Source organism: Lycium barbarum, chromosome 2 (assembly GCF_019175385.1).
Source record: "Lycium barbarum isolate Lr01 chromosome 2, ASM1917538v2, whole genome shotgun sequence".
Taxonomy (NCBI): Eukaryota; Viridiplantae; Streptophyta; class Magnoliopsida; order Solanales; family Solanaceae; genus Lycium; species Lycium barbarum.
The window spans coordinates 9,146,782-9,218,870 of NC_083338.1; the positions used below are offsets into that span (position 1 = coordinate 9,146,782).

The following is a 72,089-nucleotide window of genomic DNA, read 5'->3' on the forward strand; positions in this document are numbered from 1 at the left end:
TCTATATCCAGTCTCACCATAATTCAACACTGGGGAAAAAAGCGTAGCGTCGGTATCGATCCACTTCTTTAGAACTACATACAACTTGATTCTCACGAAACCCGAGATATGTAGGCAACTTAAAACGGGTTCGGCCATAATTCCTTCTGCCCCTATAATATTTTCCACCAATTCTCCTAACCCATAGTTTCTCAATTTTTTCCGAGTTCATATTTGTTGGTCGGAACAAAATTGGCTACTGCGTCAACTTCTTCGCCCGAAAAATCTTACATCGTCTCCGGTCGACACCCAATTTTGTCCTTCCTTTATCCCAATTCATTTTTTTCTTGAGCTTCTAAGTTATTAATAAATCAATATCTTATTTTCACCCTTACTTTATTATAATTTCAACTACTATATTAATATTGTTAAGTGTTAATACGTCGGTATACTGAGATATATACTGCCCACTCCACCCCATCTATGAGTGACATATAGCAGACAAGAAAAAGGGACCCCTGTGGCAACACTTGGTTCACACATACAACTAACCAATACACAACACAGACTTCACACTGAAACGGAGAGTAAGAAGAAAGAGAAGAAAAAAAAGCAAGAATTCCAATTCCGAGTAACTGCTAGGTGAAACATTCTTAATTAAACAAAATGTGATACATAAATTTCAAAGACTTGCTTGTTTTCTACCATAAATCAGGCATTACCTTTTCAAACAGAATCACTATAGCAACAACCTCAAAGAAAAAAAAAAATATGACTCGTAAGTTCCAATCCATATTATCAAAATGACTTTCTTAATCATCTTGCAAGTATTTAAACTAGTCACCAGAGATCCTATGTGGTTATGTATTAAATTCATTTGACTTAACAACCTTCAATTAGGTAAATTAGTGACTGAATGACACTAAACAGATTTATCAAAGAATCAGACACTTAAACTTTGTAAAATAAAATGAAAATAGCTCTTTCACAAGTTGAAATAATCAGACAAGGCTTAAGGACCATCAAATCTTCACAGAGGCATATCTTTACCCTTTTACAAACATATAGGAGCACAAGCAAGCAACAAGGTAGGATGAGAATGAGGATACACTTATCAGAGTATTCCACTAATGAACCACAAACATTTAAGCTGACAGAGGTTCATGAAGACCAGACAGGATCAAAACCAAAAACAAGCAACTTGTAACATAATCTTTTATCCAATAGGTAAAAGGGAAAACACATACTAGAGACAGTGAGCAAATCCAAAGCAATTCAACCTATACTTAGACTCATTAAGGCTAGTGATAAGATCAGGGCAGCCTGGACACTTAGTGTTGACAGATTCAGACCTTTTTTAATGCCATTTCACACTCTGCCAAGTTTGTAAGGTCTTTTCTATTAATTAGATGCATTAAACTATGAACAAAATCTTGTTAAGTATGTACTCAACTAAAAAAAAAAAAAAAACTCTTGTCAATACAAATTTCAAGCAATTTTAACAGTACCTAGTATAAGTTACCATCACATAATAAAGCAATTTAGTCAAACTACATAAACACCTTCCTAAAGTAGACAAGTTAAAAGCTAATCCCATAAACATATCTGATTAAGCAAGTTAGGTCAACTGCTTAGGCATACCTGATTAAAAACAGATGTGATAGTATGTTATGACCAACATTCCCCACCTATATCTTAGTAGGTTCAAGTTATTAGGTGTTATTATCTCAAGTTTTAGCAATCCTCAACAACAAATCCTCTTTTTTTTTAAGCAAGAAATGATCTAGAGGGGATATTTTACATACTACCGAACTCCACACATAACACATTTTGTAGGTTCCTTTTTATCCAAAGACAACATGGTAGGAGTCAGCATCTCCCAACAAGCAACTTATCTTTTGTTATTAGGAATATGTCCAGTAGCATTTTATCATAAAGTACTTAGTACGTTCCTAATCTCACAGACATGACTCCAAATATGAATTTTATTAACTCTAAGTGAACTAATTTACATAACATGATCTTGTAATGGCAGAAACAAACCCAAATAGACTTGGCGTATAAAATCAGACTCATGAACCATATGTACATATTAGACTGGCAAAAGGGACCTTAGCCATGTAATCCCACACTAAACACAACAAAGGCATCACACAATACAGGTAGGTATAGGGTCCTTCTAAGACTAATTAATTTAACATAATCTATATAAATTAAACAAACAGTTAGCTAAGATAATCACAACTGCAAAAAATAATCTAACACATGATCTTTAATGCAAGTAGACATACAGAAACTAAATCTATAGAATTTAAATAGATAATAATAAAAAACAAAGGTAAGGATTTTACCTTTTGTTGGTGCAACCTTGTCGAGAATAGGAATTAAAAACCCTTTGCTCCCAAATCCAGACTCAACCACACAAGACATTAAAATTTTTAAACTCCTTAAACTCTTAGTCTCAAAGCAAAAAATGGCAAAACTTGAGTTTAACTTCTATATTTTTTGTGGAATATTTTTCTCCTCCTCTAAAAATGTGGGCAAATGCATATTTTTATAGCTATTCTTCAAACCCGTCAAACCCTAAATTCGCGATATGGGATAAATCCCAACTATGGGATTTCCTCCTCACCAATCGTTGTTACCTTTTCTTGAATCAACTTCACCTTATGCAATGACTCTCTCAAAAGATCTATACCCCAAGGTCGCACCTCAAAAGCATCGAACCAACCAATCGAATATCGGCACCTCCTCCCATTCAAAGCCTCAAACGGAGCCATCTCAATACTAGAATGGTATCTTTTGTTGTATGCAAACTCTACCAAAGTTAAGAACTGGCCTCAATGACCACCAAAGTCAATAAGACAAGCTTGGAGCATATCCTCTAAAACATGAATCGTCCGCTCAAACTAGCCATCCGTCTGACGGTGAAAAGCAGTACTAAGATCCAACTAATTCCCTGTCTCTCTCTACCAGGTCCTCTAGAAATGGGACGTGAACTGAGTGCCTCTATCGGAGATAATGGAAATGGGCACCCCATGAAATCGAATAATCTCTTTGATGTAGATCTTGGCCAACTTCTCTGCATTGTATGTGGTCTGAACTGGAATGAAGTGCGCGGACTTGATCAACCTATCACAATAACCCAAATAGAATCAAACTTACCTAAGGTCTTTGGTAGAACAACTATAAAGTCTGTGGCTATCCTCTCCCACTTCCACTTTTGAATGGGTATCCTCTGAATCACACCCCCAGGTCTCTGGTGCTCATACTTTAACCTGTTGGCAATTCAAACACTGAGAAATGAACTCAACAATATCTCGCTTCATCCTGCCCCACCAATAGTGATGTCTCAAATCACGGTACATCTTCGTAGAACCAGGGTGAATGGAATATCTAGAACTGTGAACCACTTCTAAAATAATCGTGATCAAGCCACAAACCCGAGGAACGCAAACATGCCCCAATCCTCAAAACCCCCTTTCACTATCCAGAATTGCCTCATTGGCCTCTCCACTCAGCACTTTATCACGAATCTTGCACAAATTAACATCCTTGAACTGTTGTGCCTTAATTTGATCCAAAATCAATGACCTCGCCTCAACACAAGATAAAACCCTGCCTGAATCCAAAATGACAAGTCTCACAATCCTGTTTGCCAAAGTCTGAATGTCCCTGGCCAACGGTCTCTCCTCAGATACCAATCGAGTAAAACTACCCATACTCACCGCCTCCCGGCTCAACGCATCCGCCACAATATTGTCCTTGCCCGGATGATACAAAATAGTCAGGTCATAATCCTTGAGTAACTCCATCCATCTACGCTGTCTAGAATTCAAATCCCTCTGATTGAATATATGCTGAAGACTACGATGATCGGAGAAAACCTCACAATGAAGCCCATACAAGTAGTGCCTCCAAATCTTCGAAGCAAATACCACTGTCGCCAACTCCAAGTCATGAGTAGGGTAGTTTTTTTCATGACCTTCAACAGCCTCGAAGCATAAGCAATAACCTTACCTTCCTGCATCAAAACACAATCCAAACCTATACGCGAAGCATCATAATACACAGTGAAGTCCTTTTCCTTGAAGATAAGTACAGACGTCTCTGTACCGATCCGCAAGGCTCTACTAGACGTTGCTCTTTTACTCATGAGATCGGTGAGCCTAATGCTCTGATACCAATTTGTCATGACCCAATTTCTAAGGCTGCGAAGGCACCAACTCCTACCAAGTCGGTAAGCCAGCGACAACCTATTTAAACCAATTAATAAGCAAAACATGCGGAAGAATCATAGAAGTCATTTTAAAGTCTTAATAAGTCATATAATCATAACAAACACGGAATAAGTACTACCAATCTCATAACCTGGTGTCACAGCTACAAGGACTTGCTAAATTGAGATATAAGTCTGGGATATAACCCGAATGTACTATCTAAAAATACGAAAGACAAAAGCTAAAGATAGATGGAGAATTCGATGCCACGAATCAGCTAGTATCTCACCCTGAATCCTCTGAATGACCTTCTCAACGACTGCCGTGGTCTCGAGATTCGCTCATACTATGAACAAAATCAGTACACAAAAAGTGCAGCAAGTGTAGAGTGAGTACGGGAAATTAATGTGTACTCAGCAACATCGTCGACCGACCCTAGCTAAAACAGAGACGATGGTTGGCCTTCCAAATACTACTTCCACACTTAATCATTTTTAGTCCAACATAATAATAGTGATAATCACAAGTTACAAGCCTAAAATACGAGAAGTATCTAAGTCCTCAAGTTTGTCCAAGAAGCCAAATAAGCAAGTAAATATGATTCGGTCAACAAACAGGCAAGTCATCCAAACAAAGAATTCATGAGATGATATCATATGCAAATGTTATGCAATGCAAGGCCTTTCATCACAGGTACACACACATTGAAATACTATGAATCGTGAACAATGGGGGACTCGCGAGGTCCATATATCACCTAGAATCATTTCCCTTTGGGTTTCTTGCCTCTTTAGGCTTCCAAATCATCATACTCAGCCCGGTGGCTCACATTACCTGTCACTAGCCCGTTCTGGCTCATGTCGTCAGCATCACTCCATCTGAAAGTATTTCCCCTTGTACTTACATATGTATCCTCAAATATGCATGAGATACCATACAAATCATGAATATGACATGCACAACAATAAGCAATCAAGCTAAGCAAAAAATGCTCGATCTTTAGCTCTTTTCCACTTTTAAACGAGTATTTAAGAGTGATAAAAACACATAATAATAAATAAGACAGGTAATATGCATAGAAGCAATAAACAAGCGTCACGACCCGGATAGGGCCGTGACGGGTACCCGGGGCTGACCACCAAGCACCGCTCGTACTATTACATCTTAGGCTTATTTAACAATCATTTATCCGATTCATGCTCAATTCATAATAAAACCTGTTTTCATTTGGAAACAAAAATGTTTTATACACATGAGCCCTTTAGGCTAGCAAAAAATATATATATATATATATATATATATATATATATATATATATATATACGCATATATTTACACAATGACCACGCCGTGAAACCACATGACCCATATTGAGTATCTACGAGCCTCTATGAGATGACATCTACAATTGTACACAAAGTAATCATCACAGGCACCTCCGGGACGATGGAGGGCTTTCGGTCAGCTAACAGCCTCTAAGAATCCGAAGCAAGATCTCCTCCCTGTCCACCTTTGGGCATGAACATAGCGTCCAAGAAAAAAAGAGACGTCAGTACGAATAGTGTACTCAGTATGTAAGGCAGGAATGAAATGAATAAACATAGTAGAAAGATCATGATGTCATGAGACAAAGATATAACCTGCACAAGGGTCATAGGCAATCGTGTTACTTACATATGTCATTTTTTACATAATCATAGTATACATGTTATCATATCCCATATCTCATCACGTACATCATCATATCATAGTCTGCATCGTTACCCGCGTCCGGGTAACCCTCATATGCCGCCCACTAGTGGTGATCATGCCCGGCCTTCTAGGCTCGGTGTAAACATCGCAGCCCGCATTAGCGATGACATGCCCGGCCATATAGGCGCGGTGGAATCATACGCAGCCCGCATTAGCGGTGACATGCCCGGCCATATAGGCGCGGTGGAATCATACCATCACAAAATCAATCATAACACATCACTATTATACATCTCATGCCATAGCGTCATGTTATCATTTCTTAGTATTCCATAGTCGTATTACAAGTTAGCATTTTTCATCCTCTTATTGCCATAGAATATATTAGCATTAAGAGCATACATTAGGCTCTAAGGCAACCACACTATGTCGGGGTGACGTAAGGTCGTGAACCCCCGATTGTATTATGGAATTTACTAGTATCATGCCTCGCCTTGAGGGGAATAAAGCATAAGCCGAGTGTTAACAATAATAACATCATTAGCATTGTAGGAATATCATGGCACAATTTCTTGAATCTCTATACTCTAGTTCATTGTCATCATTATCATGCTCATAGGTGATTTAATATATAGAACGACTCATAAGCTTCATCTTATAGAAAGATTATAGAAAACTTGAAGGATTCATGCCTTTGAAAGAAGAGTTAAGCCTCACATACCTTTCTCGTTTAAGAAATCTAGTGTTCGCTTATTCTCCTTCAACGTCACGTCTCTACCTTCAAAAGAGGATTCGCACTAACGTTAGTTAACCAACTATACGAACGCATTACTAATTCTAGAGAGAATTGGGCAGCACTTCATTTGTTTATACTACTTTTCCCATATTCCATATCAACTCCCAACACTCACAAAAACAATCACAATATAGCAATTAACAATCATCATTCATATACAATGACCATGATCCACCATTTCTCTTCATTTTTCCCACATTTATGGTTTCGGGTTCGCTATCGTATTTTCCCATGCATCACACTTATCTCATGGTCTACATGTCATTTATAACGTATTCATACTCACAACACACTAACATTCATGATTCAATTCAATTAGCATTCACTCATGGCACTATTAACTTATTTATGACCCATTTGTTATGCTTTTCTATAATTCGGGTATTTTAACCTTCCAATACCTTAAACAACATGAAATGGTCATGGAAATTACCTTGGATGATGGTTGAACAAGTCTTGAATGAGAATACTCCTCTAGCACTAAAACCCTTATTCACCTCTTTTGGAATTTTCTTGAAGGGGATGACTTCCAATTAGGTTTCATACACTTTGTTTCATAGATTTGGTATTGATGATCTTAGTTTTCCTTTGATTTCTCTTGTAGTGGAAGGGTGGAGAGTTTTATAGATGGTTCTTGAAGTGTGGAGAGTGAATGAAATGAAAAATGAAATAAAAGGGTCACTTATATTAAAAATACAAAAGTTGGCCGACCATCTTTATACGGACCAACATACGGTCTGTATAATATTTACTGACCGTATGTTGGGATCGTATATTTGGTCCAGTGAACCTTGGTGTTCTGGGCTGGATCTACGGACTGGACATACGGTCCGTATATATTATACGACCAGTATGTCTGGCCGTATGTTGTCCAGTTCTCCGGAACTTGTTTTCGTCGACTCGTTTGATCTCCGATCCTTATGGAACCTTCTTGGCACTTTTTTAACACCTCAATATCAATCTTATGGGCAACATTACACTTCTCTAAGACATCATTATGCCATAATACTCGTTGCTCGAAATTCTTACCCGATGCACATTGTATGATTCGCTTTCCTTAGCAACTTTCTTTCCTTGCATTGAATGCCTTTAAAACCTCATTGAGGGTCATCTAATACTCTTTATTTACTTGTTAAAACATCGTATATGCTACGTCCTCTGTTATCCCATTCAGTGTACTTGTACGGGGGATTTTCCAAAGTGTAACATTCTTCTCCCCTTTTGGAACATTCGTCCTCGAATGTTAAACACTCGGAATTCTACGAAAATTTCGCCAGAGTTTACCCTGTAACTTGGCACTACCAACCTGTCACAACAACCTATAATATCATCGCCTCATAGGGCTACATCACAATAGCAACATATCTATGGCCACACACGACCAAAAATATAAAGATAAAGCATACATACCTTATATTGTCGGCGTTTCATTTCGTATCTCTCCTGGGGGTTGGAATAAGTGCGGATACTTGGACTTCATCTTCTCCTCTGCCTCCTAAGTCAATTCTTCCCAATTTTTGTTTTTCCATAGGACCTTGACAGAAGCTACTTCTTTATTTCGAAGCTTTTGCACTTGCCTATCTAAAATGGCAATAGGCACCTCTTCATAAGTTAGCTTTTCCGTTATATGCACATCATCTATCGGGATAATATTTGTGGGATCTCCAACACACTTGTGGAGCATCGAAACGTGAAAGACTGGATGAACTGATTCAAGTTCCGAAGGCAATTCCAATTCATAGGCTACCTGTCCCACCTTGCGGATGATTTTGTAGGGTCCGATGTACCTAGGACTTAACTTCCCTTTCTTACCAAATCTCATCACCCCTTTCATTGGTGACACTTTCAAAAATACCCAATCGTTAATTTGAAACTCCAAGTCTCGTCGGCGGTTGTCCGCATAGGACTTTTGGTGACTTTGGGCTGTCAACAGCCGATCTCGAATCATCTTGACCTTTTCTACTGCTTGCTGAATCAATTCGGGGCCTATCAATTGTGCTTCTCCTATTTCAAACCATCCAATTGGAGATCTACATTTCCTTCCGTACAAAGCTTCTTATGGAGCCATCTGTATACTAGAATGATAGTTATTGTTATATGCAAACTCAATTAGTGGCAAATGATCATCCCAACTACCACAAAATCCAACACACATGCCCGTAGTATATCTTCTAAGGTCTGAATAGTGCATTCGGCTTGCCCATCGGTTTGTGGATGAAATACCGTGCTAAACTTCACTTGCGTGCCCAAACCTTCTTGAAAAGACTTCCAGAACTTAGCTATAAACTGTGCTCCTCTATCCGTGATAATAGACAATGGAATACCATGGAGTCGCACGATTTCTTTAAGGTACAACCTTGCATAGTCCTCTACTGAGTACGTGGTTCTAACTGGGAGAAAATGGGCTGCTTTCGTCAACCTATCCATGATCACCCATATAGAATCATATTTGCCACGAGAACGGGGTAATCCCACAATGAAATCCATCTTGATCACTTCCCATTTCCAGGTGGGTATCTCTATCTCTTGCAATAAGCCTCCTAGCTTCAGATGTTCTGCTTTCACTTGTTGACAATTTGGGCATTGTGCTACAAATTCTGCTATGTCTCTCTTCATACCTTCCCACCAATACATCATCTTGAGATCATGATACATTTTGGTTGCACCTGGGTGAATAGAATATCGAGAGCAATGTGCTTCTTCTAGAATTCGTTGCCGCAATTCCGCCACATTCGGCACACATAGCCTGCCTTGGTACCTAAGAATCCCATCCATAGAAACTTCAAACGGAGACTTTTCTTTCCCGTAAGAGGTGTCTCTATAATGACATAACTAAGGATCTTCACACTGCCGTTCTTTCACTTCCATATTCAAGGATGAAATTGTGGAATTTTTTATACTAGTACCTGCATCACCCGAATCAATTGTACGCACTCCAAGATTAGCCAATCGGTGAAGTTATTGAACCATATCTTTTCTTTCCGGAGGAATTTCACATAAACTGCCCATCGATCGGCGGCTGAGTGCATCAGCTACTACATTTGCTTTCCCGGGGTGGTACAAAATGTTAACATCATAATCACTTAATAATTCTAACCACTGCCTCTGTCACAAATTCAACTCCCTTTGCTTAAAAATGTACTGGAGACTCTTGTGATCTGTATAGATATCAACGTGTACACCGTAAAAATAATGTCTCCACATTTTTAAGGCATGAATGACCGCAGCCAATTCGAGATCATGAGTTGGATAATTCTTCTCATGTTTCCGTAGTTGTCTCGAAGCATATGCAATAACTTTACCATGCTGCATCAATACGCATCCCAATTCGACACCCGAAGCGTCACAATACACAACATAACCATCTAACCCTTTTGGAAGTGTTAAAACTGGAGCTGAGGTCAACTTGTTTTTCAACTCTTGGAAGCTGCGCTCACAAGCGTCATTCCATTGAAATTTAGCTGACTTCTGGGTTAGCTTCGTCAATGGGGCCGAAATAGATGAAAAGCCCTCTACGAATCTTCTATAATAGCCTGCCAAACCCAAAAAACTACGAACTTCTGTGGGCGTCGTAGGCCTTGGCCAAGTCTTCACAGCTTCAATCTTCTGAGTGTCGACTCGGACGCCATCATCTGAAATAACATGGCCCAGAAATGTTACCGAATTCAGCCAGAACTCACACTTTGAAAATTTTGCATACAATTCTCGGGCTCGAAGAATGCCAAGAACAATTCTCAAATGATCTGCATGTTCCGATTCCGTACGAGAATACACCAAAATATCATCAATAAATACTATCACAAATAGATCCAAGAGAGGCCTGAATACGTTGTTCATCAAATTCATAAATACAGCCGGAGCATTAGTCAACCCGAATGACATCACTGGGAATTCATAGTGGCCATATCTCGTCCTGAAGGCTATTTTAGGAATATCCACTTCTCTAACTCTCACCTGATGGTAGCCCGATCTTGAATCTATTTTGGAAAACCACTTGGCACCTTACAATTGATCGAATAAATCATCAATCCTTGGGAGAGGATATATGTTCTTTATCGTCTCTTTGTTCAATTGCCAATAGTCAATACACATTCGTAGAGATCCGCCTTTCTTTCTCACAAACAAGACCGGTGCTCCCCACAGCGATTAACTAGGTCTAATGAATCCCTTCTCAAGCAAGTCTTTCAATTGCGCCTTTAGCACTTTTAATTCTGCCGGAGCCATTCGATAAGGGGGAATAGAAATAGGCTTGGTGTCCGATAATACATCAATAGCGAAATCAATTTCCCTTTCTGGTGGAAGACCTGGAAGTTCATCTGGGAATACGTCTAGAAATTCGTTCACCACCGGAACTGACTGGAGAGTTGGCGACTCTGCCTCGGTGTCATGAACCCAAACTAAGTGATAAATATAGCCCTTGGCTATCATCTTCCTTGCTTTGAGGTAGGAAATAAACCTACCCTTTGGCGATGCTGCATTACCTTTCAACTCAAGTACGGGCTCTCCCAGAAATTGGAATCGAACCACTTTTTTGCGGCAATTGGCATAGCACGACGCCAACTAATCCATACCCATAATTACATAAAAGTCTATCATTTCCAGCTCAATTAAATCAGCCTTTGTCTGTCGATCACATATCACAATAACACAATTTTTGTACACTTGTCTTGCTATCACGGGATCACCAACCGGAGTAAGCACCTCAAAGGGTTTAATCGACTCGGGTTTCACCCCAATACAACCAGCAACATATGGAGTAATATAAGAAAATGTAGAGCCCGGATCTATCAACGCATACGCATCACGGGAGAATAAAGACAATATACCTGTGACTACATCTGGAGAGGACTCGAGATCCTGTTGTCCGGCCAAAGCATATACATGGGGTTGAGTAGCACCTGAAGTAGATGCTGCCCCTCGGCTTCTACCTCGGCCTGCTGTCATCTGGGGAGCCTGCCCTGCCGGGCGTGCTGATGAAAAACCGGCGGCTAAACCTGTGGGCTGAACCCCACCTCTACTATATCGCGAGGGACAATCTCGCATCAAATGTCCAGTCTGCCCACAAACATAACAACCATCAGTGTCCTGACGACATGGCCCAGAGTGTAATTTGCGGTACCGACTACATCGTGGAACTGGGGGTCTCCCCTGACTATAATCACCCTCAAACTGGGAACCTGAAGCCCTCGAACTCTGACCCTGTCCCGAGCGAAAGGAGCGGTCAGATCTACTATCTGGAAATCTGGGAGGTGCGCTAGTCGCTGACTGGCCTAAATGTCGGGAATAAGTCTGCCTCGAACCCCCTCTATAATCACTGCCTGTGCCCATAGATCTAGCCCTTTTGCTTTGTCTCCTATCACCGTCGCGATCACCCCTTTGTTGTTGTTGTCGCCCCTCTAAATTCTGAGCATGGGCCTGTATCCGGGAAATGTCCATCCCGTCTTGCAAGAAAGCCGTCAAACAATCTCTAAATAAATGTGGCCCCAAACCACTCACAAATCTATGTACCTGATCTCCCATGTCGGCCACCATAGTCGGAGCATATCTAGCCAAAGAATTGAATTGCATGCTATACTCCCGGGCACTCATATTACCTTGCCTCAAATTCAGAAATCTATCCGCTCTAGCTCGGCGGACCTCGGGTGGCAAATAGTGACGAACGAAAGCATCTACAAACTCTTGCCAAACCGGAGGAGACACATTCTTTCCTCTTGATACTACCCAATTGTTGTGCCATAACACCGCCACATCCCGGAGCCTATAAGATGCCAACTCCACAGATTCGGTTTCGGAGGCATGTAAAATCTTCAATGTCCTCAATATTTCATCGATAAAACCTTGGGGGTCTTCTTCCGGCTTTGACCCGAAGAACTCCGGAGGGTTTAGACTCATAAAATCACGGGCCTTAGTACTTGTTGCCCGGTCACTTGGACCCACATTTTGTCGATGCGCTTGTGCGGCAACCAATTATGTCAATAACTGGATGGCCTCTGTCATTTGTTGACCCGAAGCAACCGGCGGAGGAATTGGAGCTGGGGTTCCTCCTTGATCTCCCACATTGGGCAGGGTAGAAGAAGTATTAGACAAGGCCTCGTTGTGCGATTCACCTTCTTCAATATTCATCGGAGGCTCTCTTTCTACCCGCCTCTTTGTCGTAGTCTTTCCCCTCTGGGAGGCGGTAGCTTTTCCTTTTGGCGGCATTCTGAAATCATAACACACTATTAGGTAGGATACAATATTATACATAACTCTATCGCACGATCTCATAGAAAAAAGATGGTCATTTTTCCGAAATGCCCTGTAGCCTCTTGTTTATTGATGTGGCGCGCTACATACCATAAACAAGACTCTACTAGACACGGCTCGTAGACACTTCCTAAGACTGAACTGCTCTGATACCACTTTTATCACGACCCGGATAAGGTCGTGACGGGTACCCGGGGCTGACCACCGAGCACCGCTCGTACTATTACTTCTTAGGCTTATTTAACAATCATTTATCCGATTCATGCTCAATTCATAATAAAACCTGTTTTCATTTGGAAACAAAAATGTTTTATACACATGAGCCCTTTAGGCTAGCAAAATATATATATACGCATATATTTACACAATGACCACGCCGTGAAACCACATGACCCACATTGAGTATCTACGAGCCTCTATGAGATGACATCTACAATTGTACACAAAGTAATCATCACAGGCACCTCCGGGACGATGGAGGGCTTTCGGTCAGCTAACAGCGTCTAAGAATCCGGAGCAAGATCTCCTCCCTGTCTACCTGTGGGTATGAACACAGCGTCCAAGAAAAAAAGGGACGTCAATACGAATAGTGTACTGAGTATGTAAGGCAGGAATGAAATGAATAAACATAGTAGAAAGATCATGATGTCATGAGACAAAGATATAACCTGCACAAGGGTCATAGGTAATCGTGTTACTTACATATGTCATTTTTTACATAATCATAATATACGTGTTATCATATCCCATATCTTATCACGTACATCATCATATCATAGTCTGCATCATTACCCGCATCCGGGTAACCCTCATATGCCGCTCACTAGTGGTGATCATGCCCGGCCCTCTAGGCTTGGTGTAAACATCGCAGCCCGCATTAGTGATGACATGCCCGGCCATATAGACGCGGTGGAATCATACGCAGCCCGCATTAGCGGTGACATGCCCGGCCATATAGGCGCGGTGGAATCATACCATCACAAAATCAATCATAACACATCACTATTATACATCTCATGCCATGGCGTCATGTTATCATTTCTTAGTATTCCATAGTCGTATTACAAGTTAGCATTTTTCATCCTCTTATTGTCATAGCATATATTAGCATTAAGAGCATACATTAGGCTCTAAGGCAACCACACTATGTCGGGGTGACGTAAGGTCGTGAACCCCCGATTGTATTATGGACATTTACGAGTATCATGCCTCGCCTTGAAGGGAATAAAGCATAAGCCGAGTGTTAACAATAATAACATCATTAGCATTGTAGGAATATCATGGCACAATTTCTTGAATCTCTATACTCTAGTTCATTGTCATCAATATCATTCTCATAGGTGATTTAATATATAGAACGACTCATAAGCTTCATCTTATAGAAAGATTATAGAAAACTTGAAGGATTCATGCCTTTGAAAGAAGAGTTAAGCCTCACATACCTTTCTCGTTTAAGAAATCTAGTGTTCGCTTATTCTCCTTCAACGTCACGTCTCTACCTTCAAAAGAGGATCCGCACTAACGTTAGTTAACCAACTATACGAACGCACTACTAATTCTAGAGAGAATTGGGCAGCACTTCCTTTGTTTATACTACTTTTCCCATATTCCATATCAACTCCCAACACTCACAACAACAATCACAATATAGCAATGAACAATCATCATTCATATACAATGACCATGATCCACCATTTCTCTTCATTTTTCCCACATTTATAGTTTCGGGTTCGCTATAGCGGTGGAATCATACGCAGCCCGCATTAGCGGTGACATGCCCGGCCATATAGGCGCGGTGGAATCATACCATCACAAAATCAATCATAACGCATCACTATTATACATCTCATGCCATGGCGTCATGTTATCATTTCTTAGTATTCCTGTTACACCTCAGAAAATCTTCCGTTAGTACGCAAGTGAATGAACTAATGATGAGTACGAGTGTATGATGTTCCATGAGTAAGAAATGGCGTTTGATGACCTTAGGCGAGATTTCAAAAGGCATCCGACGTAAGACGAGAAAGTTGGCTAAGATAAGGCAAGGTATGAGATGAGCAATGTATGTACATGGATGTGGATGATTAGAATGAAAAGTCTAGAAATGTGAAAAGTTGCAGGTTTGCAATCTGGACAGTTGGTCGTAAAGTGAAATACGGACCGTAAAATGGTATACGGTCCGTAAATTGGCATGTCGTATTTTAGCATTCAAAACTTTAACTTTCTGCCAGTTGATCAAATGGTTAAATACGACCTGGAATACGGACCGTAAAGTGATTTACGGCCCGTAAACCATAGTCGTAAATCACCATGTTGCAGCCTGAGTTTCTGATTCTGTTATGGTTAAATACGACTACGAAGGACGGTCCGTCAACTGGAATACGGACCGTAAACCATGTTTACGACCACTGTGCACTTCAACTCAGATTTTTAAGTCATTAAATAAGGGGACCAAGGCTTATTTCATTTCACTTCTACATCACACCCCTTCTCTCTAAAACATCTCTCTACATTTATTTCACAAGAGTTCAAAGATATTTGGTGATCAACAACATAAAACAAGTGAATCAAGAGTAAGAAAACCATCAAAGATCATCCAAGGTCAAGAAATCTAAATGGAGATAAACTAGGGTTTTGCTCAAAGTGGAGTATTGTCAACTGAGGCTCGTTCCTATGACATATAAGGTAAGATTCATGATATTTAAATGTTGTTTAAGATATTGGAGAGTTGAAATACTTGGATTGTAGGAGAATATGGTAAAATGGGTCATGAATGATGAATAGTGCCATTTTGAGAGATAGTTTGAATTGAACCATGGTTCTTGTTGTGTTGTGATATGAATGTGACATAAATGACATTAAGATCATGAAATAGACATTGTATGTGAATGGACGAAATCATGTGTTACGATCTTGAATATGGAGAAATGAAGGTAAATTGAGGAATGTGGATAATGTGAATGATTAATGGCCATTGTTATGATATTGTGAATGCATTGTTGACGTTTGGTAGTTGAATTACGATATGGAGGAATGTTGTATAAATAGAGGAGATGCTGTCCGATTTCATCTAGCTTTAGTCATACGTGTTAACTGTCGATTCTAATGATAGTATGACTTTAATGAAGGTAGAAACGCTAGCATTGGAGGAGAACGCACAAGTGTAGAATAGTTCAACAAAAAGGTATGTAAGGCTAACCCTTCTTTCATAAGGCATGTTTCTTTGGCCAAACGTCTAAATCTTCTATGAGACTATGATATCCTTCAAATGATTTGATCTTCCGAGCTAGTAAGCTCACGATGCTTGATACGTTACGGCTGTACCAAGTTCCTCATATGACGAGTAGGCCAATAAGATAGATGTAATGATAACAACGAAGATAGAGATAATAATAGTAATGATGATGAGAATAATATGATGTTAAAGATGCCTACGGGCTATTGTATGTATGTATGCCTATGAAGGGCTATAATAAGACCCCGAGCTTATGATGCCGAGTAGAATGTATGTATATGAATATGTATAGAGTATGTATATGATTACGTAACGCGCGCACACCACTGCAGTTGGGTATGGATAACACTGAGCCTTGGTAGGGCCAGGTACGTGAAACACTGAGCCTTGGTTGGCCAGGTATGTATGATCACCGAGCCTATACATGGCCGGGTACGTGAAACACCGATCCTATGTGACCGGGTACGCTATGTAAATGCTATGTATATGATATGACTATGTATATGAATGTGAATAAGGGCATGTATACGAATACGAGCACAAATATAATACGGGCACTATTATGGAATACGAATAATGATGTATGTACACGAATACGTATTAGCAATGAAAAGTTCCTATGACGATGATATTGCCATCTCCCATCCTATGTTATTTCTTATGTTGCTATTTATGCTTCTACATTGATATTGATCATGCTTTACATACTTAGTACATTCTTCGTACTGACGTCCTTTTGTTTGTGGACGTTGCGTCATGCCCGCAGGTGCACCGGGAGATAGGCTTGATCCATAGCTGCGTATTCAGAGATTACTTAGCAGAGCTCCATTTCCTTCGGAGCCATAGATTTTGGGTACTTATTCTTTTGTGTATATACTTATGGGCATAGCGGGGTCCTGTCCCCCTCATGTGATATGTTTTACTCTTCTTAGAGGCTCGTAGTCACGTGTATGTGGTTAGATATGTCTGGCCTTGTCGGCCTATGTTTTGTATATCATTTTGTCGGCCTCGTCGGCCCATGTACATTGATGTGGCATAAATGCCTATGATGATATAAAGATGTTGTTGTCCAAATGGGACTAGTTTGATGGATGAAAGGAAATGTATTTCTAATTATGTGGCTCACCTAAATGTAAGCATAAGTGTAAGCTAAGGGGGTGCCCGGGTGAGCTAGCACCGGGTGCTCGTCGCGGCCCCCTAGTCGGGTCGTGACAATTACATAGTCGTATTACAAGTTAGCATTTTTCATCCTCTTATTGTCATAGCATATATTAGCATTAAGAGCATACATTAGGCTCTAAGGCAACCACACTATGTCGGGGTGACGTAAGGTCGTGAACCCCCGATTGTATTATGGACATTTACGAGTATCATTCCTCGCCTTGAAGGGAATAAAGCATAAGGCGAGTGTTAACAAAAATAACATCATTAGCATTGTAGGAATATCGTGGCACAATTTCTTGAATCTCTATACTCTAGTTCATTGTCATCATTATCATGCTCATAGGTGATTTAATATATAGAACGACTCATAAGCTTCATCTTATAGAAAGATTATGGAAAACTTGAAGGATTCATGCCTTTGAAAGAAGAGTTAAGCCTTACATACCTTTCTCGTTTAAGCAATCTAGCGTTCGCTTATTCTCCTTCAACGTCACGTCTCTACCTTCAAAAGAGGATTCGCACTAACGTTAGTTAACCAACTATACGAACGCACTACTAATTCTAGAGAGAATTGGGCAGCACTTCCTTTGTTTATACTACTTTTCCCATATTCCATATCAACTCCCAACACTCATAACAACAATCACAATATAGCAATGAACAATCATCATTCATATACAATGACCATGATCCACCATTTCTCTTCATTTTTCCCACATTTATAGTTTCGGGTTCGCTATCGTATTTTCCCATGCATCATACTTATCTCATGGTCTACATGTCATTTATAGTGTATTCATACTCACAACACACTAACATTCATGATTCAATTCAATTACCATTCACTCATGGCACTATTCACTCATTTATGACCCATTTGTTATGCTTTTCTACAATTCGGGTATTTTAACCTTTCAATACCTTAAACAACATGAAATGGTCATGGAACTTACCTTGGATGATGGTTGAACAAGTATTGAATGAGAATAATCCTCTAGCACTAAAACCCTTCTTCACCTCTTTTGGAATTTTCTTGAAGGGGATGACTTCCAATTAGGTTTCATACACTATGTTTCATAGATTTGGTGTTGATGATCTTAGTTTTCCTTTGATTTCTCATGTAGTGGAAGGGTGGAGAGTTTTCTAGATGGTTCTTGAAGTGTGGAGAGTGAATGAAATGAAAAATGAAATAAAAGGGTCCCTTATATTAAAAATACAAAAGCTGGCCGACCATCTTTATACGGACCAACATACGGTCCGTATAATATTTACTGACCGTATATTTGGTCCAGTGAACCTTGGTGTTCTAGGCTGGATCTACGTACTGGACATACGGTCCGTATATATTATACGGCCAGTATGTCTGGCCGTATGTTGTCCAGTTCTCCGGAACTTGTTTTCGTCGACTCATTTGATCTCCGATCCTTATGGAACCTTCTTGGCACTTGTTTAACACCTCAATATCAATCTTAGGGGCATCATTACACTTCTCTAAGACATCATTATGCCATCATGGACTCGTTGCTCGAAATTCTTACCCGATGCACAACGTATGATTCGCTTACCTTAGCAACTTTCTTTCCTTGCATTGAATGCCTTTAAAACCTCGTTGAGGGTCATCTAATACTCTTTCTTTACTTGTTAAAACATCGTATACGCTACGTCCTCTATTAGCCCATTCAGTGTACTTGTACGGGGGATTTTCCAAAGTGTAACAACAAGGGACCTCATATCCTAATCTCAATCACAATCAATATATGCTATCAGCCAATGCCCAAAGCATGGCATTCAGACCGGACTATATAATGAAAATTACAAAGATACACATATCATGGCACCAGTACCCGATGCAAGTGCTCATCACGTCCCAAATATCGGGACCCCGCTTAGTTACCCCACTACTCCCTCTTAATTAGTCCATTTAAAACTAACCACGATGCTTTAAATAAGGTCAAGAAAGGTCTCAACTTACCTGATTTGAAGTCTTAAGTTCAAGCGATCACTACACGGCCTTTCCCTTCTCTAAAACCTTTGAACGATCCCAAACTTTTCAAATACGTAATCTACATAAGTATACGAGTTCGTAGATACCCATTTTGCTATGATACTAATTTGGGTTAAAAAAAAGTCGCCCAAAAAGCCAATCCCGAGCTCTGAAGGTCAAAACTATAATTTTGTTGCAAAATCAGGTCTAATATAGTCATAATAGTACTCTACAAGTTTAAACGATTCCAATGAATACCCATATTGTTATACTTTAACTCGGAACCCAAAAATGAACCCAAAAAGGTAACCCCAAACCCCAAGGGCAAAACTGGAATTTTATTTCAAAATTGGATTACCCATAGCTTAATTAGTCTAAATTCAGAAATCCCATTCAAAAAGTCATCATATTGATCCTCAAATCCATGATTTGCCACTTTTCAACTTTTGGATTCAAAACCTCAATTTCTAAGCCAAACACGGTTAAAACAATAACCAATAAAAATAATCATGGGGAAACACTAAAATAAAGGTTAGATACTTTACCCCTCGTTGAGACGGAACAACGCCGCGAAAATCACCTCAAACAGAGCTCTAGAACTCAAAATATGCTCAAAATACTAAATATTTTGGATCTGTCCAATTTAAACATTGGCCAGATATCTCCTTAATCGCGATCGCGATACCACATGTCACGATCATGAAGCCTAAGTCTTTTTATTTTTAACCAGAAACCAGCAACAGAAAAATTTGGGAAAATGGTCATTTCTCTCTCATACGATGTTGTAATGCGACGATTCTTGTTGCTATATTTCTGAAATTACGATACGGATCTAACAATTCAATCGGAACACAAATAAAATCTCATTTGCTCAATATGGTACCCTTTATGCTCAAAACGACATCGAAACCAAAAATAAACACCACACAACCCAAATCCATCTAAAACTCATCGGAATCTAACCAAAATTTGCGGACAAGTCCAAAATCATCATACGAACCTGTTCAAACTCTCAAAACATCCAAACAGGGCCATCTTGACCCGATGTTGACCATGGTCAACTCCAAATCATCTCAAAATCTAGTTTTTCAACCAACCACCTAAATCACACCCGAACTTCACGGGATCCGAACCAACGACTCGACTAAGTTATTAATCATATTTCGGACCTAATGGAATCGAAAAAACTTCAAAAAAGACTCATTTACCCTCGGTGCTGACTTTGGTTAAACTTCTTCATTTCTTAACTTAAGGATTTTCAAAATATCCTTTCCTTATCCAAAACTCATCTAAGCCTCGCGACACCCATCCCCGCAAGTCATAAACATCAAGATGAAGCTAATGGAACCAACAAATTTTCAATCTGGGTCTTATTTCTTTCTGTGACCATCTTTTCACCATAAATAGGCATATTAATTACTAAAACCGACCTAATTGTCAAAAACCACCCAAACAAATTCTAAAATTAACTCCGTCAATTTCTACAAGTCACAAATAATATTACAAATTTAACGGAATCTTCAAATCGCCAATCAGAGTATGTTTTTCCCAAATGATCAATTAATCCAAATAATTAAATATCGAAATTTCCAAAATGAAACCTTCTCCCAAAGTGAACAAAAATGATATCCGTTGCATTTCAAATTTGTAAGCAAGTCAAAATAATTATTACGGAACTTCTGAAATAGACGACACGCAAAATGGAGCATCGGTTCTCAAAACCACCGATGGGTCGTTACATATAGTTTTTACTTTTTTGGGGTAAATCAAGTATTTTCATTTCATAATTAACTAGGTGCCTTGTCCGGAACAATGTTTCGGGCAACACCAGAAACAGATGTAGTAGCAGTTACAAAATCATCTGAAAGATTATTCCGGGAATGTCTGTTAGCAACAATTACATTACAAAAATATCTAGCATATGTAGTTCCTTCCATGTCTTCCCAAAAAATTGCAGCTGCATACATGGGTGGAACTACCAGTGTCATTGTTTCTCCAAAAAGCTTCCTCATTGCTCCTTCTATGGCTAATGCATCAGCGACTGAGTTCTGCTCCCTGTAGTCATGTCCTACTGTTAGATTCCCCATCTTCTCTATCAAGCACCTGCATTCAAGGATCAAGGGAGTATAAGTTTCATGGCTATGTTCAAGAATATTCAGTACCTCAGCCGAGTCGCATTCCACTTCTAGGGGGAAAAACCCCTGCTCATGAGCTAGCTTTAATCCGTGCATTACAGTTGTTAGTTCTGTATGAATAATATATGAGTTTGGTAGTCCTTTGGTAAGACCTATGATCCAGTTCCCACTGTTGTTCTAATGACTCCACCAATCCCTCTTATGCAGATTTTTTCATGGAAGGCTCCATCAGTGTTGAGCTTGTAGAAACCTCTTTCTGGGGGGGGGGTTCCATTTTACATTGATAGTGACTTTGCTGCTAGGTACAACAGGATTTTTGATAAGCAAGTTATATTCTAGAGCAGCATTTATGGTGGTGGTGTAGCTGACAGGGTTGTGGAGGTGATTGAATTGGTTTTTATTTCTATTGATCCAAATGTTCCAGAGACAGAAGGGGATAAGGCAATCCATTTCAAGAAACTATTATAGTACTTATTTTTTATGTTGTCACATATAGCTTGCCAGCTACTAGGGTCAAAGCTGGTCATGTTACCACCAGAGTCTGTAGTGGCTTTAGCACATACTTCATTCTGTAAGGAGGTAGAGATAGGGCATTCAAAGAAGATGTGCTTCATGGATTCATTTTGTGTGTTACAATGGTGGCAGATGTTAGGAATAGGTATTCCTATAGAAGAAAGGAAGTTGTTTGTTGGAAGTCTAGAATGGTTAGGAACACTGAGTTTCCAGATCCAGTTGAACTCATTTGTATTTACATGCTGGGTGGTTGTGTTAGAGGAGTCAATGATGCTATAGGCAGATTTAGTAATGAACTTACCACTACTGTTGAGATTCCAAGCAATGGTGTCATCCTTGCTGAGTTAGCAGGGACGAAAGTGTTCTATATGGCCTCAGTGATGCTGTTGGGGAGTTCAAAAGGGATAAGTGAAGGTGTCATCTGTTGTCATGATAGACATCAGCAATTTTTAGGTTTTCCAAACCTAGGGGAATGGGGCCAAGGATGCTGCTTCTAATGGTTCCTATGCTAAGGATCCAATTACTGTGCCAGGAGTTAGTACCCCTACCATTGTGGATGACATTAGTGATTCCTTTGTTACAAGTGCTCCAACCTTGGAGGATGGCTTTCCAAGGTTTGGAGTGAATTTGTTTTGGATTTTGACCCATTCTACGGTGCTTAGCAATGAGGATTGAAGCCTAGTTGGAGGTGGGGTGCTTTAGAAATCTCCAAGCAAGGCAGGCCAGCAGGGCCTTATTTTTTTATTCAGCCTTTTGGATCCCCAGGCCCCTTTTGCTTTTTGGTAAGGTGATGGTGTCCCACCCCACCAAATGTATCTTTTTCTTCTCAAAAGTGGTTTCCCAAATGAAGTTCATGTGGGTTCTATTGAGGTGTTTTGTAACAGTGCTTGGGAGAGCAATGTACTGCATGACATGATTTGGATGCTGCTGAGAGTAGCTTTAGCAAGGGTGGTTCTTCCAGCCATATTCATGAACTTATTTTTCCACCCAGCTATTTTATTATTTAGGTTATCAATGATGTATTAGAAGTCAGAGTTGGTGGGCTTGTTATGGAATATGGGGAATCAGATACTTCCCAAAACTGTCATTCTGCCTGATACCTATCATAGAGGAGATGTTTATTTTGGATTCCAAAGTGGTGTTAGAGGAAAAAACAACCTTGGATTTTGAGAAGTTAATTTTATGGCCTAACTTAGAGCTCAAGAATTCAAGAGTGTCCATAACGGTATTGACATTCCTGTTGTTTGCTTGGACAAACAGAGTGAGGTCATCTGCAAAGAACAGGTGTGAGATATTGGGGCCTCCTCTGCTAATTGAGATGGAAGTCCAACTTTTTTGAGAGACTTTCTGGTCAATGTTTCTGGAAAGAAGTTCCATACACATGATAAAGATATAAGGTGACATGGGGTCCCCCCGTCTGATTCCTCTAGTGGGCATGAAAGGTGGTGTCTTGCCACCATTTACTAGGACAAAGATGGAACTGGCACTGATGCAGGATGTGATGATATTGGAGAGGTTTGTGGGGGAAGTCAAAGAATGAGAGCATTTCTTTTATGAAGGACCATTCCAATCTATCAAAAGCTTTGTCCAGGTCAATTTTGAGAATCATGTTGGTATTTCTCCCTTTCATGAACTTGAAATAGGAAATGTATTCCTTGAGAATGATGGCATTGTCAGAGCCTTTTCTATTGGACATGAAGCTAGCTTGGCTGGGTCCAATAATGTTGGGGAGATAGGGCTTGACTCTGTTTACTATGATCTTGGTGATAAGCTTGTACATGATATTACAAAGCTCAATGGGCTTGAAGTTTTTTAGGATAGAGGCATCAAGAGTCTTGGGAATGAGACAAAGGAGGGCAGAGTTAACTTCAGGGTCCATCTTTTTAGAGGAGAAGACTTTAAGGAAAAAAGATGTGACCTGGCTTTTGACAAGTTCCCAATATCTTTGGTAAAAAAAGGGGATGGAGTCCATCAGGCCCAGGTGCTTTTTTGGGAGTAAAGGGCTTTTTTTATTTCACTGTCTCTAAGTGGAAAGAAGAGACTAGTTAGAGCATCATGACTTAGAATGTTACCTCTAAGGTTCTCCTGACTAGTGACCCTAGGGGAGAAGCTGAGCTAAGACTTACAAAGATTTAAGTAGAAGTAGAGAATCTAGAGTTTAATATCCTACTAATTATGGATCCACTCTCCTACATCAGTTCTAAGTGCTAGAATCTTGTTCTTTCTTCTTCTGTTAAGAGTGGTGAGGTGGAAGAATCTGGTGTTAGCATCACCAACAGCTAGCCAATTAATCCAAGATTTGAGGGCCCAAAATTCTGCTTCTAGCCTGAGGATTTCACTGAATTCTTTGGTCAAGGTCACCTCCCGATCTAGCAGGAAGTTGCTCAGGTGATAGTTGGGAGAACTTTGAATGCCATTGATTCTGGCTAAGATCTTCTTTTCTCTAGAAAAGATGTTTCCAAAGGTTTGCTTGTTCCAAATGGTGACTTCTTATTAAAACAATTTAGTGGCAGGGCAAAGGGGGTTACCTAACCAAAAATTATTTTTGATAATATTGTTTAGCTCAGGGTGGTTACACCACATGGTTTCAAACCCGAGGGTCTGTCATTTGGCTTATGACTATTGTTGGACAAGGAGACTAACAGGGGGCAATGATCAGAGTAGACTCTAGGTAGATGAGTAACACAGGCTTCAGGAAAATCAGCAATCCAGGAATTATTGGTAAAACATCTATCAATTCTCTCAAGGATTAGATCTTGTCTATTTGTGTAGCGTCTGTTAGTCCAAGTAAACCTACTTCCTTTATATCCTAGATCTATCAGATTACAGTTGTTAAGACAGTCCCAAAAGAGATTAACTCTTCTCCTACTGATGGGGTTACCCCAAAAATTTCAGAGGCTTTCAAGACTTCATTAAAATCACCTCCTACAGACCACTTGCGGGAAGTCGCATTTCATATTCTAATGAGATCATCCCAAAGAGATTGTCTAAGGGAAAAATATTTACTAGCGTAAATAGCAGAAAATAGCCATTTAGAAGGGGGGTTGCATACCTGAACCATCACATATATGCCTTAAGCATTTGTGGTTATGTCTTCAAGAAGGAGCTTGGGTTTAACAGCACGTCGTAATTCCCTGAGTTTTCTCTTAAGGGGAACATGACACTTAGGAGCACCTTTGCCAGAGTTTTGGGGCATGTGGGTATGAGCAGCTCGCTGCATGGCCCTTTGAACTCTGCTAAGTGATGCTCCTTCAACATGAGGAATGCTGGCTTTGGCAAATCCACTCCATCCAAGATGTTCTCTAGTTAGGCGTTGTTTTGCCTTATCAACTTCAGCACTGTTAGCTCCTCTCTCTCTTTTCTGTTTTTATTTTCCTCTTTCTTTGGTCTTCCTCTCTCGCTTGAGAAAGTGAAGTAGTCTAATTTTTCTTCGAAGCTCATCGACGCTTGTGTGTCCCAGTGGGAAAAGTAAGGAAGGGATTGGGCTGCCTGAGATAACTACATGTTCACATCGGCTTGGGTCGGCGGTGCTCCATCTACTATCTGTGCTTGTGTCCAATCCATCAGCCAAAGAAGGTGGCCATATCGCGATGGTCCCCTGTTCATCCCTCCCGTTATCACTCTGGCAAGGTATTCTGAGTCGTTGATGAGTAGTCTCACCAATTGTCCTCTCATCGTCACATCGGAGGACAACTCCTGGTCTTGTAATGCAAGTTCCTGCCATGAGGCCGGAATACGATCCATCGGAGGAGGGGTTGAGATCAGGATTATCGGTGGTGGGGTGCTTCGGTGTGTAGGGTTTTGGCTTTAGTGGTTCTCCATGGATGAAGAGTGGTGGATTACGAGAACTCTGGTTTTTTTTTTTTACCTTATTGAAGAGTGGAGTGGTTTTAAATTTCCCAAGCTTCGACTCTTTGGAGCTCCCGTTCTCTCATTCTACCATCAAATCGCTCATTAATGTTAATGTGCTCGAGGCGACTGTAGATGTCTTGTCTCTGGACAGGGAATGATTGCTGGGAAATGTGGTGTTTAGAGTGGTTTCGGGTATTTACAGGGAGTTGGTATGGGAGGGTAGAGTGGTAATTGCTATGTTGGATTTAATGTCCTGGTCCACAAATGATTGGGAATAACTGGGGAATTTTTGTTTGCAGGGGTGTTAAACTGGATATTGGTATTTTTGGGATCAAGGGTGGGTCCTATATTAGGGGGTGGGTTTGGATATTTTTGGTTTTTTTTTTTTGGGTGTACTTGGTTTGGGTCAAAGGGGATTTTTGGGCTCTACTATTGAGGTAGTCTTAGTATGGATCTGCTGAGGATGCATGCCCTTTTGCCTTTTGCTCATTAACGACATCGTTTGGTGATTTTTACTTTTCCACGACGACATCATTTTGTGGATCTATCTCTAGTGACCTGAAAGAGTTAGCAATGGCCACTTGGGCGAGATATTCTTTTTTTCCGCCGTTACCAGCGTACTTTGGTGGTGAAACGCAAAACTCGCTTGAAAAAATATGGGCAAGGGATTTTGGGAGTGAGCGTTCATACCTTTATGGTTTGTAGGTCGTCCCTCGTTTTTTCCTTTTGGTGTTTTGCTTCTCTTTATTGGCGAGGAAGTTGTCTTCTTCTTGGGGAAAATAGTTGTGGTCCATTTCTCCGATACTTCTGGCGCCTGGGGAGTTACAGAGCTGGTTGAAGGGGAATTTTTCTTAGTGGTTTTGTTGTGGCAATTTTCCTTGTATGGCCTAGCCTTCCACACCCTTTACAAAGGATCCCCTCCCCTTCATAAACAACAGTTTGAGTATGCTCCCTTATGGTAATGGAGGATTTTACCGGTGAATCGATTGGTACTTGAACACAAATTCATGCGTAACGACCTCAGAGAGTTGAGAAGGTACAAGTATCAATTTTTAGGAGTTTCCCCAATTTTCTCCCAACTTTTTCTAGTATTCCAGTGCCATAGAACTCTGTGGGGAGTTAGGGTAGCTGGACCCAAATGGCAGTTGATTCAATGATGGCTTCGTTGGGCAAAAAGTTTGGTTCTCAACTTCTGACTGTGAGGAAATGTCCAGTGATGAACCAAGGTCCTTCTAGGAGGACTTTCTTCATGTTGCATTCTTCTGCAAATTTGACTATGAAGAAATCCATACCTAGAGCAATTAGTATTAGGTTCTCCGTTGGTCGCCACATTTCTAGGAGCTTTTCTTGTAGGAATTGGTGTGGTGTCCTTTTACCAAAGAGTTTAATGATTAGTGAGTAACGCCATGGATGGTAGAGTTTGGATTTCTCCACATCAGAGAGGGAGATTGAGTCATGTCCCTCTGTTTCCATTGTGGTAGGCGTTTTCCAGGCACGGGGGTCATATGATTGTGATATTTTGTTAATTTCCTCCATCACAATCTTGATGTCGCTCAACTTTGTTGATTAGTCTTCCTCCATAAATTGGTTTTTATTTGGCGGCTCAGGTGGTTCTGGGGGTGGGGGTCCGGTGGGGTGTTCAGGTGAGGCCATATAGAGGTTTAGTGGAATAGACAGAAATTCATTTTTTCTCTCCCTAATTTATTGTTACACATAGTTGTTGCAACAAGTCTTGTCACTTGTTTGAAAAATCCCAACAAATAACTAGTTGCTGCAACAAGTCCTATCACTAATTGGAAAAACCCAACAAGTTACAAAGTTGTTGTAGCAAATTTTGTAATTTGTTGGAAACTGTTCAGCGATTTATTAACAACAAAACGTACAATTTGTGATTTGAGCAAGATCAGCATATCATATAAATCAAGTTCACAAACACCAATAACAGAATTTACGATTACAAGAAAGAACAACATTAAAATGTCATACAACCCAAGTTCACAAACATCAACAACAGTATTTATTATAACAAGTAAGAACAAGATTAACAACTATGAAACATTTCGGTCTGGGCATGTAGTTCTTTTGTGGCCAACCATCTTGCATATAGAGCATTTAATTTTTCGCATTGCAAATAATTCCCCGACTCCACGCCTCCTCTTTGTCTACCTTCTTCCCTGTTTTCCCGGCTCAACATATGGAGGAGGTATTTCTCTCTCTAAAATTTCCAAAGGAACTCCCCGAAATTATTCAGAAGGCACAGGGCGAATTTCCTCACAGTATGCAATTATGTATGTCTCCACCTTGTAATATGGTGATGAGTACTACAACAGTTGTTGCAAGTGTTGCAACACCTACAATAGCTATTGCAACTTCTTTATTAGTTGTTACAATAAATTCAAAAGCTCTTATACAACATCTTTAGCACTTATTGTAACAACTGTAACAACTACTGTTTATCATTATAATCAACAGCTATACCCAGATGAATAATTGACACAAAATAGCATTATTTTACTTACCAAATGAGCGGAAATCACTTATTAAGTAATGTCGGTGCTACACAAACGAAATTCAGTCCAGAAATTACATAAATCGGGTGAATTTTTTTTCTTGAGCAACTTTTTCTAGACGAAGAAGAAGAAGGAGAAGGAGAAGGAGGAAATAGCTGAGAAAATTTGCTGAAGAAGAAGAGATCGTCGTTGGCGGGCTTGTTGGTGTTTTTTTTTTTTTTTTTACCGATTTTAGGTAATTTAGGATTTTATATAAATTGGTTCAAAGTGTAAAAAAAAAAAAAAAAAAAAAAAAAAAAAAACTTGGGGGCAAGTCTGAAATATGAGTCAAAACTCATTAATCACTAACCCAAATTTTGTCACCCTACGTAATAAAAATAACTTGAGTCACCCACTCAAATTTGAAACTTTTTAGTCACCCTTAATTAAATGTGCAAAGACACTTTATCTATAAAATAGAGTAGGGCGTGAACTTATATGGTGTTTGCCTACTTTTTTTTGAAACATTTTCGATCTGCGTACACTCTACCCTCCCCAGCCATTTTATGAGATTACATTAGGTATGTTGTTATTGTATTTTCAATCGTTTTGGTAGATGATGCTAGAATTGATAGAGCCAACGTTGTCATTCTACTAATCTATTTTCCAATGTATTTTGTTACTTTTATTGATGATGCTTCACGAAAATTGTGAGTTTATATCTTGAAGAGGATTTTTAGAGCTAATGACAGGAGCATGGAATGTTCCAAAACTCATGCATATATTTCCAGAGGGGTTTAGTTTAATTTCACCTATTTTTGTTCCATTGTTAGGGTTTTATGTTTTTTCATGTTCACCAATTCCATTGCTGCGCTTTCTCTTTGGGTTGATGTTCCAGTGACAAGAAGCAGGGATTCTTTTTTTTTTCAATTTTCTGTTCTCTTTAAATAAAGTCTTGAGTGCAATGTATTATACGTAACATTACAACTATATACGTCTAATACATTTTATTTCTACAAAACGGACATTATTTTGTATCGGATTGTAAAAGATTTTAACATTCAATTTCCATATTAGGAAAGTTAGATGTCGGATGTTGGACTTTCTACATAATTTAGGGGAACTCAAAATTCTTATCACCTGATGTTATTGCTTTATTTTTCAAGCATTAATAGAAGTGACGGTGCAATAAAATGACTAAATATGTTCCTATTATTTTTCTGCGAAATATACATGTATTATCAATTTTTCTGCGAGTCCTGATTCTACTCAAGAAAACCAGGTAACGTGGATCGAGCAGTTAACTGACAAAAGCCAGCAAATGTCACTGGATTTGGCACGAAAGAAGCAATTTGCTTATCTTGAGTTTGTTGATTTTTGGGTTTTGGTATCTCAAAACCGTAAAGAGGAGAATATTACAAGTTAGTTGTGCAAATCCTAGGTGCCCCAGACAATAGTTTTCCAGAAGCAAATAAAAACTAGTAACACCTAACTTTATTCACCCCAAAATTATGAACCCAACTTCATTCATCTTTATCAGCACAATGCGAGGAAATTGCCCTTTCATTGGCAATTATTTTCCTTCTCCTCTGGGAGTCCTGTTAAGAGGCCTGAATTAACTAGAGGTAATTTGAATGATTATATACACCACATTATATGGCAATCAGCATCATGTCTTCTGCTATAGTTCCATCTTACAATGAAGTTTACAAGTACATGGTACTTTTAGGTGTTTTACAACCAAGGTTTATGCCTGGTTTTAGTTGATTAGCTCTTTTAAGTTTATTGTACAGAATTGATACATGAGGTTAGCCTAAGATAATGTCGCACCCACATGGCCATTGTCAGTACGATTTATAGGCCTTCGAACATCATCAAACAATAAGCTGTGTCCTCGGCCATAAAATATGTATATGATAACTCCCAAAGCAAGCCATATTAAAACACGTATCCACGTTTCAGCTCTGCAGTAAGCATTGTTAGTAATTGGCATGCATATTCACAAGTTCCTATTATAAGAAAAGGAATATGAGGACTTACCCAATATTTACTAGCAAGTATGTATTTATAAGAACACTGGCTACAGGTAGGAAAGGCACAAATGGACAAATGAAACCTGAAAAAAACAACAGATTGGAAATACTTCAATGACATTGTGATGCATTTTTAGGACAGCCAGATAATTAGCTAATCAGTGGAGTAGAAAGCAAAATAATAAGAGAATTCATGTCCAGATTCTTTAGCATGCTCTCTCTACTCGTAGTGCTTGTCCAATATGAAGCTAGGGTTATGCTTTAAGGTTTTGCACAAGAATTCCAAAATTTGGAAAACATGAAATACATTTAAAAGTGGAGATATTTTAGAAATAGAATTGACTTGAACTAAGTTAAAAACTTCTTTCCAGCTGGACTCACTGCAAATGATCGTACCTCTTTCTTTTTTTTTTTTCTTACTATTATTTTACACGATAAAGTTCCACGTCGTAAAAATATATTTTATCTAGTATACCTGAAGCCTGTTTCTTCATTAGACTACAGATATTTCCAATTAAAAGAGTTATGCTTGTTCATACAGTAAGCGAGTGACATGTAAGATGACTGCAAATATTACAGAACTTTAGCAATACCTCCTGATTTCGTGAAACTCTTTTTTGTGTCAGCTTGATCGATAGAACTAAGCACAGCCAAACAGCAAATTACAAGCATACCTCCGATTCCACACAATATAAAGCGCAGAATGCTGACACAATAAGCAATTTATAGGGTTTAAGATACCAGACATTAATTTGGCAAGAACTGAAGAGGTGAAAAGAGAACATTACATAACAATAACACTAAATCCTGCAAGATGATTAAACTCCAGGAAAAATGTTATGCAGCCATCAGAAATCAACTCTTGAGCTAAAGTTAAGCTTTTTTCACCAATATAGGCAATAGTGTCCTAAAATCCAGTAATCTCCGATCATGTATTAGATATGATTAAAGCATCTTATAAACTTCTGTTGATTTGTGAATATCCGATTATGATCAATTATGAGCAAATTGGATTTGTTGGATCTAAATGGATCTGATAAAATGAGACTTGCTAGGTTGTTAAGTATTCTAGAAAATTAAATCAGGCTCAAATTATCTCTTGGTTCTCAAATCCCCTAGAATTAGAAGATTAGCTTCCTAGTTTTTTTTTTCCTCTTTTTCTGTAAGTTTTTACCTCGACAGACGAATAAAATAGAGCTTTGTGGGTACCAAAACAGACATGATTATCAGAGCAGCTTTATTCTTGTGCTGTTAAAACTGCATTTGTTGGGCAACGTCACTCAGCGACATCAACAAAAGTCGAAAGTTCTGCTAACAAAGTTTCGACTGAGACAACCATGAACCAAGCCAATGATTCCTCTCATTTGTCTTTTCAGCTCATTTCTCATAGGCTGAATGGCAAGAATTATTTGGAATGGGCCAACCCAGCCATTTGGCAATTGATGGTCGAGGAAACTTGAGAACCTAACTGGAGAGACGAGAAAGCCAGAACCAGGATACCTAAGAATAAACGCCGGGATGTCGGAGTACTCATTGGTGATCACTTGGCTGCTAAACTCCATGGAACCTGCTATAGCCTATAGGTAAACCATATCTGTTTCTGCCCACTGCTAAGGATGTTTGGGAGGTTGTTAGAGACTTATACAGATGTAGAAAATGCTTCTCAGACTTTGTACTCAGTACCTAGATGTTCCATGACTATACTATAGGTCGTTGGGATATTTGTTCAGATACGTTGATACTCTATTCCGCAGTTATGACATGGATATTATTATTACATTGCCTCTCTACTGTTCACATTTGAATGATTGTTCAGATAGTCAGTTCGCTTGATGAGGTTAGGTGCTAATTATGGGCCGGTTATGGCCTTCCAGAAATTGGGTCGTGAAAGGGAGAGGGGATGGGGGAAGGAAGAAGAATAGCGGGTGGTTGTATGGGTTAAAACTAAGTAAAGAAGGGAGTTCTTTACTTCATCAAATATTTTTTTTCTAATTACACGTGTCGTTCTTTAATACATTCATTTTACACGTCATAGGAGATTGTAATTCACACGTCAAATATGTCGGTCCCGAGTGTGCACGAGGCACTTTTATGCCACTAAGTGATCTATCTAGCAGCCGGTGCCAACTTTAAGTGTCTATCTATGTATATGGCCAACATTCTTTTTATGATGTACTCCGTCCGTCTCAATTCATGTGGCATCGTTTGACTCGGCGCAAACTTTAAGAAAGAAAGGAAGACTTTTGGTATTTGTGGTCTAAAACAAACCTGAGACATTTATGTGATTATAAATCATTTCATTAAGGGTAAAAGGGGAATTTTAAAGTTAAGTTATTTCTAATTATAGAAATGTGACATTCTTTGTGAGACAAACTAGAAAGGAAAGTGTGCCACATTAACAGACGGAGTAATAATTTTTTATTGCAACATCGAGAAATGAACACCCGGATACAAATAGTATACCAAGAAAGTAGAAACCTACACAAAAGAAAAATATGGTTTTCTACGAACGTCATCCAATCTCCTATAAATAAATGGGTGCCCAAAAAGAAATAAGGGATATGAGGTTATTCCTCAGCCCTGCAAAATCACCCTCTTCCTCCCTCACTTGGCCAAAATTTTGTCCTTGCCTTCTCAACTGTCAGCAACAATTCAAGGACATATTGTTCACAGTCCTGTTGCTGTACCCCTAACTTCTTGCACCTTCTCAATAAGTGTTTCTTGACCGACTATAAAATCTCCGCTTTTTCCAACCATTTTGTAACCGAGACCCATCTTCGTAGCATGGCAACATGAGGATTTCTGTTGGAAGATCGGTCGGACTAGTAGATGCATTTACCTCATTTTCTACTGGTAGCATCTCGCTGACACTATCTTGTTTAGAATCATTGATAATCTCAATGTCTTATTCAATTCTGTGACAAAAAATCCATATTTGTATCGAAACTTCCGACCCATTCACCTTGACAGAATATAAGGTAAATTCTCTTGACGCTCTGATTTCAATATCCAGTTGTCCACCGGATCAAGAGAAACCTTAGGGACATCAATTTTATCGAGTCTCATAAGGTTATGTAGATCCATAATATTTGGGTCTATATTCCTTCTTTTCACGCTGAAATAGCGTTCTTAAAACCTTCGGAGCTTCTCTGGACCGATCCACACTAATGCTATTATTTAGAGATGGTTCGGGCATGTGAAGGGGAGGTGTGAAGATGCGCCAGTGAGGAGGTGTGAGAGGTTGGCTATCACAGGAGTTAGGAGAGGTATAGACCGAAAAAGAACTGGAGGAGGTGATTACTAGCTTACTGGGGACATAACCCTATATAGGAAGGTGCGGAGGTCGAGGATTAGGATAGAAGGGTAATAGGTAGTCGAGTAGTGTCGCACTTTAGGTGGGAGAGGTAGGGGCTTATTAGTAGTATTATTATTTAGTGATCACACAGTTTTTATTCTTCGTAGTGTATTACTATCTATTCGAAACCCGCTAGGTGCAAACAATTTCTGAGGGCCATCGGACTGGGGAAACCCTGAATTACCCGTGGTGCACTTGCGGGAAACTCCTTGCCGAGGGCCTGTGCACCCCCGGGATTAGTCGGGGCTCAAAGAGACTCGGACACCCGGCGCTAATCAAAAAAAAAAAAAAAGTGTATTACTATCTATTGCGCATTTGCTTTGTATCCTACTATTTTGCTGTCATATCTTTTGTATCTAATTTGAATTACTTTCCTTTATTTCACTTTCCCATCTTTTTTTCCTTTTGAGTTGAGGGTCTTTCGGAAACAGCCTCTCTGCCCCCACAAAGGTGGGGGTAAGATCTGCGTACATCCTACCCTCCCCAAATCTTACTTGTGAGATTACACTGGTATGTTGTTTTGGTCCAAGATATACCTTACCATTTTTGTATTCTTCCAAAAAAACCACAATTAGACTTGCACGGCACTGAGTTATGATTCTAGGATGAAATTTTAATTTTTGAAATAAAACATAAATCTCCTTTTGACACGTGTTCCTTAGGCATGCCTGCCCTTGTTGGATCATGACTCTTCTTAATGAGCGTAGCACGATCTAAGGAAAGGAACGTCGCAGCCTTCAAAATTCCCACTTCAGCTACATGCTCGTCACCGGTGTTACCACCCGGCTAATATTCTGACGATCTCTTTCTACCCTTGTGATTGACTCTACCCATATTGGAATGGGAAAAAGCTAAATCATCAACCCCCATTGTCATCACCGGCAGAATCAAGTATGCTTACAGGCCAAGTAAGACCAAATCCTTCTGTTTTTGGTCTCCAACTTGAATAAAGTGAGAGAGGTCTGATACAAAGACGTGCAATCCTTGCCAAAACCACCCCTCACCAAAGCCCTTTAAACTATCATCATAAGGAAACCATAGTTGCTGGATTATTCTCTACTGTTTGATTTACCATAAGGGCATCCCGCGTTAGGAGGGTCGTGGGAAGGGCCGCACCCCAAGGGGTGTGATGTAGACAGTCTACCCTAATGCAAGCATTAGTGGTTGCTTTACCATGGCTTCATAATGTGGGATGATCTTGCAGGCTCCAAAGACGCTCCTAACCTGGGAAGTCATCCAAGAAGCATGGGCATGGCATAACACCCTCAAGTGGCCTATATCAGACAGCATTCCAAAATTTCTAAAACTAGGAACTTTTGGATGACACTTCAATTTTTTTTTTAATCCATAAATTTGACATTCAAGATGTTTCAGTCAGGCAGCCATCATATACTTTAATTTTTTAATAACCACCATAATACTTTAATCTCAGAAACAAAAAGAATTTAATAAAAGAAGAGGACCACTGTACATTAGTCTAACAATTATTTTATCAAAGGAAAAAAAATGAATTATCAAAGACGAGAACTGAAGTTCATTACCTGGATAGACCCTCAGTTGAAACAGCAGCTACCACTACAACAATTCCAAAATATACCATAGTAATACTCCAAGCAGCAATTTTCCTTTTCCTGAGTTTATCTTGAAAACAAACAAAATTACACACCACAGAGAAGAAATTACTGAATCAACAGATTCTAAGAAACGATGATTTTATAGTAGCTTCAATTGTGGTATGAAATCCATGTAGAGAATGTAGCTCGCAGAAAGTTCATCTGAAACAGCATTTGTTTCTCAATCGATAATTGGGATAAGCACCAATAATGCCGAGTCTTATGAGGAAAGCACCATCCCTCAAGTAATCATAAGGACAATCTGAAACTTAATTAATAAAAGATACTTTTAAAATGATGGTTTACCCCAGAAGATCCCAGGCTGCTCATCTCCCCCCCCCCCCCCCCCCCCCCCCGTCTTTGTTATAACTAACAATAATTTAATTAGTATGCGCGAAAATGATGCCAAGATTTTACAAGTGTTAGCATCTTTCTACCGAGAAATTCATCCAGCTATTGAGCTGTTGCTACTGGGAAATTATAGCATGAAGTACAAAGACCATATGCATCTGTTAAGATATAAGTTAGCAGAAAGAAAGAGACAACAGGGGACAGATGATCAGTTAATAAAGGATAAAGGGAGAGCACATCACTGTAATGGAAGCAGCAACAAAAAAAAAAAACAGCTAGCAAGAAGGAACAGAAACAGAGAAAGAGGATATCAGGAACACAGGAAAGGAGGATTCAAGAGGATGCAGAAAGGAGAAAATTCAGACAATTGATGCAAGGGCTCAGGAAGTATACAACAGAACAAGTAGAGGAACTAAATTCAGAAGCCAAATCACTATCAGGAAATGGAAGCGCGAGAATTGGACACAACACACAAGATTCAAACCACAGTTGATGGGAAGCACCAGAAATACCATTCTCAGGGTAGTCTTAACTGCACTAGTTCCAACTCCATTTTTTTGCATTATGTTATGTTTCTTGTAGGGATGTTTATTTTCTTTATTTAGTTATCTAATAAAATAGCCCCTAAGCAGCCAGCTTAGTGACCTTCGGTCAAAAAAAAAAAATTAAAAAAAGTGTGCCCCCTCATGTGCGAGCCTAAGTCCTTTTTGTTGGGCCAAGCAAGCACATAAAAACTATTTTGATAATGGGTGGTGGTGAAACTCGAACCCAGGACCTCTGTCTGCTCTGATACCATATTGAAGTGTGTGGTCATCTCACCTAAAAGCTTAAGTTTTAGATAAAGCATGCTATTATTTGCTTCATTAGAGAATACGCTTGTCCCTCATTGTTGTATAAGGGTTTCAAAAGGGGTTTATACTTTATAATGTCTTGAGGTACTCCACCCATTGCCTTAAGGTTGTGGGTTGGATGCTTAGATTTTTTTGCATGGTATTAGAGCCAAACTTTGGTGAGCTCGTTCTTACGCCCACTTTCTCTCTTCTTCAATCACTTTGGGCTCAACTCAGCCCATGGAACTGCTTTGAGCTCTTCTCTCTCACACAAAACAGCCCATCAAGCCATTGACATCGCTCCAAGGCCACTCATTAGCCTGTTGCGCCTAATCTTTCTTCCTCTACTTCAAACTAGCTTCTGTTGAGCCTCATCTCTCTACTTCCAAAGAAAGGCCAACAAAAATAGAGATCTTCAGTCTACGTGTGAACCCAAGAGACGGGTTACATGTGCGGGATTGTATTAGAGAATACAATTATCCCTCATTGTTTGTGTATGGCATCCAAAAGGATTTATAATGCTGAGCTATGCAAACCAATTGCCTTAAGATTTTGAGTTTGATGCTCAGATTCTATTAAAAGACCATAGTGTAAAACATTTCAAACATTATCTAAAGAAACAACGAAATAATTGAAGGTTCTCCTTGACACCCAATACAAACAAAACATAAAATGATAACTCCAATAACTCCTATATAGCCTGGTCTAGAAGACACTTCCCATGCAATCCATAGAAAATTGAAGGTCAACTTCAACACTTTGTTAGCGTTACTTAGTGAAGTGAGTATAGGTAGATATGAGAGAGCATCATCAAGAGGAAACTCAGGTTGACTAGAAGAATTTAAAAGATTCCTTCTGATGAGCACAAATATTGGCAAACAAGTTTATTTACTTTCTTGTTGCTACATCTTAAAAAAAAAAAAAAAGAGAAAATAGGGAGACAATATAGAAGTACCTGCACTTGTTTATGCAAGCACATTTTCAGTTTTCAAAGGGTTCAAATGTCATACAACTAACAGAAAAAAATTTCAAAAAAATACTGATATCTTTTGGGAACGAATGATGAACTTCCCAGAGCATCTACAGTATCATGAGGATTAACGCTAGGTGGCAGACAAGCAGAGATAAAACGGACAAGCTTTCAAGCTAGATCTATCAAATGAGAGCAAGACAGACTCTCTCCTATAGATTACTTCCAATAAAAATGAATTTCAATGAAGCAAATTATATTCTTAACAGGAAGGTAACTGTCAAACAAATTTTGAGAAAGCTTTCAACACACAAAAAAAAACATGGTAGTAATTGCATGCCAACCAATATTTTATCTGGCATGCCTTTATATGCTCATTGTATGTCACAAACCATCAACTCAAAATAAACTTTTCAATGAACAATCAATAACATGAGAAGGCTACCTTGAGCTATATCTTTCTGAAGAAGAGGCCTTTCAACCACATCTTCTCCAAGAGCATCTAGATATTGACCACTACTGTTGCAAGAATTATCTAGATCTTTAGCATCTTTGCAATAAATCTTAAATTTATTATCATTGTGCAAATGATACTTACACGTTTGATTGCTGGTCAGATAGCAGGATAGGCAGTTCATCCGGTGGAACATACCTAAGTATCAAGATTGAAAGAGCAACTACGGTAAATGAGAGCAATGTGCCAACACTAACCTGCAAAAACATGCCAAATTTTCTAACTTCTCTTTGAATTCTTTCAAGCTTGCCTCTTTTAAGCATGGAAGTCTTCCTACTTATAGCTTACCATTCCCGCTAGCTGAGAGACATCCATAAAGAAGGCTAGGATTGCAATAAAGATACCAGTTGCTATGGTTCCCTTGACAGGAACTTGAGTGTGCTTACTGATGTCTGAAAAAAAGGATGGCAGTAATCCATCCCTAGCCATCGCCATCAGTATTCGAGGCTATTTGTTTGCCACAGAGAGAAAGAGGGAAACACAAAAGAACAAAAGAAAAGAAAGTTATGCACGCCAAGAAACAAAAAAAAATCATAGCTAACAGATCTTATATCAGATTTGTTGAGGGGCCAAACTAGGGGATCTTAGAATATCACAAAGTTAATCAGAGAAAGAGGCCAAGAATTATCTCTAGAAAAAGTTTGACCTTGGGCATAACTCAACTCCAAACGCTACCGCCGGAGATAAGGATTACCTAAGACAGTATAACGAGACAACAATCCATTTGCTCAACCTATATGGAACATTCTAACACCTCCACCTCGCATGCCCAGTGTTAGACATTTGTGGCATGGACAAACACAACATTGAATAAAGGCCAAAGTCATAGACAGCCCCCTAAACTTGTCCACATATTCCTCATGGCTACCTAAACTGACGCTTGTTCTGATTGAACACCTAAACCCCTCCGAATTTGTACCATTTAGACACCTTTTTTACAATCAGCAAAAAATATAAAATGTATGTATTACACTCGCGGTGACGTGGCAAAATGACCAATTAAAAAATGACATGTGGCAGAGGGGTTAAAAAATTATTCAAAAAAAAAAAAAATTGTAAACTTAAACGATTAGCCAGCCGCCCAACCACCGAAAAAAACACCCATTACTTTCCTCCACCCGTCATTGCCCATCCTTTCTCCACCACCGGTCTTCTTCCTCATCTCCATCTTTATCTTCTTCCTCTTTTCACAAAAATAAAACCACCATTTTTTCACCACCACTAAACCACCCCGTTACCACCTACGTCACACCACCGACGTTCACACCACTATAACACCACCCCATCGCCACCTTCATCTCCTCCACAAAACAGACCCCTCAACCACCCAACCACCTCACGGCCCTATTTTTCTGTCCAAACACCACCTTTAAATACCCCCACAAAACCCAAAACGAACCCCCTCTGAAAAAATAAAAATCTAAAGCCAATTTTTTTCTTTTCTTTTTTAGATCTGATTCTGTTTTACTTTTAGATCTGATTTTTTTTATTTTGAATATAATTTATTTTGGTAGAAGAGAGGGACGGAGAGAGAAAGAGAGTGGTGTGGCAATGGTGGCGGTAGTAGATCTCCATTTTTTCCGGCTACAAGTTGAAGGAAAAAAAAAAAGAACCAAAAAGAACTACACTAAAAACTGAATGAATTCAAAGAAATGTTTAAAAAAACAAAAAGAAGAATGGCTGACAGAGATAAGAGATGGAAAAGAGATGAGGAGAATGTGATGGAGAAGATGAATTGCAGGGGTGGAGGAGGAAGACGTACAGACGTCTCTTTTTTTTTTTTAGTTAATTTTTTTTTTAATTATTTAGATTATAGATATTTAGGTGTATAAGTTGGAAAAAAAATCCTTTTGGACTTGTTTCACGTGCTTAAGGAGATTGGAGAACACTTCTTTTGCCATGTCAGCAAAAAGTGTTCAATAGGTACACTTTTTGAACACTGATGGCGTTCAATCGAAACAAGTCTAAGTTTAGGTGGCTACGAGGAATTTGTTGACAAGTTTAGGGGGCCGCTTATGACTTTGGCCTTGAATAAACCAACAATAGGATGAGTCTGATTCTGATACCATTTAAGCAAAAAAGTCCTTGGTCCTAACTCAACACTAAAAGCTAGCTCATAAGGAGAGGATAGCCAAAAATAATATAAGGAGACAATCGTTCATTCCCTCAGCCAAAATGGGACATTTTAACAATTCCACAGAATATACCAGTGTTGTCAAAAGCTCATTTAAGGCTCCGCTTAAGAAGGGCCCTCGCTTGAGTTGCGCTTCCGTGTAGGCAAGGCACGAAGGCGTGCAGCTTAATTCCCATGCATTCTATCTTGGATCAAGCGGTACTAAACAATAAATATAATTAACAAAATTTGTTACTTTTTTCTTGCAGTACAGATATATTTTTCTTTTTTTCTTCATTAGGCCTTTTTCTACTAAAGCCCACACTTTAAAGCACTTAAAGTCCCAACAGACCTTTTTTTGATTAAGCACCGGGTGTCCGAGGCTCTTTGAGCCCCGACTAATCCCGGGGGTGCTTAAAGTCCCAACAGACCTGGAGCGCTTTTTTAAGGTTTTCGCCAACCTCTCGACTTTCTTTAGTGCTAAAGACCAATGACTAGTTAAGCCTTTGACAACACTTGAATATACTAAAATTTAGCTAGTATAGGCAGTCCCATCAAAAGCATCAGATGATATGCTATGCAAGGAGGAAAAGGGAGGGGGTAAGTAATACTCCCTCCGGATCAAAAAAAGTGTCCACTTAGCCATTTGCACACCCCTTAAAAAAATACTAACTCCTAAACAAAAAGAGGTAATTTGACTAAACTGCCCCTAATTAAATAGGTATTGGGATTTGATCACATAGCACTTAATAGGGACAAATCTGAAAAAAACTAAGGTTAATTCTTTCTTGATTTGATAAGTGGACACTTTTTTTGACTCAAGAAAAAAAACCTAAGTGGACACTCTTTTTGACTCGAGAAAAAAAACCTAAGTGGACACTCTTTTTGATCCGGAGGGAGTAACATTTTAGCCTTGACACCCCCCAAAAAGAGGACAGACTTACATCATGATAAGTATCATATGAACATGTGCAAATGATCAAAAAATTGATGGATGTTTGCCTACAAAATTCAAGCAAGAGAGTTGTATCATGTATCATCTGCTGGGTTAGCCAGATAAGAAAGTATGTTACAAGTGCACAACGCTCTAAAAGACTCAACGAGTACATAGCATCTCTGTTGATGTTGTTCAGGCATCTTATCCATGGTGTTATCAACGTATCAAACTACTGTCCTATGTAAAATTTGTGTTTATGAACAATTTATCCACTAAATGGAGCTTTTTGAAAGGCCAACAGATTGGATTATCTCGAATCACTGTTCTTTTTTAACATTTTCTTGAAATACCAAAGCAGGGACATATATTATGGGTTTTTGGATTAGGAACTTGTGATATTACGCTTGCTTGCAAGTATATCATCATTTCTAGGGCATCTCTCTGTCTAGACAGCTGCAGGACGCCCAGAACACATAGGACTTATGATTCAAGTTCAGTATTACATATTTTCTGTAGAACCCATAGAACTGGAAAAGGGCTGAGTACCAGGTTGAGGGATGGAATGCTGCTTGACAAGTAGAATAGCAATTTTGAACCAATATTCAATACTTTTAGAAGGAAAGAATTGGAGAAGACAAGAGCGAACCTTTTCCTAAGCAGGCAGTCACCAACCTATTAGTAAAAATTTGTCCGAGGGAGAGTTCTACTGGGAATGTCTTAGGCAGTGGACATCTTGTTTATAATATTGGGAATGTTTTACAAGGGATGTACTTATCTACATACACCTACCCAACCAGGTTACTAAAACCTTCTTCTTTTTCTTTTGATAAGGAACCAGATTACTAAATCTTGAGAATTATCTAATTCAGTGTTTACTTCTCTTGGACAGTTCTGTGTTTTTCTTTATAAATCTCTGTATCATCTCAAGCAGCTTCAACCACCCAGCATTCAAGATAATTTCTGGCATTATTTTCTGATTCTTCCTCTAGCCTTGTACTTCCACAACGCAAATAAACTGCCAAGATTGCTCTTGTTTTCTCCATCTCCAACAAATCTCGCGAACTCCATCTGAGGCCATACGTATAACACTGAAACTAACATTTATGCAAATCAGTGGCACAGCTAAGACTTTATACAAGGGGATTCAAAAAATGCTAGAACGGCATAGTTCAGATTCGAACTTGTGACCTAGAACTTTTCAATTCCCTTTACCACTGCACTGTACTTTGATTATCTTATTTATCTATGGTAGTTAATGCTCCTTTCTACCATGGCTTTCTCGCTTTTGTTATTCCTCGTTTTCATATTGTTTTTGATATGCTTGGCCCTATCTGACCTTTTGTCTTGTTTTCCTCTCTTGAGCCGAGGGTCTTTCGGAAACAGCCGCCCTACCTTTCAAGGTCGGGGTTAGGTCTGCGTACACTCTACCCTCCCCAGACCCCACATGGTGGGATTCTACTGGGCTTGTTGTTGTTGTTGTTGTTGTTGATAAAGGGATTCAACAGTTTACATAACAAAAAAGTTTAATTCTTTTTTTATTGTTCCCTATTTTTGAAGTATACTTTTTTGATAAAGGGGATTGAATCCCCTTTCCTATTGCTAGCTCCACCCCTAAGCGACTGACAAAGTTCCTTCTTCTTTTTAATCATCTATTCAAAGTTGAGTTTTCCAACCAATTTTCACAATTTTGAATAGCTTCCTTGCCAAGATAAACAAGAAATTTCTTTCCATGAGATATATACGCAAGAATCAAGGTTCCCTTGGGGTGTGTCCCTTCCTCGGACCCTGCTCTGCTTTGTGCACCGGGCTGCCCTGCCCTTTTTTATATACGCAAGAGCTGCCCCTTGATTTACGTTTCTCATCTCTGTAACTTAGGATTACGTTACTCAATGAATCAAAGTTCTAACTATAACCGGAAGTAAAGGATTTGAGAAAAGAAGGGAACCACAAAATATTAAGTGTAAACCAAGACAAGAGAGTGAGAAAGATACAAACATAGAAAAACGTAGTATGAATGTCACACACATCACGGTTAGAATGGAAACCATGAGATGCCATCGGGATTCACTTGAAAAAGTAGGAGAACAAGAGATGGATCTTCTTTTTTTTGTTTGATGACATGGGAACCCGCAACCGCTACCCTTCGGGTGCGCACAGGGTAAACCCAGCTCCTGTGCAACAGCTCGCAAACCACACAGGAGAGGTAACCCGCACTAGGCAAGCCCTGTGCAATGAGCTCGACCCAGAAGGCAAATCCCTTGTTGTCGTAGGCAGGGGGTTTCGAACCTGAGACCTCCATTATGAAAGCCCCATGCTCAACCAACTGAGCTACCCTTGTGGGTGAGATGGATCTTATCCCAAGAGAGAAAAGATTCTCTCTTTTTCAAATTGCATCATTTTTTTTCCTCAGTTTGATAAAAGAAGTTCCATGTGACAAATCAGTCTCAGTTTGATAAAAATTTAATCCAGCTATTCTATAACTTGCCCAGAATTATAAGAGAATTGTTGGTTGTCGGAACGACTTTGCTGTAGTTACTCTTCGTTATTTGCTCCCTTGAAGCACTTGGTTCAAGTTAGACACTCTGTAACTAAATATAATCATATATTCAATACCTGTGGAATAATTGCACCAATAAGACTTGCACAAAGAGCAGTCACAGCTCCAACGGTTATAATGTAACTGCAAGCCATCAAAAGTAATCAAGTTCAAACAAAGCCTAAAACGTGCATATTGAGAATAATAAACTGTAGGTTATGTCACAAACTTACACAGCCCATTGCATGCCATAGCCTGCAAAAGCAGAGGAAATTGGTGTATCGGGGTCCAATGCGTAGTATGGAACTAAACCAACAATAACAGCTGATACCAGCATATACAATATGCCACATATGGATAGCGCAATCCCTATACCAAGAGGCATGTCACGTTGAGGGTTCTTTACCTATTACATCAATTGTAAGTAAGTCCATGTTTTAATTGCAACAAAAATATATTGAAGCAACTCTGTTCTATCCTTGAGATTCAGTAATTCAGAATCCAGAGGATAGCAAGAGATATGCTCAGCTACAATCAAACAAAAGAGCCATTCAAACAGCAATTTTTAAGCCAACAAAAATGATCTAGAAATATTTAAACCTGTCATACAGATGAAGAGAAGATCACAATAACTAAATATTTACACCAGTGCTGCTTTAAGAAAACATGTATGTACAAATGGAAGGAGAGGAACAATAGAGTTTTTGAAGACAAATGCAATTCTGTGCAGAAAATCAAGATGAATTGTGTCATTTTGTTTCACTTTTGGTGTAAAGAAAACTATGTAGAGGAGGCTGAATCACTAGTTGATATGATAGGTTCCTTGTGAAGCAGCAGACCTCAGCATGGTGGGGTTTTTGTAAGTATGGCTGCACTGTTATGGCGCAGGTTTAATATATATATATATATATATATATATAAATATACATGTTACCAGTCTCCAAAAAAAAAAAAAAAAAAAAAACATGTACAAATTCATAGCATTGTCCGATTATCCTAGATATTGCAGCACAAAATTCTTTTATTGGATGGCTATTATTGATAAGAGGAATTTTATGGATCTTTATCCCAAAAGAAAAGAGGAATTTTATGATGCAAAAGAGATTTGGAGTTCGAGCGGGGGGAATAAGATTTTAGTGAGAAGAGCAGGAGAGGGAGACAAATGAGGAATTTTTTGTATAACCGTATAATGAAGATGTAGAATGGAGGTCAAAACTTGAGGGAGAAGATTATCTTAGGGGATGAAGAAGTAATCAGAGAGGAAGTTCTTGGATGAGTAAGTATGCGAGACGGCTAAAAGTAGGATGGAGACTAAGGTCTCAAATATCATGGTGTCACCGTCACAGAATGCTTTAATAGAAGTAAGAACAATGTGGCTTTGATTACAAATAAGTTAGTAGAGTCTAGGATGAGAGTGGATAGGCAAGTAACTGAAGGGCATAAGGCCTAGACCCTTGTGGTCCATCCCTTCCCGGACCCCGCGCATAGCGGGAGCTTAGTGCACCGGGCTGCCCTTTTCATTTTAGGCATATGACCATGTTTTTTTTTTTTAATGACAGCAGTGTCCGGCCAGCTTGCACACACCTCGATATTCCATCAGGTACCTGCTACCTCCAACAGTAGAGGTATACCGGGTAATGCTGACCATCAAGGCTTAGGCAGATGGGAAGAAATCAACTTTGTAACTTTGGAGGAGCAATGTGGATTTATTCTTTACGGAAATTAAGAATTGGGTGCAGATATTTCAGACTAGACCAACTTTATACTTTCATCATATGCACTCAAAGCTAAAAATAAATAAGGAAATCAACTCTTCTCATGTGGTAACCATGAGAACTAGCGAAGGAAACTGGTGGCTTTTATATGATATGCAGCTGATACCTCCTCAGCTGTGCTAGCAACTATATCAAAACCAATGTAAGAAAAGAAGACTGTCGCAGAGCCAGCCAACAACCCATTTACTCCAAAAGAGAAGTACCTAGAAATTCAAAGAAATGCATCAGTCCAAATGTTGGTGGTATGTAAGACAGTAAAACCATATATAATGAACCACTTACCCACTAGAAACTTCATAACCTGGCCAGCCAGTCTTACATCCCAGGTATGCACCAGCTACGACAATAAACACTAGAGCACTAATATTGATGGTTGTAATTATGGCTTGCGCAAGGGAACTCTGTATATGAGATTTTCCAATTGCAGGAGTACAATAAGAGTGCAGTTGCAGACAAGTTAGGCAATAGATAAAGGAAATGGAAGAGAAGCTCTTTTAGTGAGAAAAGGATGCACCTCCTTGATCCCGGTGCATAATAGGGCAGTGATAATGACAACTAAGATTGCAGCACCAGGGTCTACTAATATACCAAAAATGGTTTGACGAGCCAAAATTGAGGGCAGTTTATCCACACCACCAAAGAATGAAGCCTGCAAAATGAAAATAGTACTTACTAATGGGAAAAGAAGTCCTTTCATCCGGTGAAGTGGGAAACTGTGAAGCATAAAAGGGGAGGGGACGGATTGAGTATAAAAATTACAATTGCTGAACAAAAGCCTTTTTTTTCAAGTGATTGGGGAGACCTAGTCAAGAGGAAATTCCTCAGTGGAAGAAAAGAAAATTGTTTAGTTACAAATGGTACCAGCAATTTCTGGTGTACGAATCCTGTTAGTTCCCTCATAGCTGTGGTTTGTGGAAGAATATAAAAAGCTTATGGAAGGAGCACGAGGAACTGATCCAGTTAGATCTAGGGGATTGCAAAAGAAATTTTCTGGTATGATGATTGGCTGGGGGATACTCCTCTAAGAGACAGGCTTACTCAGTTTTGCAGAAAATAGCAGGGCCACAGTTCAGTAATGTAGAAATAACCAACGCTGGGAAGTGAAATTTGGAAGGAATTGTAATGATTGGGAAATGAATAATATGGCTCAGCTTCTATTGCATAGCTTATAGGTTCAGCCTGATATATCTGATTCTCATATTGAAATTGCATAGCAGTGGAACATTCTCAAATATAACATTTTTTGGGTTACTGTATGGCCTTGGCAGATGTTATTAAACAAACAGTGCTCCTATTGAGGTACAATTTTCAGTTGGATGCTACACATGAAGCAATTTTAACCCAGTTTAACCGGCGGAGAAGAGGTTTGCATTTATGTAATCGATGTCACCTGTGTGAAAAGGAATTGAAGATGTAATCATCTTCTTCTTCATTGTCCAAGACCATGTCTCGGCTTCTTTCACTTGAGAGGCTAAAGTTCCCATCCTTTTAAAGCTATAAGATAGTTTGGTAGACTGTGTGCAATTACCATGGCTCTTTCACAAAACAAGGGCATAAAGTATTCTCATGAAACCATTCTCATTTTTGCATTGGTCAGGGTTATGAGTTGCAGAGAAGGTAATTCAACTATTTCACCCTAACTCTTATGTTTTGGTTATGATAAGAGAGGAGAAATGTTCTGTACACGTGCAGGCTGAGGTCCTGGGTCGAGTCTCACCACCATCCATTATCAAAAAGAATCCTCACGTGCTTGGACCATGGGAAAAATTCAGCCCGCACACGTGTGTGTGTGTGGGTGGGTGGCGGGGGGTATTGAAGACATATTACATAATTAAGTTAGAAAAATATTCTCTCTCTAACAACTTAAGCTTTTAGAAAAGATGATCACACAACTCAATATAGTAAGTACCATGGCAGACAGAGGTCCTAGGTGCTAATTTTCAGTTCCCCCTCGTTCTTGGACTTCTAGTCCTAATTCATCATACAACGTTCTGCTTTTTTATTAATCATCATGCATCATTCTGTTAATAAGATATTTCAAAATTACATTTCTTCAAAGGTGCATACCAATAATGTTTTGTGATGACCAAGAAATTCGTGTGGGTCAACCCTTAGGACCAACTGTAGCCTACAAAACTCGGGGATCACGCCCCTCTACCTTTCTCCACTTAAATACCAGGCTTAATTTGCATGGTGCAGGGCTCGAACTTGTGATCTAATTCACAAGTCCCTCAACCTTTGCCACTTGAACCAAGCCTGGGAGATGAAGGTGCATATCGATAATTTCACCTTCTTAACGCTTCTAGTTCTAATACACCGTACAACTTCCCTTAAAAAAATCTCTTTTTTAGAAAACCAACAAAAGGAAACTAAAAGTTTCAAGCAGTGACTGTTACGGGTCATTTGGTTTGTGGGACAAGGGATAGCAATCCCTAGATAAAATGCGGGATTATATTTTTCTCTGTGTGGCTGAAATCTTTATCCTAGGATTATTTACACCACAATTGTGGTATTATTTTTATACGACATTCCATGTGGGATAAAAATCCCGAGATAAAATATCAAAATGACTTGTGCAACCTTTATTCTATTTTTAGTCCAATGAACTAAATATTTACCAAACACATATTTTACACTAATATCCGGCAATATCCCATTTTTATTCCAATAAATCAAACATATACCAATAAAACTATTAAAGTGTATCCACTAAATAATCCTGTCATTATTTAATTTAATCCCTGTAAGGTCTGCGTACATCCTACCCTTCCCAAACCCCACTTATGGGATTACATTGGGTATCCTGTTGTCGTATTTGTTGTCATATTTAATCCCTGTATTATAATCCGGTCATTATAATACTGGTATAACTTGTTCACCAACCAAACGTGCCCTTAAGGAATAATAAAAATGGTTCAAATAAATAACTACTCCCTCTGTCACATTTTATGTGATACACTTTCCTTTTTAGTCTATCCCAAAAAGAATGATATATTTCTATATTTAGAAATAATTTAACTTAAAACTTCCCCTTATACCCTTAATGAAATGATTTTGAACCACACAAATATCTATGGCTTGTTTTAGACCACAAGTTTCAAAAGTCTTCCTTACTTTCTTAAACTCCGTGGTTAGTCAAACTATATCACATAAATTGGGACGGGGGGAGTAACTAAGCAAATAAATAAGAGGAATAAAGTAATTTCTAATCAAAAGAGTGAAAGCACAAAGACCCAGTTCATACAAAAAGAAAAAATAAATAAATAAAGAAATTCCACCCCACCAAATTGGGTGCTACGCCACGAGCAACAGCTGCACCACCAAGAGTGTATTCGAGTATCAAAGCCCAACCAATTAGCCATGCAACCCTGAGTAGAGTAACATTTTCCAGTGGTCACAGACTGAAGATATCCTATAATGCAGAGAAACCATGAAAATTGATTTTCAGGATTGACTATACAACAGACTCTGAACAAATTGTCTTTGCAATGATTTTCATTTTAAAAAATTTCCACCAAGTAAGATGTTGAGAAACAATATGGATAGATTTGACATGATAAGGAATGTCTTCTTTACCCTTCTCCAATGCAAACATATGAGTAATGATATGCACTTCCAGCAGATGGGCAGCGACACGCAAGCTCTGCGTAACAAAATGCAGAAAGAGCAGCCGCTATTCCACCAATAAAGAAGGAAATGGTGAGAGAAGGTCCAGTGTGCTCTCTGGCAACTGTTCCTACAAGAATATAGACTCCAGCACCTACGGTTGCTCCAACGCCTGACAGAAGTACGGTCAACAAATCAAAGATCAGTGATGCTTGAAAATCAACTCTCATTGTCCAAATGAGATTATATCGAGGGAAACGTATAAGAACTAAGTATTGCCTGCGTAATTTTACTTGAAAAGCAAAAGGAAATGCAGTCCTCTATCCAGGGAATAATGAAAACAAGCAATTAGCATTTACAATGTCAAACACGCACTAGAAATTTACATGAACACTCGGTTATTTCAGCGAAAGTTCAAGGTGTCAGACAGAAGCTCCACAAAGCGAAACAGATGACCGAGATTTGGAGAAAGGATGACTCACCAGATAGACAAATTCAAGGATTTTTAAATGCACAAGATACCAGGTTTTTATTTGCTATATTGAGAACATTACTATAAGCCCAAAGATAGGCTTCCTCCTCAGCTATCTGATGAGTGATGACTAGTCTCCAAAGAGATGACACTTCCACCTCCCATTTTTCAGAACTACTATGCATCATCACCTGATTGTCTCTTACCGAAGACATTATTAGTGAGATTACCATCACTGTCTTCATCTCCCGTTCAGAATTCATCACTTCATGATCCTCGTTCTTATGATTGATTGGGTGTAACTAATTTGGAGCCTGGATTTGATCCTCGTGGATGTCGGCTTTCTCCAATGAAGACAAAGCTAGTTCTAGAAAGTTGTCAGCCCACTTATCTCATATTGCTTTCATGGTTTTAGACAACCATAGGTTTAAAGGCAAGCCGATGATTCTTACCCACACCAGTCGAACCTTGTGTCCACAGTCCACGGGAACGCATGCCGACTTTGTAGTCCACCAGCTAAGCTTCAAGGTTGCATTTTTCCACCTCTAAAGTTGCTGCATAACTTCCTCCACCATCCTCTTGCTTGGAAATGCAAACAAAAAAGTGGAAACCAGGAAACTCTTAAACGCCGATTGTATTATTCCATTTACTGCTCACCGACTTGCTGATTTCCGTTCTTGTGGGGATCTAAACAAGCTCGTTGGAAAATCTACCAACAAACACCTGCTCAAGAGATTATTTTCCGTAGAGTTTGTAACAGAAATTCTACTAGGGCTACCAACCAAGTGATTTTCTTTGATATTTCCATTTGTTGGTGTCCATAAGCTCTCCTGAACTGTCTGAGAAAAAGTATTGTGAATTTTAGGTGGTCGTAGCTCTTGTATTTTTGGTCTCCTTCTATGTACAAATCTTTCTAGTTTAAGGGCAATATCTCCTCATGCAACCTCTGGCCTGTTTTCCCATGTACTTCGACAATGCTAATAAATCTCCCGAAACTGTTGTATTTCAGAGAACAAAAATAAGTGGAAAGTTGGTCCTATGCTTTCCACCTATTAAAGAGGCTCCGCCTTCTTTCGATGCTTCGTGAAGTAAGCTGCATATCCATAGCTCATCAACATTCTTCTTATCAGAAATCTCCTGCATTAGAACCATATTTCTGTTGCGGACTGATTCTTTGTGATGTTGTAGGACTTGTCTCCTGCAACTTTGTTTTCCATATTGATGAACGCAAGTTAAGTTGTTGGTCAATCACCAAAGGAAAAAACACAGTTTCTCCACTGGTTAACGAGAAGAGTAGTTGGTAAAGGTTTCTTTCTCTTTTATTGGTACACGTACGGCTTCATCTACATTGTCTGCAGTAGCTGTGTTTGTTGCTGAAATTTGTCATTTTAATTTTATCCCTTCACACTCATGCTACTTCTCACTTATTTTTATCTTTCTCGGGAAACGAATTTCATAGGGAAAAAGGAAGTGTTAGTGCTTTAAGCAGTTGCCAATTTTAGTTGCACAGTTAGTATACCCTATTCTATTAATTCTCCAAGTCCTTCTGTTAGTTTACCCTTGACAGAATTTGTTCTTCCCTTCAATCCCTTCCTCCGGCGCAAGGGTTGTAACAAAAAATCTCTTCAAATATTATTATCTTACATTACCAATTGACATCTTTGAGAAGACTCATACATATGATGTTAAGTTTACTTGGTGGCAATGGCAAAAGGGGCATCAAGAAAGTTGTACATAAAAGGGATGTAGGAGAATGGAAAATAAACGTACCAATGGCCGTAACGTCGAAAAGAGAGAGTTTTCTGGCCAATTGCTGTGTTGCTAGTTTTTGCCTTGTTCGGGTAGCAGTATCAACTCGCTTTCTCCTAACCAAACATCCAAATGCACTCTTCTTATCCATCATCTCATCAAACAACGAAGCTGGGCCTATGCCTAAACAAGCACTTCTTAATTAAAAATTAACGGATCAATTCGAAGGTTTCGTTGACCAATTCGAGGTTCGCCGAATCCCACCACCGCTCTTCTAGGCCCACCCCAGATTTTCTTTTGTTTTTGTCTATAGTTTTTGTGAAGTATCAATAAAGTACACTTGATAAGGATTATTTTCCACCCAAACTCATCATTTACTTGATATTTTTTTGCTTTATTATTTTGTTTTTCAGTTATATCGGGATCAATGAGGAATAGGACGAAGTGGAGAGGGAGAATTGAACCCACAAAACTCCCATGATACACTATATGCTCGGTAATAAATGATCATTTACTAATATACTCCCTCCGTTTTAATTTATGTGACTTTGACCTTAAATTTTGATATAGATATTTTAAGCTTGTTAAAATAAAATTTATATATTTAGAAACTATATAAAAAGTGTTATAAGTCATGATAAATTATAATTCAAATAATTTAAAAAAATATAAAAAGACGTGATCAAAAAATCACCTCGTAGACTCTCCAAATAGTAATAGATTCACATAAATTGAAATAGAGGGACCGGCAAATATGATTCGTTTTCTTTTGGTCCGTTACAGTAATATGATTCGTTTTCTTTTGGTCCGTTAATAATTGCATTTGTTGAATCTATTCAATCACTCTACCTCCTAAAATTGATGGATATCCGTTTAAAATGGAATTGATTTGAATTCCCTCGTGATTCACTTATGAACTCAATTTGGTAATTTATTTCCTAATTTGGTAATCTATTCTACTTTCTAACCAATCTAGATTGGGGTCCGCATGGGCCCAACATTTAGTGAAATACTTTTTTAAGAAAAAGTTGTACCAAATTAGTCAAAGATTTTAAAGTTGATACAAGTTGTCAAAAATGAAAATAAAATTTGTATTCTTTAGGGTGTGTTCGGTATGGAGGAAAATGTTTTCTTGAAAAATAAGTAAATTTTTATTTATTTTCTCATATTCGTTTGGCTCGTGGAAAATAAATGAATTTCTTACTTATTTTCTCATATTCGTTTGGTTGATAGAAAACGTTTTTCGGAAAATAGTCATCCACGCCTCACCAACTCCAACCCAACCCCACCCACCCACCTACACCCCCTCCAAAAAAAAATTCTTTTGATTTTTTTTTGCACCCCCACCCACACCCCACACCCCACTCCCACTCACCCACCCATACGCCCCCCTCCATTTTTTATTTTTTATTTTTTGCACCCCCACCCCCAAGCACTCCCGTAACCCATACACCACCCCCTCCCCCCGCACCCTATGTTACACCTCGAAAATTTTTCCGTTGGTACGCAAGCGAACGAACTAGTGAGGAATGGCATTTGATGACCCTAGTTGAGATTTTAAAGATGTTAGAGATGAGGGGAGAGGATTGCCAAGAGGAGGCGAAAGTATTTGATAAGTATCGGAAAGGAATTACGAGCAACGAGTTGGCAAGGACTTAATGATGTCTTGGAGAAGAGTTACAATGTCCCTTAGATCGATAATGAAGTGTTGAACAAGTGTTAAGGAGGTTCCATAAGGATCGGAGATCAAACGAAGTGACGAGAATAAGTTCAGGGGACTGATGGGTTATACGGCTCATTATACGGACCGTATAATGTTTTACGGACCGTATAATAGACCGTCAAACCATCACAGAGAAGGTTGCTCGCTGGTGGAATTTTACGGTCAGTTATACGGACCGTATAAATTTATACGGCCCGTACAATGGACCGTAAAATGGTCACAGTGGAGGTTGAAGGAAAGGCACATTTTACGGTCAATTATACGGACCGTATAACCATTATACGGACCGTGTAATGGACCGTAAAACGTTCACAGTGAAGGGTGCAGGAAGGACCCATTTCACGGTCAATTATACGGATCGTATAACCATTATACGGACCGTATAATGGACCGTATAATGAATCCCGACAGATCAGTTGAATGTTATTAAATACGGGACCAAGTTCATGAAATCATTTCCACATTTCATCCCTCTCTCTAAAACATCTCTCTACATTTATTATACAAGTTTTCAAGGATTATAAGCCATCAACAACATTAAACAAGTGAATCAAGAGTAAGAACCCACCAAAGATCATTTAAAGTCAAGAAATCCAAATTGAGGAAAACTAGGGTTTTGCTCAAAGTGGAGTATTATCAACTAAGGCTCGTCCCTACAACATCTAAGGTAAGATTCATGATATTTATATGTTGTTTAAGGTATTTGAGAGTTGAAATGCTTGGTCATTAGAAGAGTATAGCAAAATGGGTCATGAAGGATGAATAGTGACGTTTTGAGAAATAGTTTGAATTGAATCATGAATGTTGTTGTGTTGTGATATGAATGTGTTATAATGGTGTTAAGATCATGAACTAAACATTTTAGATGAATGGACGAAGTTGGGTGTTATGACCATGAATATGGGTGAATTAGAAGCAAATTGAGAAATCTAGATAATGTGGATGATTAATGGCTATTGTTATGATGTTGTGAATGTATTGTTGACGTTTGGGAGTTGAATTACGATATGGGCAATTGTTTGTATAAATAAAGGAGACGCTGCCTGATTTTCTCTAGCTTTAGCCATGTGTGCTAGTTATCGATTCTAATGATAGTATGACCTTAATGAAGGTAGAAACGTGAGCATCGGAGGAGTACATGCAAGCGTAGAATAGTTCAACAAAAAGGTATTTAAGGCTAACCCTTCTTTCATGAGGCATGGTTCTTTGGCCAAATTCCTAAATTCTCTATATGAGTATGTTGTCTCCAAATGATTGATATTCCGAGCTCGTAAGCTCACGATCCTTGATATGTACTACGATTGTACTACGCTCCTCATATGACGAGTAAGCCTATGATATAAACGTAACGATAATGATGATGATAGTAATGATGATGACAATAATAATGATGTTAAAGGTGCCTATGGGCTAGTATACTTATATGTGCCTATGAAGGGCTATAATGAAACCCCGAGCTTATAACGCCGAGTAGAATATATGTATATGAATATGTATAGAGTACGTATACGATTACGAACGCGCGCACACCTCTGCAGATGGTACGGATAACCCTGACGCCTTGGTAGGGCCAGGTATGAATAACCTTGAGCCTTGGTTGGCCAAGTATGTATGAAACACCGATCCTATGGGGTCGGGTATGTTATGTAAATGCTATGTATATGAAATGACTATGTATATAATATGAATATGAATGTGATAAGACTATGTATATGAATACGAATAAGGGTACGTATACGAATACGAGCACAAATATGGTACGAGTACTATTATGGAATAAGGATGATGACGTATGTGTACAAATACGTATGAGAAATGGAAAGTTCCTATGAAAGGCAAGTAAGTGCCATGACGATGATATTACTGTCTCCCCTTCTATGCTACTTCATATGTTGTCTATTATTCTTTCATATTGATATTGATCATGCTTTACATACTCAGTACATTCTTCGTACTGACGTCCTTTTGTTTGTGGACGCTGCGTCATGCCTGCAGGTGCACAGGGGGACAGACCTGATCCATAGCTGCTTATTCAGAGATTACATAGCAGAGCTCCATTTCCTTCGGAGCCATAGCTTTTGGGTACTCATTCTTTTGTGTATATAATTATAGGCATAGTGGGGTCCTGTCTCGCTCATGTGATACGTTATACTCTTCTTAGAGGCTCGTAGTCACGTGTATATGGTTAGATATGTCTGGCCTTGTCGGCCTATATTTTGCATATCATTTTGTCGGCCTCGTCGGCCCGTGTACACTGATGTGGCATAAATGCCTAAGATGATATAAAGGTGTTGTTGTCCAAATAGGACTAGTTGATGAATTAAAGGAAACGTATGTTAAATTGTGTGGCTCGCCTAAATGTAAGCATAAGAGTAAGTTAAGAGGGTGCCCGGGTGGACTAGTACAGGGTGCTCGTCGTGGCCCCCTAGTCGGGTAGTGACAAAAGTGGTATCAGAGCAGTTCAGTCCTAGGGTGTGTCTACGAGCCGTGTCTAGTAGAGTCTTGGTTATGGGTGTGTTGTGCGCCACACTTATAAACAAGGAGCTGCAGACATTTTAGGAATAAATGACCTTCTTTCTTCATAAGAATTGTGCGATAGAGCTATGATGTAAGAAATTCTTGTTCCTTAATCGTGTATTGTGTATTTCAGAAATGCCTATAAAGAAAAAGGCTACAGCAGCCCAAAAGGGCAAAACAGTGGCAGAAAAGCGGGCTAAAAGAGTACCGCCACTGGTAGTAGAGGAAAGTGAGTCCAGAGTGCGGCTCAATCCCAGTCCTCCCAGACAGTGCCTATTACTGAGGAGCATGAGGGAGACTCAACCCCAGCTCCAGCACCTCCAGCTCCTCCACCGGATGCTTCGGGCCAAGATGTGAAAGAGGCCATTAATTTGTTGACTCAATTGGTTGCGGCCCAGACTCAGAGACAAAGTTCAGGGCATGGTGATAGGGCCGTTAGTGCAAGGGCCCGTGATTTCATTACTTTAAACCCTCCGGAATTCTTTGGGTCAAACCCGGAGGAGGACCCTCAGGATTTCATTGATGCTATGTTGAGGATACTCCGATTGATACATGCTTCAGACACCGAGTCGGTGGAGCTAGCGTCATATAGATTGAGAGATGTCTCGATCCAGTAGTATACGGTATGGATGGCTTCACGGGGGGCCAATGCACCTCCCCCGGTATGGCAATAGTTTGTCGATGCTTTTCTCCGTCATTATATGCCTCCAGAAGTTCGGCGAGCTAGGGCCGATAAATTCTTGAACTTGAGGCAAGGTAGTATGAGTGCCCTAGAGTATAGCCTCCGCTTTAACTCCTTGGCTAGGTATGCTTCAGCAATGGTAGCAGATATGGGGGACCGGGTACACCGATTTGTAAAAGGCCTAGGGCCACACTTGATGGATAAATTCTTGACTGCGTCCCTTCAGGACGGTATGGATATTGCACGCATTCAGGCACATGCTCAGAACTTAGAAGAAAGCCTACAGCAGCGAAGAGGTGAACGTGAGCAAGATCGGGGACATAACAAGAGAGCCAGATCTTCAGGCCCAATGAGTGAGTCCCGAGGCGGACACAGGCAGCAGTTCCCTAGACATTCAGGCTATTCTATGACCAGTGCACCTCCACAGTTTCCAGGCCAGAGCCTTGATAGGTCTACTCGTTCAGGGCCGAGTCCGAGTTATTCAGGGCCTTAGTTCAGAGATGATTCAGGCCAGTCAAGGCCACCTGTACCACGATGTTCCCAGTGTGGGAAGTTGCATTGGGGTCGGTGCCGATTGGGTTCAGATGTTTGATATTCATGTGGTCGACCAGGCCATATCATGCGTGATTTCCCCTCAGTACATGGTAGAGGTAGGACCCAGCCATCAGGCTCGGTAGCCGGATCTTCGGCATCTGTACGCCCTACGGGGCCAGGTTCACATGTGCCAGTCGGCCATGGTAGAGGTAGAGGCAGAGCTCCCAGTTCTAGCGGTCCTCAGCACCGTATTTATGCTTTGGCTGGACGCCAAGATCTTGAGTCTTCTCCTGACATGGTCACAGGTATATTATCGGTATTCTCTCATGATGTATATGCTTTGATTGATCTGGGCTCCACATTATCATATGTTACTCCATATATTGCAGGTCGATTTATAGTCGAGCCGGAGTCGATAAAACCTTTTGAGGTGTCTACACCCGTGGGTGAATCGGTAGTAGCTAGCCAAGTATATAGAGATTGTGTAGTTATGATATGTGACCGCCGCACTGTAGTTGATTTGTATGAGCTAGAAATGGTAGACTTTGATGTTATTATGGGCATGGATTGGTTGGCTTCTTGTTATGCCAATGTTGATTGTAGAATGAAAGTGGTTCGTTTCCATTTTCGGGAGAACCAGTCTTAGAATGGAAAGGGAATACGGTGTCACGAAAAGGTAGGTTTATTTCCTATCTAAAGGCAAGGAAAATGATCACAAAGGGTTGCATTTATCATCTAGTGCGAGTTCAAGATATAGAAGCTGAGTCGCCGACTCTTCAGTCAGTTCCCGTAGTGAATGAATTTCCGGATGTGTTCCCGGAAGAGCTTCCAGGCCTTCCTCCCGAACGGGAGATTGATTTTTCCATTGATGTGTTGCCAGGCACTAAACCTATATCTATTCCTCCATATAGAATGGCACCCGCAGAATTGAAAGAGTTGAAGGAGCAACTGAAAGACTTGCTTGATAAAGGCTTCATTAGGCCTAGTTCGTCCCCGTGGGGAGTGCCCGTATTGTTTGTTCGAAAGAAAGATGGCTCCTTGAGAATGTGCATTGATTAGAGGCAATTGAATAAAGCGACGATTAAGAATAAATATCCTCTCCCGAGGATTGATGACTTGTTCGATCAATTTCAAGGTGTCAAATGGTTTTCAAAGATTGATTTGAGGTCCGGGTATCATCAAGTGAGGGTTAGGGAGAAAGATATCCCTAAGACGGCTTTCAGAACGAGATATGGTCATTTTGAATTCCGGGTAATGTCATTTGGGCTAACTAATGCGCCAGCGGTGTTTATGGATTTGATGAATAATGTGTTCAGGCCCTTCCTGGATTTATTTGTGATAGTATTTATCGATGACACCTTGGTGTATTCTAGATCCAAGGCCGAACATGCGGATCATTTGCGTATTGTCCTTGGAGTTCTTCGAACTCGAGAGTTATTTGTAAAGTTTTCCAAATGCGAGTTTTGGTTGAACTCAGTGACATTTTTAGGGCATATTGTTGCAGCCGATGGTATTCGAGTGGATAGCCAAAAGATTGAGGCCGTGAAAACTTGGCCAAGGCAACAAACCCTACGGAGGTTCGTAGCTTTCTGGGCTTAGCAGGTTATTACAGGAGTTTCGTTGAAGGTTTTTCTTCTATTTCTGCACCACTCACAAAGTTGACCCAGAAATCGGTAAGGTTTCAGTGGACAGATGCTTGCGAACGTAGTTTCCAAGAGTTAAAGGGTAGATTGACTTCTGCCCCAATTCTGACACTTCCAGAGGGATTGGAAGGATATGTCATTTATTGCGATGCTTCAGGTGTTGGGCTAGGCTGTGTATTGATGCAACATGGCAAAGTGATTGCGTATGCTTCAAGGCAATTGCAGAAACATGAGCAGAATTATCCTACCCATGATCTAGAATTGACCGCGGTGGTTCATGCCTTAAAGATATGGAGACATTACTTATATGGTGTCCACGTGGATATTTATACAGATCATAAGAGTCTTCAGTATATCTTCAAGCAGAAAGAGTTGAATTTGCGACAACGACGATGGCTAGAGTTGGTAAAAGACTATGATATCGAGATTTTGTATCACCCCGGAAAGGCAAATGTTGTGGCTGATGCTCTTAGCCGTAGATCGATGGGGAGTCTAAGTGATGTATGACCAGAAAAGAGAAAAATGGCCCGTGAGCTCCAACAGTTAGCAAGCCTAGGAGTTCGAGTAATGGACTCAGGTAGCAGCGGAGCTACTATCCAGAATTCAGCAGTCTCGTCACTAGTAGCTGAAGTGAAAGAGCGACAATATGAGGATCCCATGCTAATGCAGCTCAGAGATACACTCCCTCAGGAAGAGGAGTCATCATTTGCTATTTCGGGAGACGGAGTTCTCCGATGTAGAGGTAGATTATGTGTTCCCGATGTGGCAAGTCTGCGCCACCAAGTATTGAGAGAAGCTCATTGTTCCCGTTATTCTGTTCACCCCGGAGCGACGAAAATGTATCATGATCTTAAGTCCATATATTAGTGGAATGGGATGAAGAAAGATATAGTGGAGTTTGTAGCTCAATGTCCTAATTGTCAATAAGTGAAAATCGAGCACCAAAAGCCAGGTGGATTGTTGCAAGCTATAGAAATCCCAACTTGGACGTGGGAAGTGATTAATATGGACTTCATTTCAGGCTTACCCCGTTCTCGACGTAAGTATGATTCCATATGGGTGATTGTGGATAGACTCATCAAGTCAGCTTATTTCTTACCGGTCAGGACGACCTATGTGGCAGAAGATTATGCAAAGCTTTATCATAAAGAGATAGTGAAACTCCATGGCGTCCCAGTATCTATTATCTCCGATAGAGGGACTCAGCTTACGTCTAAGTTTTGGAAGTCTTTCCAAGAGGGTTTAGGGACCCGAGTTAGCCTTAGCATGGCATTTCATCCGCAGACCGATGGGCAAGCCGAACGTACTATTCAGACTCTTGAGGATATGCTACGGGCATGTATGATAGACTTCGGAGGAAATTGGGATGATCATTTGCCACTCATTGAATTTTCCTATAATAATAGTTATCATTCTAGCATTCAAATGGCACCGTATGAGGCTTTATATGGGCGAAAGTGCAGATCCCCAATTGGGTGGTTTGAAACTGGAGAGGCTAAATTGATAGGACCGGACCTGGTCCAGCAAGCTATAGAGAAAGTCGAGCTCATACTGTCACACCCCAACCTTGGTAGGGCATGATGGGCACCCGACTCTCTTCAGAGTCGAGCGAACCCTAAGACATTCGCTCTTATCAAAATCTGTCATTTCAAAAACTTTTAAAAACATGAAACTTTTCAAAATAGAGATCACTGTTTTTATACAAATTATGAAAACCTTCAGTCAAATAAGTACTTTAATCCAATTGAAATCATCTAAAATACATGCTCCTTTAACATACACAAATGGTTCAGCTGACATCACTCTGTCGACATCTCGACAAACGTACCACAGGACGCTGTCTGCAAAGTCTCTAATATAGACGAAATACCATAATCATGAATACTCAGACTCGGCAACACTCCGGAAGGAAATGGAGCTCGCCAATCCCGCTGGAACATCTTCTAACAATGTCTCCTACTCATCTGGGTGTACCTGCGTGGCATGAAACGCAGCCCTCGAAGAAAGAGGGTCAGTACGGAATATGTACTGAATATGCAAAGCGATAATAAATTATAACCATCGCATAATTTAGGAAAGAAGAAGTCATAACTAAGCCGAATACCTGCAGTGTTCGCTGGAAGAAACATAAATGTGTACACAAAGTCTCAAAACCGTCTTTAAGTAAATAATGCAATTCAACCACGTGCCGTTTCCGGCATAGTAATGATAGCCCCTTCGGGCAGCCGCTTCTGGCTCAATATCCATAATAGCCCCTTCGGGCAGCCACTTCCGGCTCAATATCAATAATAGCCCCTTCGGGCAGCCGCTTCCGGCTCAATATCAATAATAGCCCCTTCGGGCATAATAATAATGATAATGGTAAACATAAGACGCAAATGAAATGAAATAGTAAAATCTCGCACCCCCTTCGGAGTGGTTTTGAAAATAGCACACTCAGACATAAGCTGAGGCCATAGCACACCCAGTGATCAGCTGAGGCCATAGCACACTCAGGTATAAGCTGAGGTCATAGCACACTCAGGCATAAGCTGAGGCCATCGCACCCCCTTCGGAGTGATTTTGGAAAGTCTAAGTAATAAAATCTCGCACCCCCTTCGGAGTGGTTTTGAAAATCAATTTTATGTTTCTTTGTACAAAACTAGTTCTTTTAAAATCATTAGTGAACCACAAACGCGTTTCAAATTAATCCGAGTTAGCATAAGAAAATTTACGACCATATGCACGCAAATCAATGCTAAGACTCGATAGACACGTTTACTTACCGAGACCTGAGGGCTTAGAAACAAGTTTCGAGTCAATCCGACTTAGTATGAGAAAGTTACGAGCGTTTGAAATACAGAACGTTCTACACGTGTTTCAGAAGCCATTTTTGGAAAACCGAAGCAATGATTATATTAGGAACGTTATTGCACAACAAAATATATTATAGAACTTAATGAGGTAGTTAAACCAACGGTCCTTTGGTAGTCGGGACAATAGCCAAAAGTTTCCTTTAATTATCGTACAGAAATAAGTCAAATGGAGCAATACAAAAGGTCTCGGGAATTGTGGGCCCACCTCGGGTCAAGTTGAGGTGGCGTACATAAATTACGAACATTAGGCCTTATGAAGTCATCTACGAAGTTTCAGGGCAATCCGGTTCCGTTGGTGAAAGTTACAGATGTTTAAACCATTTTTCTATCAAAACATAAAGTACCTAATTCAATTGCATTGAATGATTAGGGGTCAAAATTAGGCTCAGATTTCTAGGAATATAGTTTCCCCCGAGGCTTGTATCATAACCTATTATGTCTAGGACATGCCAAAAGAAAGAAAGGTAGGACTTTACATACCTTATTCGCTTCTTACGCCAATCCAAAATCAAGTTCCGAACTTCCCAAAATCTACAATTGGTCACAAATACCAAACATTAACCACAAGCCCTTAGGAGTTCAACCTTAAATTCACATTTGCCTACAGAAATTTCGGCAGCACCTCCCCTGTAAATTCAACATCCCCGAGAATTTAACTCGGCCAAAAATACAATAACAAATCTGAGAATTCAACTCGGCCAAATTATCAACAATAATACCAACAATCATATTTTCAACTTCAACAATTTATTCAAAATACACTCCACATTAGTAACTCCTTTTACATAATTCAACAACAATCACCTTTATTTCCAATTCATAATTGTTCACACATTCAAATACAATTCTGAAACCATTTAACAATATTCAAGAACACTTCAACAACCCGCACAACGTTTCAAATGGCCCAACCAACACATACACTACCCGAATTCTTCCACATTCACCAAGAACATTTACAACACATTTCCTTTCTTCCATATTCATGAAGTATAGCAACCACACGTTAGCAATATCATTCATGCAAGCATAAGAAATCATATTAAAATTGCATCAACTTCTACAACAACCCTCAAACCATTCCAATGCTAACTTAAACCATTAATCCTTCATTTGCACCATAGAATCTACAACAACAACAACTAAAATACTAAATAAAATTAATTCATCACTTCTACACAACCAACCATCCACACGGCTTCAACCCAACACCCATATTTTCATGAATTTCATTCATTTCTACACTCTACAACACATACAAACCATCCATAACATATAAAAGAGGATCAAATCTTACCTTTTTCCCTTACTTTCTCACTTGGCCATGATTGTGAACTTGCAACAATAAGAGGAATTCTTGCTCCAACAATTATACCACGTTGTAGAGGACCTTCCATTTGGTTGAAATACTAGAAGAAAAATATTTTTCTTGATCATCTTCTATGGCTTCAATTTTTGAAGCCTTGGCCGAATAGGCCTTTCTTTCTCTCCTCAAAGTTCTTGAATTTTCTAAGGGGTGGAAGATGGAGAATATGTCTTATTTATCCTTCTTTTTCCACCATCTATCTATATTTACATCTAAGTCCCTCAAGTAAAAAAAATATGGACACATGGGCCTTCTCCCTTTCTCTTGAAACTTCTTAAAACAACACAAGAATAAAGAGTATCTTGCTATGTAAGCTTCAATCCCTATATAAGCACATGATCATAAAAGAGTGGGACCCACACACATACACGGCCAAAGGCCCCTTTTCAAGAACTCTCTTGAATATTTTATGAAATTCTCGTTTTGCCCCTAGCCTTCCACAATATTACAATGAGTCACTTTGCGAATTCCCCGTTTTACCCTTACCCTTTTTCAGTATTTCCTTACTAATAATATTCATAATTAATATTCATAAACAACTTATGTATTAAATAAGATCAAAATGTAGCCGTGCCCTTAATTCGTCGCGATTATCTTAAAATATCCGAACGCACAAAATGCGGGATATAACACATACAAGATCGGTTGTTAGCAGCCCAAAGTCGTCAGAAGTCCTATGCGGATAATCGTCGAAGAGACTTGGAGTTCGAAGTAAAAGATTGGGTGTTCTTGAAAGTGTCGCCGATGAAGGGCGTTACGAGGTTTGGCAAAAAGGGGAAACTTAGTCCCCGGTATATTTGGCCATATGAAATTGTACGAAAGATAGGTAAAGTGGCCTATGAGTTAGATTTACCTCCCGAATTGGAGTCAGTCCATCCGGTTTTCCACGTCTCGATGCTCCGGAAATGTATTGGAGATCCTACTAGGATCGTCCCAGTAAATGATGTGCAAGTGACAGAGAAATTGACTTACGAAGAAATACCCATTGCCATTTTAGACAGGCAAGTACGGAGGCTTAGAAACAAAGGGGTGGCCTCAGTTAAGGTTCTATGGAGAAGCAGTAAAGAAGAGGAAATGACGTGGGAAACAGAAGAAAGTATGCGATCCAAATACCCACATTTATTTCAGCCCTTGCAAGAGGTCCAAGATGAGACGTCAAGATCCTAAGGTATGTATGCTTTCCTTCTATGCTTTTGGGTCGTGTGTGGCCAAATTCTTATGCTATTTTGTTGTGGCCCTATGATGCATCAATATTAAGGGTTGTTACGACAGGGTGATAGTGCCATATTATAGGGGAAAGTCTGGCGAATTTTTTTTAGAATCCCCGAACACTTTAATATTCAAGGACGAAAGTTCTTAAGGGAGGAAGAATGTTACACCTCGGAAAATTTTTCGTTGGTACGCAAGTGAACAAACTAGTGAGGAATGGCATTTGATGACCCTAGTTGAGATTTTAAAGATGTTAGAGATGAGGGAAGAGGATTGCCAAGAGGAGGCGAAAGTATTTGATAAGTATCAGAAAGGAATTACGAGCAACGAGTTAGCAAGGACTTAATGATGTCTTGGAGAAGAGTTACAATGTCCCTTAGATCGATAATGAAGTGTTGAACAAGTGTTAAGGAGGTTCCATAAGGATCGGAGATCAAACGAAGTGACGAGAATAAGTTCAGGGGACTGATGGGTTATACGGCTCATTATACGGACCGTATAATGTTTTACGGACCGTATAATGGACCGTCAAACCATCACAGAGAAGGTTGCTCGCTGGTGGAATTTTACGGTCAGTTATACGGACCGTATAAATTTATACGGCCCGTACAATGGACCGTAAAATGGTCACAATGGAGGTTGAAGGAAAGGCACATTTTACGGTCAATTATACGGACCGTATAACCATTATACGGACCGTGTAATGGACCGTAAAACGTTCACAGTGAAGGGTGCAGGAAGGACCCATTTCACGGTCAATTATACGGATCGTATAACCATTATACGGACCGTATAATGGACCGTATAATGAATCCCGACAGATCAGTTGAATGTTATTAAATACGGGACCAAGTTCATGAAATCATTTCCACATTTCATCCCTCTCTCTAAAACATCTCTCTACATTTATTATACAAGTTTTCAAGGATTATAAGCCATCAACAACATTAAACAAGTGAATCAAGAGTAAGAACCCACCAAAGATCATTTAAAGTCAAGAAATCCAAATTGAGGAAAACTAGGGTTTTGCTCAAAGTGGAGTATTATTAACTAAGGCTCGTCCCTACAACATCTAAGGTAAGATTCATGATATTTATATGTTGTTTAAGGTATTTGAGAGTTGAAATGCTTGGTCATTAGAAGAGTATAGCAAAATGGGTCATGAAGGATGAATAGTGACGTTTTGAGAAATAGTTTGAATTGAATCATGAATGTTGTTGTGTTGTGATATGAATGTGTTATAATGGTGTTAAGATCATGAACTAAACATTTTAGATGAATGGACGAAGTTGGGTGTTATGACCATGAATATGGGTGAATTAGAAGCAAATTGAGAAATCTAGATAATGTGGATGATTAATGGCTATTGTTATGATGTTGTGAATGTATTGTTGACGTTTGGGAGTTGAATTACGATATGGGCAATTGTTTGTATAAATAAAGGAGACGCTGCCTGATTTTCTCTAGCTTTAGCCATGTGTGCTAGTTATCGATTCTAATGATAGTATGACCTTAATGAAGGTAGAAACGTGAGCATCGGAGGAGTACATGCAAGCGTAGAATAGTTCAACAAAAAGGTATTTAAGGCTAACCCTTCTTTCATGAGGCATGGTTCTTTGGCCAAATTCCTAAATTCTCTATATGAGTATGTTGTCTCCAAATGATTGATATTCCGAGCTCGTAAGCTCACGATCCTTGATATGTACTACGATTGTACTACGCTCCTCATATGACGAGTAAGCCTATGATATAGACGTAACGATAATGATGATGATAGTAATGATGATGACAATAATAATGATGTTAAAGGTGCCTATGGGCTAGTATACTTATATGTGCCTATGAAGGGCTATAATGAAACCCCGAGCTTATAACGCCGAGTAGAATATATGTATATGAATATGTATAGAGTACGTATACGATTACGAACGCGCGCACACCTCTGCAGATGGTACGGATAACCCTGACGCCTTGGTAGGGCCAGGTATGAATAACTTTGAGCCTTGGTTGGCCAAGTATGTATGAAACACCGATCCTATGGGGTTGGGTATGTTATGTAAATGCTATGTATATGAAATGACTATGTATATAATATGAATATGAATGTGATAAGACTATGTATATGAATACGAATAAGGGCACGTATACGAATATGAGCACAAATATGGTACGAGTACTATTATGGAATAAGGATGATGACGTATGTGTACAAATACGTATGAGAAATGGAAAGTTCCTATGAAAGGCAAGTAAGTGCCATGACGATGATATTACTGTCTCCCCTTCTATGCTACTTCATATGTTGTCTATTATTCTTTCATATTGATATTGATCATGCTTTACATACTGACTACATTCTTCGTACTGACGTCCTTTTGTTTGTGGACGCTGCGTCATGCCTGCAGGTGCACAGGGGGACAGACCTGATCCATAGCTGCTTATTCAGAGATTACATAGCAGAGCTCCATTTCCTTCGGAGCCATAGCTTTTGGGTACTCATTCTTTTGTGTATATAATTATGGGCATAGTGGGGTCCTGTCTCGCTCATGTGATATGTTATACTCTTCTTAGAGGCTCGTAGTCACGTGTATATGGTTAGATATGTCTGGCCTTGTCGGCCTATATTTTGTATATCATTTGTCGGCCTCGTCGGCCCATGTAGTTAAGGTTCCCTAAAACCGCATAGAAGCACCACATCGGAGATGTCACCCTTGATGGCTATCCTTCCTCCCGAATAACTAGGCAACACCACATCGGAGTTATGACCCATGATGGCCACTCTTCCTCCCGAATGGCTAGGAAAACCACACTAGGATCTATAGTGACTACTCTTCCTCCCGAGTAGCTAGGCCAAACACTAACAATAGAAACCATGGCAAAATAGTCGAATTACAATCATAGCATGGAAGCCGAATCACTCATTATGGATTCTTTTCATCATCCCGTTAGTAGGGATGTATCAAATCATTTGTGGGTTTAGAAACCATGTTCAAGTCAATTGAGTCTCAGTTTCAACACAATTCGTTCCTAGGGCAAAACACATGAAATATTCAAGCTTTCCGAAATCAAGTTTCAACATCCCTCATAGGGTAATTTATGTTCAAATATCAAACTTTGTAAATAAGTTTCAATAACCCTTTGATAATAAAATCATGTATACATATATATAATATTATACACATAAGGTTCCATGAGGGCTTGTCCCTCACTAACATAAAACCTTGCGAAGAAACCATTTCCTTTAAAGGTTGAAAAGTATGTTCGAAAAAGAGACATACGTCAAAAAAAAGGTTTTCAAAAGAGACATACCTCAAATCCCACTTAAACGTACTTCGCAAGGTTAATTATCACACTACAATGGTTTTAGATAAGAAATATTAGAACTTGAATCGTTTCTCGAAGTTCTCTTGGAATTTCGAAAACTAGGGCTTTTCTAAGCCTTAAATCTTGTTCTTGGATTTAATGGAAATCATTGGTGGATTCTAACCTCTTAGTTTACTCTATACTAGTTCAAACATCAATAATAATCTCATAAAAATCAGAAGTCTTACCTTTTTATGGAATCCCACACACCCCCTCTCTTCTTCTTTCTTTTAGCTTTCAAGAATCTAGTGTTTGAAAAGATGAACTAGTGTTTAAGAGTAGTGATTTGATGTTAGATTGATGTAGTAATGGTAGGAATTGATCAAGAACTTACCTTATATGTTTTGGGGAAGCCCTAGGGTTGTTTTCTCTCAAAACATCAGCCAAGAATGAAGTGGGATTGAAAATTTCAAGAAAAACACGTTCTTATACAATTTCTAACGAGTTGGAGATGCTATACAACATATGTGGTCGCATCTTGAGTTTGCGGTCGCATATGGGCCGCATTATGGATGAAAAATCACTTCGAAAACTTTCAAAATTTGGCCAATATGATCAATATGCGACTTCGCATCTTGAGTTTGCGGCGTCGCATTTTGAGTTTGCGGTCACATCTCCGCCGGCGTCCCAGAAAGGCTTCAGTAAAATAGGTATAACTCTTTCCTCACAGATCCTCTTGATCTACTTTATATAGTTGGAAAGGTATTTCAAAGATGTACAAGTTTCATTGAGGATGTGTTCCAAAATTCTCAATGTATTTCCAGAAAACTAGCCCAGAAGTTAGACCTACCAAAACTTAGACGAGTTTAAGAGCCCTTATGAACTTCACTATTTGGTTTGACTTCAAAACGATTATCTTCTACCTGAATTCATCGCTAAAGGATTAATATGGCTAAAATTTCATCTTCATACCAAGTTTACACCTTCACACCTAATTTGGATTTACGGGATGTTACAAGGCAACAACTGTAGAGTATATCTGGACAAGGAGTGAAAACGGGCCTCATACTCGGCAACTGAAGAGCCTCTCTGCTCAATATGACTAAACTCGTCTCGCCTCCTATCTCTAAAAGTACACGGAATTTACTTCTCCAAAACGATCTGATAAAATCGAGTCCATGTCAACGGAGGCAACCCAGCTGGTTTGCACTCCACATATGCTCTCTACCATAAATTGGCATCACCCAATAATTGCATGTCAGAAACTCACCTGCCACTGGTCTAGGGAAGATATCTGGTCTTGGAATCGCATCCATACGTGGAGCCACAGTCGCAGCAGGCTGTGCCCCTGGAGCACTGAACCTCTCAAGAATTTTCTTAGGTAATCTCACTCTCTTACCATCTGATGTAGCTGGTAACACACCTTGCTGAGTCAATCTATCAAGCAGGTTCAGCATACAAACCAAAGCATCAGACAACACTGGAGTAGCTATAATATCAGGCTGAGCTGGTGCTGGTCTCAACTCTGCCTGCTAATCATGATGACCTGCCAGTGGCTCGAGAGAGAATGATCTATCACGGGACTGACCAACCACGGGCGTCTTGCCTCTAGCTGGTGCCTTCCCTCTGCCTCTGCTGCATCCATGACCTCTAGCCTGACCTCTACCACGTGCTGCGGCCCCAACGGCCGACATTGGTACCGCATCAACTTCTGCTCTAGCATGAGTCCTCCCCATTTGTGAAAGAATAGAAGGAGAATTCAGATACCAATTTGAACCAACTTGATACCAATTTAAACCAAGTAGATACCTATTTGAATCAAGTAGCACGAAGGAAAGAAAGAATTGGAGTTTTCCTAGTGTCCTATTGCCTCTCGAAGATAAGTACAGATGTCTCCGTACCGATCCACAAGACTCTGCTAGACATGTTTTTGTACAGTGAGATCGGTGAACCTAGGGCTCTAATACCAACTTGTCACAACTCAACTAGCATAGTCGTGATGGCACCCACTCTATCCCCCTTGGTGGGCATATCATCCCTTTATTTCATTACTTAGGCAATTTTACAAATAGATAAGTAAACAAGATAAACTATAAGGAGTCTAAATCATGATATAAATAAATTAAGTCAGATACAACCCAAGGACGTGAAGTCACTAGTACAAGAACATCTACTCAAACCATGTCTAGGAATAGTACATATGTCTGAACATAATAAAATACTGCCTAATGGATAGAGTAGTAGACAATCGAAGATATGAGTCCAGGGCTACAGGCTAGAAGATGGCTCACCCTCGGAATCTCGGTCAAATAGCCTCAAGGCTAGAAACAGGGTCTCGAAGAAGGTCCTGCCTCACAATCTGCACTCAGAAAAGTGCAGCAAGGTAGTATCAGTACACACATGTACTGGTAAGCATCATAGGCCGACTAAGATTAGCTCACCCAGATGAAACATAGAATCAGATAAGATAAGCAGACAGACACAAACATCCGCATGCAAATCACAAATAATCAATAGCCGAGTCATAGCCTATGGTGTAGAACCTAAACACGAGTCTGCCAAGTCTTTCACTATTCTTCAGAATAGCCACAACACAAGTACAACCATAATCAAACTAATAGATGTAAAATGAGATGATGATATATGCAAGGCAATGAGATGGATCTCAATGCAATGCAATGGCTAATAACACAACCTGTACATATATGCTCCGGACGAAAATCTCGACGTCTCGACAGTCATGACCTGCGGGGGACTTATGGTGTCCATGTACCAGTCACTCCGCACAAAGCCCAGAGGTGACTTTTATAAAACTAGCCACTCCGCACAAAGCCCAAAGATGACTTTGATATTTCACTTTCTATCATATGTTTCCAAAGTCCTTTTCCATCAATTGTTCCATAATTCTTTCATCACGCTGTTTTCCACAAATTTTTCATCATGCATGAATGTATGAATGCAAGAATGAGATATCAATGAAATCAAGCCAATGAGTATGCTATGGAGATCACAAAGCACCATAAGCCATAACAAGACTGCCATACATCACAACCACCATGGAAAATTAAAACAACATAGAGTTCAATCATAATAGTGAATCTATCACCTCACATCACCCAATCACATCAACAAGTACACCACATGTCATAATGCGTAAAATAACGACGACACGCCCACATAATCAGAAGTCATACCAACCTAAGAGTATATCCATCCCAACGTCATGTTCGAAGACCTAATCATGCTTTCTCCAATTAATCTATGCATACATATGTTTCACTAATCAATGTCTAACTAAAGTAAGTTGTAACCTACCTCAGATGCCGAACAGGAGCCACGTATTACTCAACCTGAACTTTCCCCTTCTGAAGTGCTTCAGAATGATCGAAGTCTAATAATATCAATGCTAAGTAAGTAAATGACCACAACAAGCCAACTAATCGGAGAAAGAAACGGGTGGAGAATTACTTCAAAATACACAAAATATCCCTATCGACTTACGAGGGTAAAATCAGAAATTAAGAGTGAAATTACACTACTCATAATCCAATTAGTCATTATCTTTAATTTTATGGAGTTCTAACCACAACAAGTCCTTCAATTTCATTAATTAAGCCAAAACCCCCAAATTAGCAAGAACCTTAAATTCATGAATTGATGCTAGAAGCTAAGAGAGATTGAATCATAGAATCTATTAATCCATAATGTTAGATGATGGAATCAGCAATAAGACAATCATAACTAATTTTATTAGAGGGTTTAATCATTAACACCCTAGGTTCCATAACCCATCACCCTTAATAGCCATTAACCACTATGGATACTAAGATAAATGCAAGATTAAGGTTCAAGAACCTACCCTAAGATGATTCTACCAAAAGTTCTCTTGAAATCTCCCCCAATGCTCTTAGACTTAGGTTTTTGGTGAATGGAACTAATGATTCGAAATTAGGAACAAAATAGAGATTCTAGTTCAGCGATATTCGCTGGGGCAAACCATTTCCGCTTCTGTGATCCCGCCTTAGCGGATACCTATCCACTGGGGGGAAATTCATTAACCACGTCAGACTTATGCTCCCGCAATCCAAATCCTCTTGGGCGGATCCGCAGGGGCGAACATCCTCCGCTAGGGTGAGACACCGGAAACCAGCGAATTTCTGGTAAAACTAAGTCTCAAACCAAAATCCCGATAACCATCCGTGACCTGTCAGATACAAACAAAACATACAGACGCTACATCCGTGACCTCAGAATTCCCAACGGAGGTCACGTTGACTCGGTTAACCCCCAAACGGCTAAAACCAAGCCTCCAACCAAGTACCCAAAATGAACCCGAAAGCCTCGGGAACAGAACCAACCACCCCACCAAGTCTTAAACGACCCTCCGAACCTCACGAAATTAACAAAATTCTGAAAAAAATATGTTTACCCAAAAGTCATGTATTGGTCAAACTCTTTCACTTAAGGGTTCTAATTCCTTCCACTAGAAACGTCTGAATATCTCGAAAACTGGGGTGACGGGGGTAATATTGTCAAAATATGAATAACGACCGAACGGGTCGTTATAGCAGGTCGTTAGTGTTTATAGTCTTCACCATATGTTGTGACAGGTACATTTTGAGTTTATTCATATAGTGTTTATGCATTAATAGATCCAGGATCCACCTTGTCGTAGGTTACTCCGTTCGTTGCAGGGAAATTCGATATCGTACCTAAGTTATTAAGTGAACCCTTTTTGTATCTACACCAGTTGGTGCGCCAGTTATTGCTAGGAGAGTTTATCGGGATTGCATAGTAGTTGTTTGTGGTCATCAGATCTCAGCAGACCGTATAGAATTAGAGATGATTGATTTTGACATCATTATAGGTATGGATTGATTAGCTTCTTGTTATGCTAATAACGAGTGTTGGACGAAGATTGTCAGATTTCATTTTCCAAGGGAACCAGTCCTAGAATGGAAGGGCAATGCAGCAACACTGAGAGGTAGGTTTATTTCCTATCTTAAGGAGAAGTAGATGATTATGAAGGGTTGTATCTATCATATTGTCCGAGTTAGAGATGCAGACGCAGAACCGCTGACTTTTCAATCTATTCCAG

At 39.6% G+C, this 72,089-nt stretch overlaps 1 protein-coding gene across 4 annotated transcripts; it reads right to left on the reverse strand.

The window, feature by feature from the left end:
* Positions 1-29,920: 29,920 nt before the first annotated feature.
* On the reverse strand, positions 29,921-51,626 carry LOC132626084 (cationic amino acid transporter 4, vacuolar-like). 4 transcript variants are annotated; one of them, XM_060340813.1, is made up of 15 exons: positions 51,181-51,625; positions 48,909-49,110; positions 48,616-48,700; positions 45,847-45,981; positions 45,615-45,733; positions 45,439-45,535; positions 43,791-43,963; positions 43,635-43,701; positions 38,260-38,418; positions 38,056-38,168; positions 37,903-37,973; positions 35,235-35,334; positions 30,932-31,044; positions 30,346-30,421; positions 29,921-30,269 (listed from the first exon to the last, which is right to left on the reverse strand). In XM_060340813.1, the coding sequence occupies exons 1-15, from the start codon at positions 51,311-51,313 to the stop codon at positions 30,119-30,121; spliced, it is 1,794 nt and encodes a 597-aa protein (XP_060196796.1). In that variant the 5' UTR covers positions 51,314-51,625; the 3' UTR covers positions 29,921-30,118. The 4 variants fall into 4 exon arrangements, with proteins under 4 accessions (XP_060196796.1, XP_060196795.1, XP_060196798.1 ...); XM_060340812.1 differs by having other exon boundaries at positions 37,903-37,976; XM_060340815.1 differs by lacking the exon at positions 38,260-38,418 and having other exon boundaries at positions 51,181-51,626.
* Positions 51,627-72,089: the final 20,463 nt, after the last annotated feature.

Coding starts and splice junctions, on each gene's coding strand:
- LOC132626084 (XM_060340812.1), bottom strand. CDS start 51,313: ATGATGGATAAGAAGAGTGCATTTGGATGTTTGGTTAGGAGAAAGCGA. Junction 45,982..48,615: donor GTGGCGTAGCACCCAATTTG/GTGGGGTGGAAT, acceptor TTCATTTTGCAG/GCTTCATTCTTTGGTGGTGT. Junction 45,536..45,614: donor GGTTATGAAGTTTCTAGTGG/GTAAGTGGTTCA, acceptor TTGAATTTCTAG/GTACTTCTCTTTTGGAGTAA.